This window comes from Lissotriton helveticus, chromosome 3_2, assembly GCF_964261635.1.
Source record: "Lissotriton helveticus chromosome 3_2, aLisHel1.1, whole genome shotgun sequence".
In the NCBI taxonomy this organism is placed as follows: Eukaryota; Metazoa; Chordata; class Amphibia; order Caudata; family Salamandridae; genus Lissotriton; species Lissotriton helveticus.
The window spans coordinates 267120316-267192404 of NC_136062.1; positions in this window are offsets into that span (position 1 = coordinate 267120316).

A 72089-nucleotide genomic window follows, 5' to 3' on the forward strand; every position below is an offset into this window, starting at 1 on the left:
AAGCGTGCACTGACGGCGGGTTGTGAGAAAGTGGCTCTATATGTACTGAACCAAAGTAAGGTACAGTGTGTATAGAGTCCACAATCTCCAGAGGTATAACAGAGGTTAAAGTCAGATCTGACGTTACTCTATAAAGTGGTAGCTTGGTCAAGCAGTAAGGCAGTACCAGAGGACAGTGTAAAGCATTTGTTGCACACACTCAGTCAGCAAAAGGTTTCACACACTCAAGAACTGAACTCTAGGCTATTGTTTTTATATCCAAAGATAGTTGTTTTATTTTTAGAACCAACAGGTATCAAAATATACTTCTCTCTATATGAGTACTCATGTAATTACTTTGCAAAGAGGCAATAAACTTTGTAAACACAATAGGTACAATGGTTGCAGTAGGCAACACAATTCTAAACAATTTAACATGGAGCTTAATGGGTTTTTCTACATAAATGCAGTGGATTACTTTATAGATTACTTTTGTAACTTCATAACTGGACCCTAGATTCAGTCCTGGGGTCTAAGCTGAAAACAGTTTAGTAAAAACGTTTTAGTTATAGCAATGATTTCTAAAGAATATAAAGGTATTTTAAAAGTTCACACTTAGAAACTTTTTAGTGCAAAACCAGCAATGTTATCCAATGGAAGGAAATTCAAAGCACAGGTAAATAGGGTCTCGTTACTTTTGTAATCCAGTACTGGACTGTTAGTTCGAGACCCCAGTGCTGAACCTAAGACAGGTAAGTAATTACGTTTTAGTAGATGGTATGATTTTTAAGGAATATTTGTAACTTTCAAAAGTAGACACTTTTCCCCACAGAAAAACAGTCAATGGTTTACTATGGACGAAATTTAGATTACTAGTAACCACGGTTGTGATTACTTTTGCGGTTCATTACTGGGCAAAAAGATACAGCACTGGCTTCTCTCCTGATAAAGTAAGTACTTAGGATTTCGATATTCGGCTGATTTTAGATGAATATTTTAACATTTCAAAGCTTCACACTTGGAAGAATTTTCACAGAAAAACACAATGGTTTCCTACGGCAGAAATTTAGATTACAAGTAACCACGGTTGTGATTACTTTTGCGGTTCATTACTGGGCTACAAGGTACAGTACTGGCTTCTCTCCTGATCCCAGGTGAGTAATTCGAAATTAGTTATTCGGCTGATTTTAGAGGAATATTTTAAAGTTTCAAAACTTCACACTTAAATTTTTTTTCGAGTGAAACCAGTCAATGTTATCCTACGGCAGGAAAGTGAGTCATCGGTTTTCAGGTAAGTACTCGACTGGTGAAGTTAAGGTTCCGGGCATAGACTCAGGGGTTTCCCAGGGTCAGGTAGGTACAGTTGGTACACCCTCAGCGGCACAGGGGCGGCCGGGTGCAGAGGTAGTTAAGCCCAATGTTATCCAATGAGAGGCAGGGGGCCTTCGGTTGGTGGCTTCTGGCTAGCAGGCCACGGGGCTGTGGGAGTTGGGCTCCTGCTCACTTGCTCAGGGCAAATGGGGAAGTAGGATAGGACAAAGGTTGCACTCCCAGGGAGACTCGGGCGGCGGGGAGCAGAGTGCTTTTGAGTCATCGGGCGCTCAATGTTATTCAACGAGGATGTTGAAAAGGGAACAAAGGCTGCAGCCTCAGGGATCTTCTGGAGCGACCAACACTTCGAGGGGTAAGTTGAGATCTTGGAGGATAGGTAGGCACCCAGGAGTTGGGCACAGGGGGCCAGGGTGTCTTGAGGTCGGGAAATCTTACCCCCTGCTGGTCGCGGTCGGAAGGGTCCTTTGTCTTGAGGCTGCAGGCGTCGTCGGGGTCGTCGAGGAGGGTCCTTGGGCACTGGATTCCAGGTCAGAATCGCCAGGGGGACGTCCTCAGGGTCTTGATTCACACCGGCACAGGCCAGGCTTGGCGGGTGCAGAGTGTGCAGGGTTCGCAGTTCCGGGCTGATGCCAGGGCTTGTTACTTGCTTTGAGCAGTACCACTGCTCGTGGGAGACCCAGGTAGTCAGAGTCACAAGGCAGTCAGGTCCTCCGGGGTTTTTGAGGTTGCTGACCACTGGAAATGCCGGGGTTTAACAGGAGCAGGCCAAATCAGTTGGTGTCTTCCTCTTTTTAGCAGCTGCTTGGCAGTTCTTCGTGTTCCTTGATCTTCTTTCTTGTTTCGTAATCTGGATCTGTGGAAAAAGGTTCAGGATGCCCCAAAATACTAAATTTAGGGGCATTACAGGTAGGGCAAGGGTGGGGACCAATGGGTCCCCGTCCTGGGGTGCGGACACCCCCTAGCCTGCTCCTCTCCTGTGGGAGGGGGGCAGGAGCCTAGTTGTGATTGGGCAGGGATCCCCATCTTCAAGATGGGCGGAGCCCGGGGTCGTGCATCACTTTGCCGCTCCCAAATGAGGGGTGGAGTTGGCACAGGCTGGCACACCTCCCCTTTCTGACGTAGGTTTTCCTGCCGATCTTCCAGCCAAAGTGGGGGTCAGAACTGGTGGGGGGCCAGTTGCCGAGTACAGTAAGTGGTCTGGAGAAGCTCACAAAGGCGGAATGCCTTTGAAGCTTCCCCTGCCCATCCTGGGGGAGGAGGCTTGGCACCTCGTCCCAGGATGTGCATTGTTGCAGGCCCAGGAGAGCGGGGAGCTCTCCACCCACGAGTCTAGCAACATGTCTGCTGTGTGGCAGCCTCTCAGACAAGACGTGATTGTAGGTTAGGTTTCAGGGGGCATCTCTAAGATGCCCTCTGTAGTGCATTTTACAATAAATCCCACACTGGCATCAGTGTGGGTTTAATGTGCTGAGAAGTTTGGTACCAAACTTGTCAGTGTTCAGTGTAGCCATTATGGTGCTGTGGAGTTCGTAATGACAACCTCCCAGCACCATATACTCTTAATTGCATCACTGCACTTACAGTGCCCAGGAATGGCCCTGGGTACGGTAGGGGCACAGGGCTCAGGCACCTGTGCCCACACCTCTGGCATAGGGCACCCAGTTAGAGGGGTGGCTGATGTATGCCAAGGCAGTGGGTTTGTGGGCAGGGCACACAGGGATGTAGATTTGGACAGAGGTCACAGCCAGCGGCATTCGGGCAGCTGGGTGCAGGGTGCTTTTGAGCCGTCGGGCCCTCAATGTTATCCAATGAAGATCTTGACAAAGGAACAAAGGCTGCAGGCTCGGGGATGGTGACTCTCCAGGGGAGACCAGCACTTCGAGAGGTAAGTTGGGATCTTGGAGCACAGGTAGGTACCCCAAAGGGAGGCACAGGGGGCGGGATAAAGCTCGGATAAGCAATCCTGCACCTTTTAGAATTGTGGTGAAGATGTAAGCGCCTCTCTTGTGACTTGCGCAAAAAGCTGGAAGATAGGATTCATTTCTGATGACTTTTGATAAAATAAATGAACTTGGACGAAAAAGAATGTGGTGATTGGCATCTGTGGAATGCAAATTAAAACAAAGCTGTGCGTCCGGTGTGGGGCGGTATGCCGCTCCAATCCAGAGCATTATAAGTAAACGTTGTGGCCTTGGGCTGTCCACATTTTCCGGGGAGCACGCAAAGAAAAGTGCATATGGAAGAATAAACAGAAAAGAAAATGAAAAAGAGATGTGCACCATGTCATTTATACAGTGCAATTATAGACTTTCGGCCCATTGGACAAGGAGCACCCGTTGGATTACTTTTTGGAAATGTGAAGAAAATTAAAAACGTCACAAGAGAGACCATTTAATAACAGTTGTTCACATCATGTTTTCACAAGATGAGGACCGTATGCAACATACTTGGAGAATGACTGAAACTTGAGTTCTTAAATAATAATCTTTCATGATACATTGGAGTTGAATAGGGTTTAAACCTACAGTGGGGTGTAATTCTCTGAATACCGTGGGACAATTAATCAACGTTTGTAATGACATCTAAGGGTGGGCGGAGCAATAATGGTGGGTACTGAGGTGGGAGACAGGCGTAGAACGTATAGTGCAATTAACTAGAAAGGCAAAAGGTGCTTTGGATCGAGGGAGAGGTGGATTGTGGGCCAGGTAGGCAGCTACTGTGGTGGGAGGGAGATAGAAAACAGAGGGTGACGTGATTAGTTAACGCTCGATTGTTAATAGGTGTGAGAGAAGGGTGGGTGGAGCATTAGAGGCTTGATGTAGAACACTCTAACGGTTTGTTAGACTGAGTTCGAGGTCAGAGGTACAGAAAAGATGACGGCGCAAATACAGCAAAAGGTATGATAATCATATAAATAGTGACTCGGTTACAGTTGAAATTGCCTTAACAGTTGAGGGAGCAGGGGAGAGAAGGTTCACATCATACGGGTTTGGGACAGCACTTGAGGAGAGACACAAGGGAAAAAGAGGTTTGAAAAACAGTATTGAAAAGATTGGTATTCACACATAGGAGCAGCACTTCTTATGTTGATTGCGGGAAAATGTTGATTCTTATGTTTATAGCGGGAAAACGTTGATTGTGGGGAAAGTGGAGAGCACCAATGTGTTAGTAATATGATGTAAGAGATTGGTTAAACAGTTTTCTAAAAAGATGTGTTTTGCATTTTAGATAATCAAACCCCTGACGAAGGGTCGAACAATGACCCGAAATGCATTGGGTAAATGAAATTGATGAATGTGGATGATATTTACGCACGCCCTCGGGGTGCAGGATAAAGCTCGGATAAGCAATCCTGCACCTTTTAGAATTGTGGTGAAGATGTAAGCGCCTCTCTTGTGACTTGCGCAAAAAGCTGGAAGATATGATTCATTTCTGATGACTTTTGATAAAATAAACGAACTTGGACGAAAAAGAATGTGGTGATTGGCATCTGTGGAATGCAAATTAAAACAAAGCTGTGCGTCCGGTGTGGGGCGGTATGCCGCTCCAATCCAGAGCAAATCTACTTCCCCCCATGCCCTGAGCAAGTGACCAGGAGCCCAGCTCCCACAGCCGCGTGGCCTGCTAGCCAGCCGCCACCAACCGAAGGCCCCCTGCCTCTCATTGACTAACATTGGGCCTAACTATCTCTGCACCCGGCAGCCCCTGTGCCGCCGAGGGTGTACTAACTGTACCTACCTGACCCTGGGAGACCCCTTAGTCTACGCCAGAGGTCTTCAAACTTTTTTATGCCGAGACCCCACTTGTCAAGATTTTTTAGGCGTAAGGACCCCCTCCCTGCAAAACTTTCTAGAACCTGGTACTGCTCATCAACAACGATAAACTCCCTCAATTTCCACAGCAAATCATTTTTTTGGTAGGAAGATCATATTAAACAGTGTTTCACCAAAGGTCAGTGAGCGTGAGGGCATGGTCAGAGGTGTAGCTAAAAGGGCCTAATTTATGAAGAATTGGCTTAGAGCAGCGCCACAAGTCTTTTTGCGGCGCTGCCCTGCACCAATGTGAAAGGGCAGGAATGCACCATATTTATGAAATACAGTGCATTCCTGTCCTTTCCCATTGGCGCACAAATTGCTGCCTAGCATCAACATAGGCAGGATTGTTTTTGTGCAGGAAGGGGCACCTTCCTTCACAAAAACAACTTGAAGAGGCGTTTTCTACTTTCTATGTGAGTGGCTGAATGCAGCACACATGGAAAGAAAAAAAACCAAGGAGAAATTAAAACATTTCTCATCGTTAGGCCTCTGCTGAGGAGGTATACGTTTTTGGCGCTGCCCCAGGTTTACGAGATTTTGTAAATATGGGGCAGTATCAAAATCCATGGGTGTTGCACCCACGATACATCTATGGAACATCTCCTTGGCACAGAGTAAGGTAACGCAGTGACATGCGCTGCTTTGTCTTACTCCATATCTATGAGGCCATGCAAAGCCACGCAGGGTGACTTTGCACCGCCTCATAGGTATGGTTGAGACACTTGCGCTGCTGGAGCATAAAAACAGTGATGCTGGGGTGGTGCAAGCGTCTAATAAATACGTTCCAAAATATTCTGTACGTTTTTTAGGTCTTTCACCATCAGGTACCTACATATAAAATAATGGGCAGCGTAAATGAAAAATAAATAAAAAAAGTTATTAGTGGGTAATGCACTGTAGTGCATTAGGAAACCTCTATTAGTTAATGCACTGCAAAGGTCTGTGTGTAACCAGGGAGACACAACATTAAATCTTGGTTCGTGTAGTGGAGAATAGTGATTTGAGTATTTTTTGTGGTAAGAGGTCACAGCTTGTGACAGAAAGCACTGTAATTATGCAAGTCATTATTTTATACTTGCATTGTATTACACACAGTATAAAATAGACTGATACAAAATGTGTTATTAGCTTTACGATAAAATGGTGCCTCCAAAAATGTAGATTTTAGTAATACCAGGGCATATGCAACGCATTTTATTTTTACATAAACGTCCCTTCAACACCTTCTTAGGGGTACTAAGGGCAGTAAATACAGTTAGGATTAAAAGTAAGCACTTCAAATCCCAGTTGTTAGCTGTTTGCACTACCACTAAAAAGAAAAACAAATCTTTGTAATCACAAAGATTGGAGTGATTCACGGGGTCCCAAGCACCCTTTGCACTTGAAGATTAACAAATGGGGCACATTTGCATTTCTTTCAGGCCACCAGACATCATGGCACAAAAGCTTTTCACAGTACTTTAAGTTGCGAAATCAGCAGTCCCAGGAGGGCTGTCTTTTCCAAAACGAAAACAAACGTTTTGGAAACCAGGCACAAGTGAGGCCGGGGAATGCACAACCCCCTTCCAAGGACTCCACGGCCCCCCTGGGGGTCGCGCCCCACAGATTGAAGACCTCAGGTCTTCGCCCAGAACCCTAACTTCACCAACCAAGTACTCACCTGGAAACCGGTAATTCACTTACCTGCCATTGGATAACATTGGCCCATTTTGACTCGAAAATTTCCTGCGTGAAGTTTTGAAAACTGAAAATATTCCTATAAAATCAGCCAAAGTCCAAATTCGAAAGTACTCACCTGTGACGATGGGAGAAGCCAGTACTGTACCTTTCAGCCCAGTACTGAACCGCAAAAGTAATCCCTAGCGGGTTTACTAGTAACCTGTATTTTCTCTATAGGAATCCATTGCCTGCTTTTCTATGAAATTGCTTCTTAGTGTCTACTTTTGAAAACTGCAAATATTCTTTAAAAATCTTACAAAATACTGAAACGCAATTACCTACCTGTTTTGAGTTAAGCCCCCAGTGCTGGCCTTAGGAGACTAGTGCTGGGTAACAAAAGTAACGCAACCATACTTTACCTGTAACCTGAATTTCCTCCCATTGGATAACATTGTCAGAATCACCTTGAAAAGTTTCTAAGTTTCAACTTTTAAAACAGCTTTGTATTCAGGAAAATTCATCACAGTAACTAAAACATTTTTGCTAATTTGGTTTCAGCTTAGACCCCAGGACTGAATCTAAGATCTAGTCCTGGAATACCAAAGTAATCCTTAAAGTAATCAACTGTACTTTCCTATGAAAAACCCATTGAGCTCAATGCTAGAGTGTGTTTCAGAACTGTATTGCTTATTAGCTATCCTGTAACTATTGTGTGTACAAACTTATTGCTCCTCTGCAAAGCATTTACATGAGTACTCGTACCTCGAAAAGTATATTTTTATAACTGTTGGTTCTAAAAATAAAACTATATCTGAGGATATAACAATTGGCCTGGAGTTCAGTTCTTTAGTGTGTGATACCTTTTGCTGACTGAGTGTGTACAACAAATGCTTTACACTGTCCTCTGGTACTGCCTTACTGCTCGACCAAGCTACCACTTTGGAGAGTAAGGTCAGTTCTGACTTTAACCTCTGGGGTTGGTGGACCCTATACACACACACACTGTACTACCTTATTGTCCAGTATATATAGGGCCACTTTCTCATATGGATGTAGAACACTTCTCTGACAAGCCTAAGGCTGCTCGACCACACTACCCCCTAGAAGAGCACCTTGGGATTGCTAGAGCACTTAACAACAGGTCAGTAGGAGGGTCCCAGGGGAAATAATTTAACGACCAAACACAGATACGTCCCCCAAAGAAAGACAGTCTGCAGAACAAAGAGTAACTGTGGGTCTAGACAACATAATCCATGACACAGTGTCTGTGGTGTAGCACTATTCTAAATTAAATTGTACAATTTAACAAACCGTGACTCAAGTATAATCGGATACTCCCATGTTTTGAAAAGTACCCATCAGTTAACGTCCGGTACCGCCCTTGTCATCATCTGGGCTTCCTCACACCAAGGAGAGTATTCTTGCAGCCACTTATGATGTATAAAGTGGGTGCCCCAGTCTGTAGATTGTTTTCAGGAAGGTAACCATGGACTGATACCTGCAAAGCAGTGCGTAAAAAAGTGTGAGTGAAAATAATAGTGTGTGACTAAGTGCAAATTCTAAAATTGGAGAACCGGGAGGGAAGGTTATTTATTAGGTACCTCACATGCTTCCAATGCTTAAAAAATCAGTGCGGAAGAAAGGAAAATGCTACTTACCAGTATGCATCTGTTCTTGGCATGTGGAGCTGCAGAGTCGTATAATGCGCATTAGATCGCCACCTAGTGTTGGGCTCGGATGATTGCAGGTTGTTGTCTTCTTGGAAGAAGTCTTTGTAGTCACGAGATAGTTGACTCCTCCCTTGGACAATACTGCTCATGGTCATCGACTCCATCCTCAGATTGTTTTTCGCCATGATGGGAAATGATGGAGTTAGTAGAAGTAAAGATAAAGAAAAAGATGTCCATGCGTGTGCATCTAATTAAGATAACTGGAACGGATACAAGCCCCGGGGAGTCGGGAGGGCGTATAAGACTCTGCAGCTCTACATGCCAAGAACAGATGCATACTGGTAAGCAGCATTTTCCGTTCGAGGCATATGAGCTGCAGATCATATACTGTGCATCGATTGTGCAGCAGTCTCTCCCCTAGCGGTGGTCGCTTGTATCCGTTGCAGTATTCTGAAACAGTGTTCTAAGGACAGCTTGGCCTACTGCAGCTTGCTGCTTGGCCTGCACATCAACACAATAGTGTTTAGTGAAGGTGTGTATTGTAGACCATGTTGCTGCCTTGCATATGTCCTCTAGTGGTATATTTCCTAAGAAAGCCATAGAGGCTCCTAGTTTGCGAGTAGAGTGTGCTCTAGGAGGAACTGTTAGTGTACGTTTAGCTTTTTGATAGCATATTTGTATACACTTTACAATCCACCTGGCAATTCCCCCCTTAGAGATAGGGTTGCCTTTGTGTGGGGGAGAGAAAGATTCAAATAATTGTTTTGTCTTTCTGAAGGATTTAGTCCTGTGTAGTATAATAGGGCTCTTCTAACATCTAAGGTGTGTAAAGCCCTTTCTGCAAAAGAGTCCGGGTTTTGAAAGAACACCGGTAGCTCTACTGATTGGTTGAGGTGAAAAGGAGTAATAACTTTTGGCAGGAATTTTGGATTAGGCATAAGAACCACTTTGGTAGTATGTACTTGAAAGAATGGTTCTTGTATTGTGAATGCTTGTATTTCACTAACCCTTCTGAGAGAGGTGATGGCAACAAGGAAAGCAGTTTTCCATGTTAGGAATTGTAATTCACACTTAAGTAAAGTCTCGAAAGGGGGTCCCATAAGTCTTGTAAGGACCACGTTTAGGTTCCATACCGGAGCAGGTGGTAACCTAGGTGGGATTATACGTTTTAATCCTTCCATAAAAGCTTTGATTGCAGGTACTCTGAATAGAGATAGATGTGGTCTATTCTGTAAATAGGCTGCAATTGCTGCCAGATGCAGGCGTATGGAAGAATAAGCGAAATTGGACCTTTGTAGGTGTAGAAGGTAGCAAATGATATTTTGGATGGAAACATCCAGTGGATCAATGTGATTGTTGTTGCAATATATTGCAAATCTTTTCCACTTAGCAGCATAACACGCTCTGGTAGTGGGTTTTCTAGCTTCTTTAATTATGTTCATACAGTCTGGTGGTAGGTTTAAGTAACCAAACTCTAAGACTTCAGGAGCCAGATCGCCAAATTCAGTTGACTTGGTTCTGGGTGTCTTATTTCTCCATGGTTCTGAGGGAGTGAGCCTTAATTTTTGATGTGGAACCAGTGAGAGATCTAGCAGTGTGGTGAACCACGGCTGGCGTGCCCATGTGGGAGCTACTAGTATTAGTTTGAGAGACTGTTGTTTGAGTTTGCGCACTACTAGTGGAATGAGTGGGAGAGGCGGAAAAGCGTACGCAAATCTGCCTGACCAGTTCATCCATATCGCATTCCCCTCTGATTATGGGTGTGGAAAACCTGGCGGCGAAGGTTGGGCATTTTGCATTTTCATGGGTGGCAAACAGATCTATCTGTGGATGCCCCCACATTTGGAAGAATGGTTGAAGAACTTGTGGATGTATCTCCCATTCTGAATCTGTTGTGACTGTCGACTCAACAGATCTGCTATCGGATTGTGAATTCCTGGAAGGTGCTCTACTGTCAGGTGTATGTTTTGAGGAATGGCCCATCTCCAAATGTTCTGTGCGAGCTGGGACAGTTGCAGAGAGTGTGTCCCCCCTGTTTTTGTATATGCTACATGGCTGTCATATTGTCCGTCTGGATTAAGACAGCTTTGTTTTGTACTTGAAATGTTTTGAGTGCTAGGAAAATGGCTAGCATCTCCAGATGGTTGATATGGAACAGTTTTTGTTGATTGTTCCATTGGCCTTGTGTGGTATAGTGTAAGAGATGGGCTCCCCATCCCACGAGGGATGCAGCTGTCGTGAGCACTATCTGTGGAACAGGTTCTAGGACCGGCCGTCCCTTTGTCAAATATTTGGTGTTCCACCATTTCAGAGAGCGAAATGTACGGCTGTCTACCAACACCAGGTCTGAGAGCTGACCTTGAGCCTGATTCCACTGTTGTGCTAGACATTCTTGTAATGGGTGCATTTGCAGTCTTGCATGTGGAACTATGAAGATGCAAGACGCCATCATGCCTATTAGTCTCATGAACACTCTGGCTTGGAGAGACTGATGGTGTTAAAATTTGGAGACTAAGGTCTGAATGCTCTGTATCTGGGCTGGACTGGGATACGCTAGAGCTGTAGATGTGTTTATGGTAGCTCCTAGATACTGATGAACGTGTGAAGGCTCTAGGTGCGACTTGGTGTAATTTATGGTAAACCCTAAGTCGTGCAATGTCTGAATTGTTTGCTTTGTGTGTTGGACACATTGACTGTATAATTTTGCTTTTATGAGCCAGTCGTCTAGAAAAGGGAAGACATGTATCTGTTGTCTTCTGAGATGTGCCGCTACTACTGGTAAGCACTTCGTGAACACTCGTGGTGCTGTTGTGACCCCGAATGGAAGGACTTTGAATTGATAGTGCTGTCCTTGTATGACAAACCTTAGATACTTCCTGTGAGCAGGATGTATAAGAATGTGAAAGTAGGCGTCCTGTAGGTCTAGTGTTGAAAGAAAATCGCCTTGTTGTAGTAGTGGGAGTACTTGCTGCAGTGATCATGTGGAAATGATCTGATTGTATGTAATGGTTTAGGGGCCTGAGGTCGAGAATTGGTCGTAGTGTCCCGTCCTTTTTGGGAATTAGGAAGTACAAGGAGTAAACTCCTGTTCCCTGTTCCTCTAAAGGAACTACTTGAATAGCATCCTTTTGTAGAAGTGCTAGAACTTCCTGTTGAAGCAGAGTTATATGGTCTGTGGACATAGGACGCTGCCTGGGTGGTATGTTGGGGGGGTTGCTGTGAGTTATAGGCAGTAGCCATGTTGGATAATTTGTCTTGCCCACCTGTCTGTTGTGATGGAATTCCAGACAGGTAGGAACTGTGATAGTCTGCCCCCCACAGGAGTGGAATGCTGTAGGGGAGGCAGAGGGAAGTTATTGTTTGGGAGTGGAAGAGGAGCGGTTGTTGTTATTACCTCTACCTCTTCCCTTGCTATTATTGCCTCTGTATCCTCCTCTGAAGTAGCCTTTGTTAGAGGAGGTCTGTGTGTTTGTTTTAAAAGATGACGTATCTGCGCCGGTTTGCTTAGAGCCTCCTCTATAAAAGGAGCGGCGAAAAGAACTTCTAGTCTGTGTGGATTGTAATGCACCCATAGACTTAGCTGTGTCTGTGTCTGTTTTCATCTTTTCTAGTGTGTTGTCTACTTCCGGCCCGAACAACTGGTTTTGATTGAAGGGCTGGTTCAAGATGGTGGTTTGTACCTCTGTTTCTAAACCCTGAAATGAGTAGCCACGCATGTCGTCTGAGTATAACACTAGTATTTACTGCTCTGGATGCTGTGTCAGCTACATCTAGTGCACATTTAATTGAGGTGTTGGATATTAATTTGCCTGCTTGTATGAGCTCTGTTGCCTGATCTTTGTATTGATCTGGGAGGTGCTCCATCAATTTTTCTAATTGGTCGTAGTGCGCCCTGTCATAGCGTGAGAGCAGGGCTTGTGTATTTGCTATGCGCCATATGTTTGTGGCTTGCACAGCAATCCTCTTCCCTGACACATCAATAACTTTAGATTCTTTGTCAGGTGGGGGCGTGTCCCCAGAAGTCTGGGAATTGGCTCTTTTTCGTGCATTAGACACTACTAAAGCGTCTAGTGGCAGATGTCCCTTAATATAGACTGGATCAGATGGTGCTGGTCTATACTTCTTTTCTATTCTTGGATTTAATATCCTACAGCGTACCGGGTCTTTACATATTTCTGGTGCATGTTTAATGACTCCTTTGATCATGGGTAGTATTTGCGTAGACCTTTGTGACTGCTCAAATGTATCCAGTAAAAAATCCTCATCGGTGGCATCAGAGTGCATTGAAACCCCGTGGTAAAGGGCTGCTCTATTTAATAGATGATTAAACCCAATACTATCCTCTGGAGGGGAAGGTTCTGATGGGTAGGACTGAGGATCAGGAATGTCTGGCACATTGTGTGTTGTGAAGCCATATAGGTCGTCCTCTTTAGGATATTCTGGACTGACATCTTCATCTAAAGGGTATTCTTGTGGTTCTGGTATGTCATTCCCCCCACCTAGATCATACTCTTCGTCAGAGTGGTGTGATGATGCAGGAGATTGAACAGGAGAAACTGTAGGTTCAATGTAAGGAGGGATTGGAGAGGAAGAAGGTGAAAGAGAGGAAGGGTGCATTGGAGAAGTAGTACAGTCTTTTTTGGCAGGAACCACAGGTAGAAGTGGTGTGTCTGTTGGCCTTTTCTTGTAAGGAATAGCCTCCACATGTCCAGTCTTTGGATTGATATGGAATTTCCTTTGTTTAGGATCTAGTCTAAACAGTTCTTCCTCCTCTACAAGTTTCTTCGGCGTCGATTTTTTCGGTGCCGATAGGGGTTGTTTTGTGTGTTTTGCTGTAGGAGGCGTTTTTTCGGTGCCGAAGGTGATTTCGGCTTAGTAGGAGTCTTTGGTACCGAGGTTGGAGTGGAGACAGGTCTCGTTGGCCTAGCGGCGTCGGACTCTGGCTTTCCATCTTTATTTTTGGAACCGGAAGGCTTTGGAGTTCTTTTCGGACCCGGTACAGTCTTCGGCTTCGGCACCGATGCATCTTTTGGTTTGGGTGCCGAAGGCTCTTTGTCTTTGGGCACCGGAGGGCGTTTTGGCTTCGGTGAAGAAGAATCCTTCAGTGTCGAAGGATGTGTGTGCTTCGGTGCCAATGGAGGAGGTGGAATTGGCACATGTGGTTTTGACGGTGCCGAGGCACCAGAAGGCGTAGTCGTTTTCCCCGGAACCGAATCCGAAGGCGGGCGTCGGAGGGGGTATTTCGGTCTCGACTGGGCTCCATGGGCGGAGTGCTGACCGTTGCCTTTGGTTTGGGCAGTGTCTGTGGTGCAGGGGCGAGGGTACTCACGGGTTGTCGACATGGAATCGAGTCGTCTGAGTCCTCTGCCCCGATATGATCTGGAGATCAGGCCAGTCTTCCTCGGCGACGAGTGGAGCCTCGTCCTCGGAGATGTCTTCGGAGATGTCTTCGAGTGGATCCTCGTCCTCGGAGACGTCTTCTTCGACGATCTCCTCCTCAAAGATGGCCTACGGTGCTGATCTCCTCATCTCGTGTCGACGCGCCCTCCGATCCCAAATGGTCTTCTTCGATCGGAAGGATGCACAAGCTGTGCAGGTCGACTCGTCGTGTTCCGGCGATAGACAGGTTGCACACCTCGTAATGGTCGCTATGAGGGAACTTTGCTCGACATACCGGGCATCTCTTGAATGGAGTCCTGTCCATGAGGCGTAGGCTGTATGTAGCAGATAGGCCCAACGGCCCGCGTCGACGCACCGGAATGTAGCTGATGTCGAAAGTAGTTTATTCGATGTCGATGATGTTTGTATAAAGGTTTTGCGCTTCAAAGTTGCTAAAAAGTCTTTTCTAGCTGGAGCAGAAAACTTTCATCCGAACCCAGTGGCGGAAAAAAACAATCTGAGGATGGAGTCGATGACCATGTGCAGTATTGTCCAAGGGAGGAGTCACCTATCTCGTGACTACAAAGACTTCTTCCAAGAAGACAACAACCTGCAATCATCCAAGCCCAACACCATGTAGCGATCTAATGCACAGTATACGATCTGCAGCTCATATGCCTCGAACATAGGTTTAACAAATAGCTACTATATATATTCATATAAGGTCAACATGTTTCTGCAGTAAGTGGACCCATAATGGTGTCCACTGCTTTCTTCAGGACCATATCTCGCTACTGCTTAGGAACAAAAAGATAGAAAACAATTTTGGGAAAATATTTTTTTTTTATACTTTACGTATTTACAAGTGTCACCTGGACATCCCTGAGTAAATATGAATCCTCCTAGATATAACTTATAGGTAGGAGGAGAATGCTACGCTTCACCTGGCTGCGGCTCAGGTAGGTAGAGCACTGCTCTAACCGTCGGTACTCCAAGCGTCCCTCTGTGCCAAAGGGACAGAGGGACGCTTGGAGTACCGACGGTTAGAGCTGTAAGTGACAAATTAGAACTGTAAGTGACAAATTGTTTCCTCCCTTCTCTTCTCCAAGCGTCCCTCTGTGCCAGAGGCACAGAGGGACGCTTGGAGTACCGACGGTTAGACCGGTGCTCTACCTACCTGAGCCGCAGTCAGGTGAGGCGTAGCATTCTCCTACCTATAAGTTATAACTAGGAGTACTCATATTTACTCAAGGACGTCCAGGTGACACTTGTAAATACGTAAAGTATAAAAAATTATTTTCCAAATATTTTCTTCTATCTTTTTGTTCCTAAGCAGTAGCGAGATATGGTCCTGAAGAAAGCAGCGGACACCATTATGGGTCCACTTACTGCAGAAACATGTTGACCTTATATGAATATATTTAGTAGCTATTTGTTAAAAATACTATTTTCTTAAGCACTGATTTTTTAAGCATTGAAAACACGTGAGGTACCTAATAACGAATAGTTTCTTACCTGTCGGTGTAGTTTTGCAGCTTGAAGATCTTTCTGGATTCACTATGCTGTGCATTATTCCGCGGTCTTGTGGTTGGGTCCGGAATTCGTAGTCTTTTCTTTCTCTTTTTTTTGTAGCCCAGGTGGGCGTCAACGTCCCACCTTTGGTGCATTTCCGGTGACGTCGGCATGCTTCCTGCGGAAGCTCCCACTCCTGGGCGCCAACTTCGGATTCTTTTTTCTCGTGTTCGTTTTGTTACCGAAGTTATGTTAATGTTCAACTAAAGTATTAAATTAGGCTCTGTCCCGGCCAACTGGAAGAAAGCCACGGTCAGGGCTCTCCTAAAAAAACCTCACCTAGACCCCACGGATCCAACCGACTTCAGACCCATATCGCTGCTCCCTGCCATCAGCAAAATTGCCGAACGTATGGCCAACCAGCAACTCTCTAAATTCCTGGAAGCCAACCATCTGCTACGCCAATCCCAGACAGGGTTCAGACCTGGACAAGGTACAGTCACCGCACTGTTAGCCGTGGTCGAAGAGGCTAGAAGCATCATGGACGCAGGAGGATCAGTGGCAGTGATCCTCCTCGACTTGAGTGCCGCCTTCGACACGGTGGACCACGCAACCCTTGTCCACCGTCTAAGTCTGATAGATGTCGCTGACTCCGCCCTAGCTTGGATCAAATCCTTCCTGGAAGAAAGATCCTTCCAAGTGTCGGATGGTACCGCCACGTCCAAGGCCCAGCCACTCCAGTGTGGGGTCCCCCAGGGTTCCTCCCTGAGCCCCACACTTTTTAATGTTTACATGTCCCCTTTAGAGGACATTGTTGCGCCCTTTGGCATTAAAACAATAATGTATGCCGACGACACCCAGCTGGTGGTCTCTCTCAACCAATCGAGTAATAGCCTACATAACCTGGCTTGTTGCCTAGACAGGGTGTACCAGTGGATGTGCGAATCTCGTTTAAAACTGAACGGTGATAAATCGGAGATACTTCTCCTTGGAAATCCACACAAGATCCCTACAACCCTCTCTTGGCCCCCATGCATGGGAGCGCCCCCAACCCCCAAAACCGAGGTCAAAAGTCTTGGTATTTGGCTGGACCAGGACCTCAGTTTTAAAACTCAGGCCAGAAAAACCGCAGGCACCTGTTTCGGCCTCATCCGGATGTCCCGAAAGATCCACCACCTGACCCCCTCCCAATCAAGAAAACTACTGATGCAGGGGCTGGTGAACTCCAGACTGGACTACGGCAACGTCTTGTGTCTGGGGGCTCCAGCATCAGTGGTTCACAGACTGCAGTGCGCCCAGAACGCGGCTGCCAGAATCCTAACTGGAACTAAAGCGAGATGCTCGGCCAAACCAGCTCTCAGAAGCCTTCACTGGCTCCCAGTGAAAGAACGGATTACTTTCAAGACCCTGTGCATCTCCCACAGAATAATGCACAACGAAGGCCCCCCTATCCTGAGACCTCTGATGAAACCTCATCAGTCCAACAAAAAATTAAGATCCGACTCTCTCGCTCTAGCCAGAGTCCCAAGGATAAGAAAGGCCAGAACCGGCGGCCGCCTGTTCTCCTACAATGCCCCAAAACTGTGGAACTCCCTCTCACTTGCCTTGAGGCGAGAACATAACCTCCTCAGCTTTCGAAAACAATTGAAAACCTGGCTCTTCCCTTAAATCCTCATTCTCCCCTTCCCTCTTCCTCACTGGATATATGGTCATCTCAGCGCTGGGATGCCCTAGGGTAGCTATGCGCTTTATAAATCTCAACTCAACTCAACTCAACGTATTTTCACCGCTTTAACCTTTAAGGCTTCTTTTCCAAGTATTTTCCTGGCTTCAACCACCTTTTCTCTCCAGCCTCATCTTTCTGGCGGAGGTGGGTGGGTTCGCTAGTGAATCCAGAAAGATCTTCAAGCTGCAAAACTACACCGACAGGTAAGAAACTATTCGTTTTGCAGCGTGAATCTTTCTGGATTCACTATGCTGTGCATAGACTTTGTAGCAGTTTATCATGTTTGTGGCAGCTGGGTGGAAGATGAGCGTTGGTTATTGAATATGTGTTGAAGCACCTTTTGTCCGACTTGTACTTCCTTGTTCATCTGTATATCCACACAGTAGTGCTTCGTGAACGTGTGCACCGAAGCCCATGTTGCTGCCAGGCATATGTATGGGTGTGTTAGCTAGGAAAGCTATTGTAGCTCCTCGTTTCCTGGTAGAGTGGGCACGTGTCCCCTCTACTAGTTCCTGTCCTGCCCGCTTGTGGCAGAACTGTATTGTTTGGGCGATCCATCGCGCAATTGTTCCTTTAGTTACTGGTTTCCCCATGAAACTGTTAGCAAAGGACACAAAGAACTGCTTTGTTTTCCTGTGATCCTTCGTTCTCTCAATGTAGTGCAGGAGTGCCCTTCTGGCGTCCAGAGTGTGCAGTGCCCTTTCAGCTTTTGTTGCTGGTTTTTTTAAGAAACTCGGTATCTGTATAGTCTGGTTCAAGTGGAACCTTGACACCACCTTTGGCTTTAAGTGTGGGTCCGTTCTCATCACCGCCCTATCGTTGTGTATCTGTAGCTAGGGTTCCTGTAGCGTTAGTGCCTGCAGCTTGCTCAATCTTCGCAGTGAAGTGATTGCTAGCAGGAAAGCTGTTTTCATGGTCAGCATTTCCAGGGAGGCCTTGTAAATTGGTTCGAAAGGTTCCTTTATGAGTTCCGTTAGGACTAGGTTAAGGTTCCATGTAGGTGGTGGCACCCTCCTTGGTGGTGCGATCCTCTTTGCTCCCTCTAGGAATCTCTTAACAACCTGTGATGTGAAGAAACTCTTGCACGGTTCTCCTCTCGTGTAAGCGACTATCGCTGCCAAGTGAACCCTCAATGAGGATGAGCTTAGATTTTTGTCGAGCAGGTGCGTGAGGTACTTTAGCACTGTCGAGTCCCTCTGCATCTTATTGTGTAGCTTTTCCCTCCTGCACCAGTGTAAATCTCTTCCATTTCGCTACTAGGCACTTCCGTGTGCTCGGTCTTCGTGCCTCCCGAAGTACTCTTAGAGTTTGCGCATTCGAAACTGCCAGAAAGCACCCTATGTCCTCAGGAGCCACGCTATGAGGCTCAGGCTCTCTGGCTACGGATGCAGCACTTCTCCGTTTTGCATGGAGTGTAGGTCCTTTCTTCTCCCGAATCTGTGGGGTGCACTGTCATCTCCATGATCTGTGAGCACCATGTCTGCCTGGCCCACTGTGGTGCGACCAGTATCAGGGTCATGTTGCTCGCTCTGCACTTGCTGAGTACCTTGTGCATCAGCGGTATCGGGGGAAAAGCGTAAGCAAATGTCCTTGACCAGTCTATCCATAGGGCATTCCCCAGGGAGCCCTCCCCGGGCTGCCTGGATGCGAAGTTTTGGCATTTCGCATTCTGGCGTGTTGCAAATAGGTCTACCGACGAAGAGCCTTCTCGTTTCTTGTGCATTGTGCTCCCACTCGTGGGATGCAGATGTCTGTCTGCTGAGCCAGTCTGCTTCTACATTGTCCTTTCCTGGTAGATGTATGGCTAGCAGGTCTATCTTGAGTGGGATGGCCCATCTCCATATCTCCTGAGCTAGTTTCGAAAGCGGGGCTGATTGTGTCCCTCCCTGCTTGTTGATGTAAAACATAGCTGTTGTGTTGTCTGTCTGGATCAACACTCTCTGGTTGTACAGTTTTGTTTGGAAGGCCTTTATAATTTCAAAAAGGGGGTGGTGATGGACAGAGTATCTGAGTTAATCAGAACACTCCTATCCAGTCAACAGATCAGGGCTTGATCCATCACCGTTTTTTAGCTCACTGCACCATCCCAGTTCAGAACCTGGCTACATGCAAATTAGTCTGTCCCTGGCCCAGCGCATCATGGGAACAGGGCAGACCAAACTACCAAGCCAATTCTTTACTGGTAAGGAAACAAGCTTCCGGGGACCGGTTTCTGGCATTACAGCCGTCTTCGGCCCGGCTTGCTTGAATCCTGATGGTGCAGTGAGCAAGGGACTCAGGTCTGAGCATACCCTTCCACACTTATGGTGGCCAAAATAATTTCAAAAAGGGCGGTGGTGATGGACAGAGTATCTGAGTTAATCAGAACACTCCTACCCAGTCAAGAGATCAGGGCTTGATCCATCACCGTTTTTTAGCTCACTGCACCATCCCAGTTCAGAACCTGGCTACATGCAAATTAGTCTGTCCCTGGCCCAGTGCATCATGGGAACAGGGTAGACCAAACTACCAAGCCAATTCTTTACTGGTAAGGAAACAAGCTTCCAGGGAACGGTTTCTGGCATTACAGCCGTCTTCGGCCCGGCTTGCTTGAATCCTGATGGTGCAGTGAGCAAGGGACTCATGTCTGAGCATACCCTTCTACACTTATGGTGGCCAAAATAATTTCAAAAACGGGGTGGTGATGGACAGAGTATCTGAGTTAATCAGAACACTCTTACCCAGTCAACAGATCAGGGCTTGATCCATCACCGTTTTTTAGCTCACTGCACCATCCCAGTTCAGAACCTGGCTACATGCAAATTAGTCTGTCCCTGGCCCAGTGCATCATGGGAACAGGGCAGACCAAACTACACTGCACCATCAGGATTCAAGCAAGCCGGGCCAAAGACGGCTGCAATGCCAGAAACCGGTCCCCGGAAGCTTGTTTCCTTTTCAGTAAAGAATTGGCTTGGTAGTTTGGTCTGCCCTGTTCCCATGATGCACTGGGCCAGGGACAGACTAATTTGCATGTAGCCAGGTTCTGAACTGGGATGGTGTAGTGATCTAAAAAACGGTGATGGATCAAGCCCTGATCTTTTGACTGGGTATGAGTGTTCTGTTTAATTCAGATGCTCTGTCCATCACCACCCCCTTTTCTGAATCGTTTTGGCCACTATAGGAGTGGCAGGGTATGCTCAGATGTGAGTCCCTCGCTCACTGCACCATCAGGATTCAAGCAAGCCGGGCCGAAGACGGCTGCAATGCCAGAAACCGGTCCCCGGAAGCTTGTTTCCTTTTCAGTAAAGAATTGGCTTGGTAGTTTGGTCTGCCCTGTTCCCATGATGCACTGGGCCAGGGACAGACTAATTTGCATGTAGCCAGGTTCTGAACTGGGATGGTGTAGTGAGCTAAAAAACGGTGATGGATCAAGCCCTGATCTTTTGACTGGGTATGAGTGTTCTGTTTAATTCAGATGCTCTGTCCATCACCACCCCCTTTTCTGAATCGTTTTGGCCACTATAGGAGTGGCAAGGTATGCTCAGATGTGAGTCCCTTGCTCACTGCACCATCAGGATTCAAGCAAGCCGGGCCGAAGACGGCTGCAATGCCAGAAACCGGTCCCCGGAAGCTTGTTTCCTTTTCAGTAAAGAATTGGCTTGGTAGTTTGGTCTGCCCTGTTCCCATGATGCACTGGGCCAGGGACAGACTAATTTGCATGTAGCCAGGTTCTGAACTGGGATGGTGTAGTGAGCTAAAAAACGGTGATGGATCAAGCCCTGATCTTTTGACTGGGTATGAGTGTTCTGTTTAATTCAGATGCTCTGTCCATCACCACCCCCTTTTCTGGAAGGCCTTTATGGCTAGGAAAACTGTCTTCAACTCCAGGTAATTGATGTGTTTGACCGCATCTGCTGATGTCCATAGGCCCATTACTTTGCGTTCCTCCATATGAGCGCCCCTTCCTTTCTGGGATGCGTCTGTGGTAATGGTCACTGTTGGCGTGGTGGCGTCAGAGGCTTCCCCCTTGTTATGTTCCCTATGTTCCACCATGCCATCTCTTTCTGCACTGCGTGCGTTACAAACACTAGAACCTCCCAACGACCTGTAGCTTGTGACCATTGCTCCTGTAGCCATTCCTGTAAAGGTCTCATGTGGAGCCGTACGTTTGGTATTAGGTGTATGCAGGATGCCATCATTCCCATGATTTTGTTCGCTGTCCTCACTGTCCGAGCTTGCCCCTTCTGGTAGAGCTGCGTCTCCCTCAGGAGCGCTATTGTTCTCTTCTTGCTGGGGAACACCTTGCTCCGTAAGGTGTCGATCTGTGCTCCCAGGAAGCTTTTTATTTGTTCTGGTTCCAAGGAGGATTTTCCCCAGTGGATGGAGAATCCTAGGTTCATCAGTGTGCTGGTCACTCGCTGTGCGTGCTGCTTGCACGTTTTGGATGAGCTTGCTTTGATCAGCCAGTCGTCCAGGTAAGGGTATACATGTATCCCTTCCCTTCGTAGGTGTGCTGCGACTGTTGCGAGGCACATGGTGCCGATTTGAGTCCGAACGCCAGGGTTGTGAACTGGTAGTGGTCCTCTCCGATGACGAATCTGAGGAGGTGCTTGTGGCCCCTGTTCATTGGGATGTGCAGGTAGGCATCTTTTAAGTCTATGGTGACCATGAAGTCCCCACCTTGCAATTGAGGAAGTACCTCTTGCAGGGAGGTCATCTTGAACTTTTGCGTTCTTACGAACTTGTTTAAGAATCTTAGTTCCAGGATGGGTCTCATAGTTACGTTCACCTTTGGTACCAGGAAGTATGTGGAGTATGCACCCTTGTTCCTTTCCCTGTAAGGTACTGGTTCTATGGCTTGTTTTTGCAGGAGCTCCTCTGCTTCCTCCCGAAGGAGCTCTAGGTCTTTCCTTGCTAGTGGCCTTCTTTTTGGTTTCCTGTCCGTTGGCTTTCCTTCCAACTCTATGCAGTACCCGTACTGTATGATGTTGAGTACCCATTTGTCTGATGTTATACTCTTCCATTCCCTGAAGAAGTGTTTCAGTCTTCCTCCCACTGGTCTTACATGTACGCAGGGGTTTAATTCGCGTAACTCCTGTCTGATGCGTTTGTGCTCCACCCTGGGAGTTTTTGCTCGGGTGGGTACCTGTAGCTTTTTTGAGTCACGTATAGGCGGGTTGTTGTCCCCATCTTATTCTGTCCACGTCAATTACCTCTCCCGCGAAAGGACTGGCCTCTTGGTTGGTACTGCCAGGACTGTTTTTGCTGCCCCTGCTGTGTCTGGGTGTCAGTTTGGTGGGCTGGTTGGAACGCCTGGTGCGATGTTCCTGGCTGGTTTCCTCCCCTCCCGTTAGGTCTTCATGGCGGGGTGCCCCTTTTAGTACCTCTGAACTGCAATGCCCCCATGGATCTTGCAGTCTCGTTATCCTTCTTCAGTTGGCTGAGCTTCTCGTCAACTGGGGCCCCGAACAACGTTTCTCCGTTGAACGGTGTGTTGATGATGCTGTGCTGCACTTCTGGCTTGAATCCCGAAATTCTGAGCCAGGCTGGTCTCCTTTCTGTGATGCCCATCATCATGAGCCTGCTGGAGGTGTCTGTTCCGTCCAGGGCAGTCTTGAGGCAAGAGTTGGCTACATTCTTCCCCTCTTCGACAAGGTTTTCAGCTCTTTGCTTGAATTCCTGTGGCATGTTCTTTATTAACTGGCCCAGCTCTTCCAGGATCTGGTATTGGTGCCTGTTGAGCAGTGCATTGGAATTCGCCATGCGCCAGTGCATTGCGGCATTCCGTTCAATTCTTCTCCCCACCAGGTCCATCCTCTTGCTTTCTTTGTCTGGAGGTGGCCGAAAAGTAGTAGGCACATTGGCCCTCTTTCTTGCCGTGGCTGCGATGATGGAGTCTGCTGAGACCGATCCCTGAATGTAGGGTGGGTCCTTGGAGGAATGTTTATACTTTTTCTCTGTCCTGGGAATGACGGCTTTGCGTGTAGCTGGTTCTTTGAAAGCCTCTTTCCCCTGTGCCATGACACTGTCAAGCATGGGCAGGAACTGGCTCCTTGTTTGTGTAGGGAGCAGTGTCTCGAGAAGGAAGTCTGCCTTCTGCTTCTCTTCATCCAGTTTTACTTTGAAAACTGCCGCTGCATTCCTGATGACTGTGTTGTAGACTCCAATGTCATCTGGCGGCGAGGGCCTCGAGGGATAATTGTCGACGGCCTCTTCTGGGCTCTCGGTGTCGACATCCTGCCAATCTATTTCCTGAGTCTCAGAGGATGCAGACCCGAGGAGCGTCCTGCGGTCGTCTCCTTCATATTTGTTGTGAGAAGTTGGCCTGATATATGATGCTCACTAGTTCTAGTGATCACCTTGTATCAGTCCAAACAACCCTTATGGTGATTGGTTGTAAGTCAACCTTATAGACCAGCTATCCTAATGGTAGAATGGACAAAGCAGTCTTAGGCTAAACTCTTTTGGCATGTGAAGCCAGCTGTTTTACCACAATATAACCCCTTGAATACCAGATGAAAGGACACCACACAGGTTGTTATGAAAATAAACAGTATATTTATTATTAACAACACCTCTGAACTCTTTATGAGGTCAGAGGGCTAAGCACATGACAATCTCTTACGAAAAATACTACAAGTTGCACAAATTTACAATGGTGCCCTAGGGGCACGACAAACCATATACTAAGTAAGTGGAATGTGAGAGTCGATAAAAGGAATGGACCTGTCCAGAGGCTGTAGGATCGACGGGACCAGGCTACACTAACTTCATGTAGGTGATAGGAGGCCCACGGAACGCGTGTGCAGAGTGTGAACTTACACGCGAGATGCGTAACAACGTCTATGGACAGTACAGTTCAAGTTTAAGGTAAGTACGGACAATCCTGACTAGTTAGGACTACAACGACTGTGGAAATGGACACTAGGACAGTTAAACTACCCTTGAGCACTGAAATGCTCTTGTTACCTCACCCACGGACTGCGGGTGCACAGGTGTCAAAGTGCATCGGGTTCTCGCGTTGAAGTCTATGGAGCCTGAAAGAAAAGATGCTGCAGGTGACCAGGAGGAAGATGTCCGGTGCAATCCAAGGGTGGATTGTTGAAGAAGGAGACCTGAAAGCAGAGGGGACAATGTTCACAGTCACTAGCCCGTGACTGGAGTGGAACCAGGAAGGAACCAGATGTCGTCGTCGCGATCAGGTGAAGAGTGGACGCTTGACTCTGCAGCCACGTGGCCCAGGAGGTGTCTTCGACGACCAGGATGGAGGCACGAGCTGTCCCACGAAGGCTCTCGCTGTCGGCGGTGGATCCGGAATCGGCGTCAACAGGCCTTGGCTAAGGCCACCCACGCGGTGAGTGGAGAAAGCGTCTGGTGCGGACTAGGAGAGTCCGGGGTGCCCCTCTTTTGGAAGGGAGCAAGGGCCTGTCTGGAGCAACCAGACCAGCAGCAAAGATTCAAAGGTTCGTCGTCTAGGAGGCCACTAGCCAGCCGGCAAGTGACCAGACAACGCGTCGAGCAGCAACAAAGCAGAAGGGCCCAACGCAGATCTCGTGGATGCTGGAGGGCTGACCTTCGGTGCAGGGGCTGCTCGGGGATGGGGCTTCTCAGTCCCCAAAGCACTCGGTCGAGTTTACCTCGGGAGTCGTGCTGGAAGCGAAGTGCAGTTTCTTTCAAGATGGCCGGTCCCACGTGTCTTGTCGCACCCACGGGTCTCAGCTTTGCTGCAGATGTGGGTTGAGGTCGGAGAGGTCTGGGAATCCGGGTCTCGTCGGGCTCTGAAGTCTGGATCCTGGAAGGAAGACGACAAAGGGAAGCCGCTCTACGCTTGATGGTGCCTGCTTGTGCAGGGTGGACACTCGTTGCCCACAAGGGAGATTCTTCAGTCTTCTGTGGAGCAGAACGTCGAAGTCCAGAGTTTCTTCTTGTAGAATATGTTCAGGATAATCTGATTTGGAATGGGACCAGCTCCTACCTTTATCCTGCTAAAGAGGGCTGCACTACTGACTAGGTCCCTCCCCTGGGTGGGACCAGGAAGGGGGGTGGTTACACCCCCTATCCTTTGTCCGGTTTCCCGCCAGAGCTGGGGCAGGGATGCCCCAGCAACTGGTTTGAACCGGTGTATGCACAGGACACCTTGTGTGCCCCGGGCATGTCTCATTCCTTTCAAGCCTACCCTACCCAATACACAAAGTCCTGTCTGGGGTGGTGCTAGCACCTCCCAAGGCAGGAAACCCTTTGTGTGAGGCTGTCAACTCACTCGCCCCGGTTAAGCCCCATTATTCTGCCAGGAAACGGCCCTCGGCTCCCTGGTACTCCGAATCTCTTAGGATTCTTAGACAAGGCTGTAGAAGGCAGGAAAGGCTTTGGAGGACTCATTTTGATCCTATAGAGAGGGAAAAGCATAGAGCCCTCCTCAAAGACTATGAAGCGGCCGTACTTGGAGATAAACAGGCTCACTATTCCAAACTCACGTCCTCCCTCAAATCATCCAGTGATCTATTTAAGATTGTGGATAACCTTTCCCTCATTCAGATGCCTGACCCTATAACAGCTTCACAGGCTCTATGTGACCAGATCTCTATTTTCTTCCATGAGAAGATCATGAATATCTACATAGACTTGGAATTACATAACTCCAGTCCCCTCTCTGCTTCCTTTTCGATCCCCCCGGATTCCTCTGTCCCTACCCCCTCTTATTTTTTCTCCCAGTTCCCTGCTATCACCTTTACCCATCTGAACTCTCTGCTGGACAAGCTTAAGTCCGGATCACCTCTGGACCCATGCCCCCTAAAGGTCCTCAAAGACTGTAGACACACTATCCTTCCCCCTTTGATGGAGGTGATGAACATGGCCATTTCAGAGGGGATTTATCCCCTCTCCTGGAAACTGGCCACCGTCAAGCCCCTACTTAAAAAACCTACACTGGACCCCGGGACATTAAAGAACTTTCGTCCCATCTCCCTTCTCCCTGCTAAACTTTTGGAGTCTCATCTCAACCTCCATTTGAGTGCGTTCCTTGACAGTACCAACTCTCTTGATCCCTCACAGCATGGCTTCCGGAGGACCCACAACACTGAGTCGGCACTTACAGTGGTGGTCGATAGTATCCGCTCTAAGGTCGACACCGGTCATACCACCTTACTGGTGTTACTTGACCTTACGGCGGCTTTCGACACCCTGTCCCCCTCCATTCTTGTTAGCCGACTCAGTGAGCTGGGAGTCAAGGGTTCTGCACTCAATCTTCTTGCTTCCTTTCTTGATCAACGGAAGCAAAGGGTCAAGCTAGGCGAGTACATGTCATCTGTAAAGGCCATGAAGTGTGGGGTCCCTCAGGGCTCCTCACTGAGCCCAACGCTTTTTAACATTTACGTCGCTCCTCTCGCCAGGTTTATAAGATCCTTTGGGCTGGAAGTTCTCTCCTATGCCGACGACACGCAGATTATGGCTTCCATCTCCCAATCTGTGAGCTCTACTGCGTATAATTTTAAAAACTGCATGGAGGCGGTCGCCGGATGTATGGTCAAGAACTACCTTAAATTGAATGGCGAGAAAACGGAGGTCCTTATTTTTGGGGGCAAAAGTGAGATCTGGTCTATGGATTGGTGGCCGTCTGTTCTTGGGGCCTGTCCTGTGCCGACGTTTTCTGCCCGCAACCTTGGGATCATATTGGACACCTCCCTTTCTCTGGATAAGCAGGTCAGTAGGACTGTGTCCACCTGTTGCAATGCCCTGAGGATTCTGAGAAAGATCACTCATTATCTCTCCCCTGAGGCACGCAAACAGGTGGCAATAGCAGTCATTGCCTCCAGACTTGACTACTGCAATGCCCTTTATCTCGGCATTAGCAGTGGTCTTATCCAGCGCCTCCAGACCGTTCAGAATGCGGCTGCCCGGTTTGTTGTAGGTGCTCCTAAACGTTCCTCGGGCACTTTCATCAGAAAAGACCTGCACTGGCTTCCCATGCAGGCAAGGATCAATTTTAAGGCTTTATGCCTTACTCATCGTGCCCTAAATCAATCTGGACCGGAGGCTATTCGTGCCCTGGTGGCCCATTATGTCCCCGGGAGAACACTCCGCTCATCCAGCAAATACTTGCTCACTGTCCCCCGTATTGCCAAGGTCAGATGGGGTGGAAGGTCTTTTCGCTTCCTTGCGCCCAGACTCTGGAATACGCTCCCTAATGACCTCAAGGTTATTTCCTCCCACATACAGTTCCGCAAGGCACTCAAGACTTGGCTATTCCAAGAAGCCTATCTCTAATTCCCCCCTGGCTGATATTTGAGCTCTCTGTTCACCATCTCCAGCGCCTTGATGCCTCCGGGTTTAGTTGCGCTCTCTGTATAAAAATGTCCATTAATAATAATAATAATCCTCGCTGGAAGGACTCCCAGCAGCAGGAGGTCAGACTTGTGTCTGTGGTGGCAGCATCCATTTTGTGATGCCAAGGCTCGAGTTAACTTTAACCGGGTTCTCAGTTACATACATGTCGTGTCCCTCTAGAAGAGTGGAATGCTACCCCCGTCGCCAGAATTGGCGAGGGGGTAGTATTCCAATTCGTATGACACCTTACTCGACATGTTTTGATAACGTTATACCAGAGTTAGCATTTAACTTAAGAGTATATGGTATAGCGTTATCATGGAACAGCTATTAGGACTTGGTTCCGCAAGCTGCAAACGGGCTCAGCTCATGCCAGAGCACCATCTCACATAATTCCAAGCACTCTGCCTTCAGGATTGATAAGGCCTTCCATAGGAGTGACTGATAGGAATATATGTGTCCATTTTAGGTTTAGATATAGACTATATCTAAAGCAAAGGGTGATTACACCACCTTGCCCCAGCTGTCGTGCAGCCAGTTGTGTCAGATTTGGGTGGCCAGCCAGGGGTGGCATAGTACATGCTGCAGCCCCTGGTAGGCCCTGGGTACACCTATGCCCTGGATACCTAAGGTATACTGTACAGGGGCTGATAAGGTGGCCCAGAGTACCAATTGGTAAATGCACCTAAGGTACATGGTTCTCAATTTAGAGAGAGAACAGCTAGGCTGTGGGTCTGATTAGCAGGCCCACAGCCAGGGAAAGTCATTAACCAGTGAAGCAAAAAGCAAAAATCTGGGGTGACCATAGGATTACAGACCCCACTCTGCTACATAACTCCCCCCCCCCAAACTTAGGGACATTAAACTAACCTTGACCAGGTGAGTCTTCCTGTTCTAAGTGGAAATACCTGGAGAGACCATCTGCATTGCCATGGTCAGTCCCTGGTCTGTGCTCCACTGTAAAGTCCATCCCCTGTAGGGAAATGGACCACCTAAGAAGTTTGGGGTTTTCCCCCTTCATCTGATTTAGCCATAAGAGGGGCTTATGGTCGGTCTGAATCTTGAAGTGAGTTCCAAACAAGTATGGCCTCAACTTCTTCAGGGCCCAAACCACAGCAAAGGCCTCCCTCTCTATAGCTGACCAACGTTTCTCTCTAGGGGTCAGCCTTCTGCTTATAAAAGCAATGGGCTGGTCATGACCATCAATATTCAGTTGAGAAAGAACAGCTCCCACACCCAACTCAGATGCATCTGTTTGGACAATGAAGGTTTTGGAGTAGTCAGGACTCTTGAGAATAGGTGCAATACACATGGCCTGCTTTAGGTCATCAAATGCCTTCTGACAGCTAACTGTCCACTGAACTTCCTTTGGCATTTTATTGCTTGTCAAGTCATTAAGTGGTGTCACAATGGACCCATAATTTTTGACAAACTTCCTATAGTAACCAGACAGGCCCAAGAAAGCTCTGACCTGTGTCTGGGTGGTTGGAGGAGCCCAGTCCTTTATGGCCTGTATCTTGCTCTCCAATGGTTGAACCTGGCCTCCACCTACAAGGTGGCCCAGGTACACAACCTGACTCTGCCCTATCTGGCACTTAGTAGCCTTGATAGTGAGGCCTGCCTTTTGCAGGGCCTCCGAAACTTTCCTCAGGTGGATCAGGTGATCCTCCCAGGTGGAGCTAAAGACAGCAATATCATCTAGATATGCTGCACAAAAGTCATCCAACCCAGTGAGAACTTGGTTCACCAACCTTTGAAAAGTGGCAGGTGCATTTTTCAAACCAAAGGGCATCACCACAAATTGGTAATGACCTCCTGGGGTAGAAAATGCTGTCTTGGCCGTGGCATCCTCAGCTAACCTGATCTGCCAATAACCAGCTGTTAGGTCAAATGTACTTAAGAAAGTTGCAGAAACCAACTTATCTATCAGTTCATCTGCCCTAGGTATTGGGTGGGCATCTGTCTTAGTGACAGCATTGAGACCCCTGTAGTCTACACAAAACCTCATCTCTCTCTTACCATCCAGGGTGTGAGGTTTTGGCACTAGAACTACAGGACTAGCCCAAGGGCTCTCTGAGGGTTCAATGACTCCCAGCTCCAACATCTTTTGTACTTCTTTCTTTATGCAGTCCCTGACGTGGTCAGGTTGCCTGTAGATTTTGCTCTTTATAGGCAGACTGTCTCCAGTGTCTACCTCATGTGTGCACCAGTTTGTCCGACTGGGGGTCAGAGAAAACATTTGTCTAAAGGATTGAAGGACTTTCTTGCAATCCTTTTGTTGATGCTCAGAGAGGCTGTCAGAAAAGACTACACCATCTACTGACCCATCATCAGGGTTCTGAGTGAGCAGGTCTGAGAGAGGGTCACTCTCTTCCTCCTGCCCCTCATCTGTGGCCATGAGCAAGCCCATGTCCTCCCTGTCAACAAATGCTTTGAGCCTATTCACATGAAGTACTCTGTGAGGGCTCCTGGGAGTTCCCATGTCCACCAGGTAGGTGACTTCTCCCTTTTGTTTAATGATGGTATGGGGTCGAGACCATTTGTCCTGGAGAGCTGCTGGGGCCACTGGCTCCAACACCCACACCTTCTGTCCTGCATGATAAACAGTTAGGACAGCCTTTTGGTCATGCCAGGCTTTTTGAAGTTCTTGGCTGGCCTCAAGGTTTTTGGATAACTTCTCCATGTACTCTGCCATCCTGGAGCAGAGACCGAGTACATAGTCCACTATGTCAAGTTTAGGCTTTTTGAGAGGTAACTCCCATCCTTCCTTCACAAGACATAGGGGTCCTCTTACAGGATGTCCAAACAAAAGCTCAAAAGGGCTGTAACCAACCCCCTTCTGTGGGACCTCTCTGTAAGCAAACAGAAGGCAGGGTAAAGGGATGTCCCATCTTCGCCTAAGCTTTTCAGGTAACCCTTTTATCATCCCTTTGAGGGTCTTGTTGAATCTCTCAACAAGCCCATTGCACTGTGGGTGATAGGGTGTGGTGAATTTATAATTGACACCACATTCCTTCCACATTGCGGTCAAGTATCCTGATATGAAGTTTGCACCTCTGTCAGAGACAACCTCCTTAGGAAACCCCACTCTGGAGAAAACTCCAAGCAGGGCCCTGGCCACAACAGGAGCTGTAGTGGTCCTAAGGGGAATAGCTTCTGGATACCTGGTGGCATGATCCACTACCACCAGTATAAACCTGTGCCCAGATGCTGTTGGGGGGTCCATTGGTCCAACAATGTCAATCCCCACTCTTTCAAAGGGAACCCCCACCACATGTAGTGGTATAAGGGGGGCCTTTGTTGTGCCACCTGATTTGCCACTGGCTTGACAGGTGACACATGAGCGACAAAACTCTTTGGTGTCCTCAGACATATGAGGCCAGTGAAAGTGTGGGGCAAGCCTGTCCCAAGTCTTGTTCTGGCCTAAGTGACCTGCAAGGGGAATCTCATGGGCTAAGGTGAGAAGGAAACCTCTAAGAGACAAGGGGATGACCAGCCTCCTGGTAGCACCAGGTTTGGGGTCTCTTGCCTCAGAGTATAGGAGTCCATCATCCCAATATACCTTATGGGCACCTGTAGCATTCCCTGCAGCCTCAGCAGCAGCCTGCTGTCTGAGGGGTTCAAGAGAGGAACAGTCTAACTGGGCCTGCCTCAAGTCTGCCCTGGAAGGTCCCCCTGTCCCAAGAAACTCAACCTATTCAGGTTCAAGCTCTTCTAGGACAGTTCCTTCTGGGGTCTTGGGGTCAGCCTCCTGAGAGGGCTGATCCTCAACCTGAGGCAGGGGGGAAGGCTCAGTCTTACCCCTACTGCTCTTTCTCTTGGTTAGTGTCTAGTTCATTCTTCCAGGATCCAGCACTAGTTCAGCTGGGCATTTCTTGGCCTGTGACCTAGTCACAGCAAGGACATGTGAGGAGAGACCTAGCATTTCTACATGAGTCCTGTACTCCACATCTGACCACAGTGAGGATTCCAAATCATTGCCCAAAAGACAATCTACTGGGAGGTCTGAACTAACTACAACCCTTTTGAGGCCAGTTACCCCTCCCCAGGAGAAATTAACAACTGCCATACTGTGATTGGTAGTGACATTGCTAGCATTGGTCACTAGGTAGTCTGAACCTAGCATGATCTGGTCAGGGTCCACAAATGTTGGTGGGACCATAGTGACACTGGCACATGTGTCCCTGTAGGCCTGAGCCATCTTTCCATTTATCAAAGGCGTTTGTCTGTATTTGCCCAGAGTACTAGGACTTACAGTAGGGGTCATATCCATGTCCACAGTACAAACAAGAACTGCCTGAGTAGGGATTCGAACTAAGTCAGAACCCACCTCAGTTCTCAGGGTTAACCCAACTATAGCCTTGGGAGGTGCACTACCACTACTAACTGTACTAGGGGGTGCAGGTGTCTTAGGGACAGTAGTGGTAGGAGTTTGGCCTTTATTGGTGCACTCACTAAACCAGTGAGTCTTACTTTTACAGTATTGGCACCATGGTTTCTTAGGACCATCATTCTTCTTCTTTTGGGAATTTTGGGACCCACCCTCCTTAGGTTGTTGGGGCGCTGTTGAAGACTTCTGGTCATTTTGCTTATTCTCATTACCCTTCTGGTCTGCTTTCTTCTGGCCACCACCCTGGTTCTGGTTCTGCTGCTTGACCCTTGTCCTGACCCATCTGTCTGCCTTCTTTCCCAATTCTTGGGGAGAGAACAGATCTGAGTCAATCAAGTGCTGATGCAACAACTGGTTCTGAAAATTATTTAAGATTTGCTCTCTCATAATTAGATTATACAATCCTGTGTAATCAGTAACTTTACATCCCAGTAACCAGCCCTCCAGAGTCTTAGTGGCACAATCAATAAAGTCAGTCCAATCTTGAGCCTGAGTTTTCTGGGTATCCCTGAACATCAACCTGTACTGTTCAGTGGTTAAGCCAAACCCATCAATCAGAGCAGTTTTCAAGACTTGGTAATCATTAGCATCCTCATCTCTAACAGTGAGGAGCTTGTCTCTACCTTTACCTTCAAAGGAGAGCCACAATATAGCTGCCCACTGACTCTGGGGTACCTGCTGTACTTTGCAGGCTCTCTCCAAAGCAGTCATCCACTTGTGGATATCATCCCCTGTCTTATAGGGGGGCACTATTTTACTCAGGTGTCTATTATCAAAACTCCTGTCTTTATCCTTAGGGATATTGCTGCCACCAGTGGGGACTACCCCACTCAACTGTTGCTCTCTAGCAAAGGCAAGCTTCTCTTTGGCAAGGGCAAGTTCTTCCCTCTGGATCCTCAGATTAGCCTGTCTCATCCTTGCTTCATGCTCTCTCCTCTGAGGGGAAGTCATTCTCCTCTGGGGACAAATCCTTCTCCTCTGAGCAGAGGCATGAGAGTGCACAGATGCATTGGAGTCCCTAGAATGAGACCTATCTCTTCTAACTCCAAGGTTAGGCCTGCTCAGGGTCAGTACTGGGGGTCCTCCAGATCCTTCCCTATGTTGGTCTAAGTTGGCCCTTGTAAGTCTGCTGACTAACTCAGGACCTTTGTCTGCCTCATCCCCAGAGGTGTCCCCTTCTTCCTCCTCCTCCTCCTCTACATTCTCTGTTTCAGGGAGATCTGGATCACCAAGGGTACCTTCTAAGGCTGGCATGCTCCCATCTGTATTAGAAGCCTTTCTAGCATTATTGTTGGTTGTTGTTGGTTGAAGCTTTTATTCGATATGCATCATATGTCTCTAAGAGACCTAACAGAAAAGGAGTGGTTGGGTTAGAACCCTGTTTCTATTTCCTGGAGGTACACAATTGTCTCATCTCCTGGAAACTGAGAGCTGCATATCTGGAAAGGACCTGTGGAGGGTCACTAACCGCTAGGGGAGTCTCTGAAGACTCTCCATGGGTAGACATGCTTTCTAGTGAGGTGCAAGTGATGCACTTACCTACACTATGGGTTTTCCTACTGATCCCTTGCTAAGAGTTGTAGTCAGGGTGTGCTAGGCCCTTTCTACTACAACAGCTGGTTCAGTAGAACTCAGAGTATTTCTAAGCTTGTTATATGTACCTAGAGTGCCTTATGTGATCTTTCAAATGATATTTCAAGATTATACGTGGTAAAAACAACAGCAAGCTCAAATCCCAACCGCTGCACACCAATGTGAGAAGTTGGCCTGATATATGATGCTCACTAGTTCTAGTGATCACCTTGTATCAGTCCAAACAACCCTTATGGTGATTGGTTGTAAGTCAACCTTATAGAGCAGCTATCCTAATGGTAGCATGGACAAAGCAGTCTTAGGCTAAACTCTTTTGGCATGTGAAGCCAGCTGTTTTACCACAATATAACTCCTTGAATACCAGATGAAAGGACACCACACAGGTTGTTATGAAAATAAACAGTATATTTATTAATAACAACACCTCTGAACTCTTTATGAGATCAGAGGGCTAAGCACATGACAATCTCTTACGAAAAATACTACAAGTTGCACAAATTTACAATGGTGCCCTAGGGGCACGACAAACCATATACTAAGTAAGTGGAATGTGAGAGTCGATAAAAGGAATGGAGCTGTCCAGAGGCTGTAGGATCGACAGGACCACGCTACACTAACTTCAGGTAGGTGATAGGAGGCACACGGAACACGTGTGCAGAGTGTGAGCTCACACGCGAGATGCGTAACAACGTCTATGGACAGTACAGTTCAAGTTTAAGGTAAGTACGGACAATCCTGACTAGTTAGGACTACAACGACTGTGGAACTGGACACTAGGACAGTTAAACTACCCTTGAGCACCGAAATGCTCTTGTTACCTCACCAACGGACTGCGGGTGCACAGGTGTCAAAGTGCGTCGGGTTCTCGCGTTGAAGTCTATGGAGCCTGAAAGAAAAGATGCTGCAGGCGACCAGGAGGAAGATGTCCGGTGCAATCCAAGGGTGGATTGTTGAAGAAGGAGACCTGAAAGCAGAGGGGACAATGTTCAGTCACTAGCCAGTGACTGGAGTGGAACCAGATGTCGTTGTCGCAATCAGGTGAAGAGTGGACGCTTGACTCTGCAGCCACGTGGACCAGGAGGTGTCTTCGATGACCAGGATGGAGGCACGAGCTGTCCCACGCAGGCTCTCGCTGTCGGCGGTGTTGGATATGGAATTGGCGTCAACAGGCTTTGGCAAAGGCAACCCACGCGGTGAGTGGAGAAAGCGTCTGGTGCGGACTAGAAGAGTCCGGGGTGCCCCTCTTTTGGAAGGGAGCAAGGGCCAGTCTGGAGCAACCAGACCAGCAGCAAACATTCAAAGGTTCGTCGTCTAGGAGGCCACTAGCCAGCCGGCAAGTGACCAGACAACGCGTCGAGCAGCAACAAAGCAGAAGGGCCCCACGCAGATCTCGTGGATGCTGGAGGGCTGATCTTCGGTGCAGGGGCTGCTCGGGGATAGGGCTTCTCAGTCCCCAAAGCACTCGGTCGAGTTTACCTCGGAAGTCGTGCTGGAAGCGAAGTGCAGTTTCTTCCAAGATGGCCGGTCCCACGTGTCTCGTCGCACCCACGGGTCTCAGCTTTGCTGCAGATGTGGGTTGAGGTCGGAGAGGTCTGGGAATCCGGATCTCGTCGGGCTCTGAAGTCTGGATCCTGGAAGGAATACGACAAAGGGAAGCCGCTGGACGCTTGATGGTGCCTGCTTGTGCAGGGTGGACACTCCTTGCCCACAAGGGAGATTCTTCAGTCTTCTGTGGAGCAGAACGTCGAAGTCCAGAGTTTCTTCTTGTAGAATATGTTCAGGATAATCTGATTTGGAATGGGACCAGCTCCTACCTTTATCCTGCTAAAGGGGGCTGCACTACTGACTAGGTCCCTCCCCTGGGTGGGACCAGGCAGGGGGGTGGTTACACCCCCTATCCTTTGTCCGGTTTCCCGCCAGAGCTGGGGCAGGGATGCCCCAGCAACTGGTTTGAACCGGTGTATGCACAGGACACCTTGTGTGCCCCGGGCATGTCTCATTCCTTTCAAGCCTACCCTACCCAATACACAAAGTCCTGTCTGGGGTGGTGCTAGCACCTCCCAAGGCAGGAAACCCTTTGTCCAAGCCATCCTCGCTGGAAGGACTCCCAGCAGCAGGAGGTCAGACTTGTGTCTGTGGTGGCAGCATCCATTTTGTGATGCCAAGGCTCGAGTTAACTTTAACCGGGGTTCTCAGTTACATACATGTCGTGTACCCCTAGAAGGGTGGAATGCTACCCCCGTCGCCAGAATTGGCGAGGGGGTAGTATTCCAATTCGTAAGACACCTTACTCGACATGTTTTGATAACGTTATACCAGAGTTAGCATTTAACCGCGAGGATTATAATGCACTTAAGAGTATATGGTATAGCGTTATCATGGAACAGCTATTAGGACTTGGTTCCGCAAGCTGCAAACGGGCTCAGCTCATGCCAGAGCACCATCTCACATAATTCCAAGCACTCTGCCTTCAGGATTGATAAGGCCTTCCATAGGAGTGACTGATAGGAATATATGTGTCCATTTTAGGTTTAGATATAGGGAACTATATCTAAAGCAAAGGGTGATTACACCACCTTGCCACTGCTGTTGTTCAGCCAGTTGTGTCTGTTTAGATGGCCAGCCAGGGGTGGCATAATACATGCTTCAGCCCCTGGTAGGCCCTGGGTACACCTATGCCCTGGATACCTAAGGTATACTGTACAGGGACTGATAAGGTGGCCCAGTACCAATTGGTAAATGCACCTAAGGTACATGGTTGTCAATTTAGAGAGAGAACAGCTAGGCTGTGGGTCTGATTAGCAGGCCCACAGCCTGGGAAAGTCGTAAACCAGTGAAGCAAAAAGCAAAAAGCAAAAATCTGGGGTGACCATAGGATTGCAGACCCCACTCTCCTACACTCGTCATAGGAGGCCTCCCCCTCTTCTTGGTCGTCAAAGGTCTCGACGCCCACCGACTGTCCTTCGACGTCGTAGTCCTCCTCCTCCGTTTCGTCGACCACCTGTAGTCTAGGTTTCGCCGGGATTGTGTATTCCTTCATCCTGGCGTCGAAATCTTTTTTACGCTGCAGGATGTTTTCCATCTCGGCCTCGAGCCGTCTTTTCTTTTTCTCCATTTCGGCCGCGTGGTCTGCGTCGAATGGATCGGTCGCTCTTTTCGGCGCCGAGGCGACTTTAGTCGTCGAAGGTTTCGGTGTCGAGCTGGCTCTCGGGTCCTTCGTTAGCGCTGAAGCGCCCTTCGGGTCCTTTTACCTCGGCGTCGAATGCTCCTTTTCGGGGGCTATTTTCGACGTCTTCTGCTGTTCTCCAGCTCTCAGCGCCTGGGAGTCCTTCTCAGGGATCCGCTGTGCCTTGGTGTAGCCGCGGACGTGCTTTCCCGGTTTTGCCCTCGATTTTTCGAGACTCAGGGTCTCTCGGTGCCTTAGGGGCCGTAGAGTCTCCTACCTTCTTTGGAGTCTTCGTAATATCGGTCTCTACGACTGTGTAGCCATCGTGTTCGGCAGCGGCGTTGTTCTCCTCGTCTGATGATAGCCCCAGGTCTCGAAGGGACGGTGGCTGCCCCTTGCCCTGCATGGTGGCGTTGGCTATCCTCTGTCTCTCTCTCACTCGATGAGTCTTCGGCGTGAAGGCGGAGCAGGCGTTGCAGTCCTCGCTCTCGTGGTCGACCGGTAGGCAAAGGTTGCAGACCGGGTGCTGGTCCTTCTGCGCGTACTTGTGGTGGCAGTTACGGCAGAATTTGAAAGGAGAGTTGTCCATCTCATGCGTTCAGGGGGCCCCCTGATCTTGCATTCTCCGATGAACGTCGAAGTTCTTCTTCTCCTTCGTCTTAGATGATGTAGTCTCCTGTAGTCTTCTCAATCTCTTTTCTTCAAAAGGTGCGTATTTTTCTAGTTCTTTCTCCAAAAATGTCTGGAGCCCTTTCGTGAACGATCTAGACCCAACCGCGGAAAAAAGAATCTGAAGATGGGGCCCAGAAGAGGGAGCTTCCGCAGGAAGCATGCCGACGTCACCAGAAATACACCAAAGGTGGGACGTCGACGCCCACCTGGGCTACAAAAAAAAAAAAAAAGCTTTGAATCCGGACCCAACCACAAGACCGCGGAATAATGCACAGCATAGTGAATTCAGAAAGATTCACGCTGCAAAAATAACCTTCCCGGTTCTCCAATTTTAGAATTTGCACTTAGTCACACAGGATTAGTTACTTACCTGTGATCCTAGTTCTCTTCCAGGGGTGTCCTCATCAAATACTTACATACACGAGGAGTGGAGGGTCTAAGGGAGTTTTGAGACCTGCCCAGGCTATCATCCCCTAATAGACATAATGAAAATACAAAGAAACCTGTGGGTCTGAACAAAGAAGAACAAAGAGTCAATCATATACTCTAAACTGTCTCATGATGAAAGAGACAGGCATCATTGACTTCAGATTAGCCCCCTCCAGGACGGACATGATTGTCTCTAAAGTCTCATCCTGGGAGATGGCGGTATAAAGGGACTCTACATCTAACGAGACGAGATGGTCAGTCTCGGCATTGAAGTCAATCTCTGGGATTACCCTTAGAATGTCCTTGGTGTCCTTCAAATAAGTAGGCATGGTTTGCACCAGAGGCCTAAGAAAAAAGTCTACGAATGCAGAAAGGGGCTCCAAAAGGGACAGGAACAGGTCCTTACCATCAATAATCCCTTCCACTCACACATCCACTAAAGCCCTAAGGGATAATTTGCCATATGAGCAATTTTTGCTAGTGCGTCGAAATTGTTCAACATCTGAAACTTTTCACAAACACGCCGAAGGGCTCTCCCGTCAACTGCAGGCGAGACACTATCCAAAAAAACTGATTAAACGCTCGTGGAAGAGGGCGGCCAATAACCATAGTGAGGCACTGTTAGAGGCTTCAACAGTAAAACCACCACTTGACCGGCTAACATTAGTGACCACGTTTAATACTAAATCTAATCAGTTTCAACGCATTGTGAGACATCACTGGAAAATTCTCAATTTTGGGAATGATAAGATCAAACAACCCCTTTTTGCATTTAAAAGGTCCAGTAGTTTAAGAGACCGGTTGATACACACTCGCCCCAAAGATACTCCCAAAAGAGCGATAGAGACACTCTGGGACTCCGTGGCAGTGACCGGACATCACCCCTGCGGGAACTGCTCTTTTTGCCCACAGACATCAAAGGTCACTCAGATAGAGATGGGAACAGATCGCCCTTGGGTTCTGAGAAACTTCTCTAATTGTAATAGCTCGCAAGTGATCTATTTGCTCACCTGCCGAGAGTAATATGTGGGGATGACCACAAGAAAAGTGCGGACGAGGATGCTGGAACACAAAAGTGCGTTTAGATGCAAAAAAAGCGTCTCTAAACTCACTAAACACTTTATCGAGCATAACCATAGTGAAACTGATTTCACATGGACAGTCCTGGAGAAACCCTTCATACCTTCGTATATTTGGGACGTTTCAAGATATTTGTTTATTAGAGAACAAAAATGGATCTTTAGATTGTCCTCAGACTCCCGGGGTCTGAATGATGAAATACCTTGGACTATGCTGTGACTTTTTCTAGACACTCCAGACTGAGATTACAACATACCTGATTTCTATGAGGGGTACTCTAATTGATACTCAGAACCATAGAATGAATATGCTACTTACCAGTATGCATCTGTTCTTGGCATGTAGGGCTGCTGACATTCATAACTATAGCATAGATTGCCGCCTAGTGTTGGGTCCGGATGATTGCACATTGTTGTCCTGAAAGAGTCTTCGAAGTATCACGAGATAGGTGGCTCCTCCCCTGGACTACAGTGCGCATGGGCATCGACTCCATCCCCAGATTGTTTTTAGCCATTGTGGCGAAGATGGAGTGTAACAGTGTGAGCGATGGCCATGCTAAGAGTAAGTGTAAAATTCTGCAGCCGCTACAGGCGCCGGGGAGGAGGGCGGGCGATATGAATGTCAGCAGCCCTACATGCCAAGAACAGATGCATACTGGTAAGTAGCATATTCAGTTCGAGGCATGTGGGCTGCTGAATTCATATCTATAGCATAGAATATATAGCAGTCCCTCCATTATTGCGGCCGCCTGTGCTAGCTGCAGACGTTTGAAAAAGTGTTTTTAGAACAGCCTGCCCTACATCTGCTTGCTGCTTGGAGTGCACATCTACACAGTAGTGTTTAGTAAATGTGTGTTGGGTAGACCATGTGGCTGCTCTACAAATGTCTTCCAAAGGGATATTACCCAGGAAAGCCATGGAGGCCCCCAACTTGCGGGTGGAGTGGGCTCTCGGGGGGATCGTTAAAGTGCGCTTAGCCTTTTGATAGCAAATTTGAATACACTTAACGATCCACCTGGCTATACCTGCCTTGGAAATGGGGTTGCCTTTGTGTTGGGCAGAAAAGGCAACAAAGAGTTGTTTCGTCTTCCTAAAATCTTTGGTCCTATCAATGTAGTACATCAAAGCTCGTTTAACGTCAAGAGTGTGGAGCATTCTTTCAGCCACTGTCTCTGGATTTTGAAAGAACACAGGCAGTTCAATAGTCTGATTGACATGGAACTGTGAAACCACCTTAGGAAGAAATTTAGGGTTAGTGCGCAGCACCACCCTGTTGGAGTGAACCTGTATGAATGGCTCTTGTACGGTGAGCGCCTGAAGCTCACTAACACATCGCAGTGACGTAATGGCTATCAGGAAAGCCACTTTCCATGTTAAGAACTGAATCTCGCATGAATGTAGAGGCTCAAAGGGTGGACCCATCAGTCTGGTGAGGACCACATTAAGGTTCCATACAGGAGCTGGCGGGGTTCTGGGAGGAATGACTTGTTTCAGTCCTTCTAGAAAGGTTTTAATGGCAGGCACTCTGAAAACTGAGAGATGCTGCCTGTTTTGGAGATAAGCCGCTATGGCGGACAAGTGTATCCGAATGGAAGCATATGCTAGATTACATTTGTAAAGATGTAACAAATAACAAATGACGTTGTGAGTAGATGCGTCTAGCGGGTTGATGTTGTGGTCTGCACAGTAAATGACAAACCGCTTCCATTTTGCTGCATAGCATGCTCTGGTGGTGGGCTTTCTTGCCTCCCGTATGATATCCATGCAGTCGGGAGGCAAGTTAAGGTAGCCAAATTCTAAGACCTCAGGAGCCAGATCGCCAGGTTGAGCTGTTGCGGATCTGGATGCTGAATGTCGCCATGGCTCTGTGTCAAAAGTCTGGGTGTGAGGTGCAGCCTTTGATGCAGTACCACGGAGAGTTCTAGAAACGTGGTGTACCATGGTTGGCGGGCCCACGTTGGAGCAACCAGGATGAGTGTCGAGTGTTAATTTAGCTTTCGCGCCACTAGCGGTATTAGAGGTGCTGGGGGAAAAGTGTACGCAAATTTGCCGGACCATTTCATCCATATCGCATTGCCCTGCGACTGTGGGTGCGGGAACCTGGCGGCAAAGCTTCAGCATTTTGCGTTTTCCCTTGTGGCGAATAGGTCTATCTCTGGATGACCCCACTGCTGGAAGTACGGGTGGAGTACTGATGGATGTATCTCCCACTCGTGCATTTGGTGGCTGTACCTGCTGAGCAGATCCGCAATCTGATTGTCCTTGCCTGGGAGGTGTTCCGCCATGAGGAAGATGTTCCTCTGAATGGCCCACTTCCACATGCTCTGAGCCAGATGAGACAACTGTGGAGAGTGCGTACCTCCCTGCTTCTGAATGTAGTACATGGCTGTCATGTTGTCCGTCCGGATCAACACGACTTTGTTGCTTAGATGTATTTTGAATGCTTTCATTGCCATGAAGATTGCCATCAGCTCTAGGAGGTTGATGTGCATCTTCTTTTGCTGCGTTGTCCATAGTCCCTGCACTGTGTAGTGGAGTACATGAGCTCTCCAACCCTGGAGAGAAGCGTCAGTCATTAGGATGATCTGTGGAACAGGGTCCTGGAACGGTCGGCCCTTGCAAAGGTTGTGTGGATTCCCCCAATGCCCGACCAGTCACCAACACTAGGTCGTTCAACTGTCCTTCAGCCTGATTCCACTGATGTGCCAAGCACTCTTGAAGCGGACGCATATGTAGTCTCACGTGCGGGACTACGAAGATGCAGGAGGCCATCATGCCTATCAACTGCATGAACACTCGTGCCGGAAGCGAGTGTTGCGGTCTCAATTTCTGTATCAGCGACTGAATGCTGTTGATCCTCACAGAATTTTGCCCGAGCTGTGGCTGCCAGAGTATCTATTGTCGCGCCCAGATACTGCCGCACATGGGATGGCTGAAGGTGCGACTTTGGATAGTTCAGTGAGAATCCCAGACTGTGAAGAAGGTGAATGGTGTGGGACATGTCGGCAGCGCACTGCTTGACCGACTTGGCTTGGACAAGCCAGTCGTCCAGGTAAGGGTAGACGTGAACGTTTTGTCTCCTGAGGTGCGCAGCCACCGTCGCCAGGCCTTTTGTGAACACCCTGGGCGCTGTGGTCACTCCAAAAGGAAGGACCTTGAATTGGTAATGCTGATTCTGAATGGTGAATCTGAGGTGTGATGGATGTAGTGGAATGTGAAAATATGCGTCTATGAGATCTAACGTTGCGAGGAAATCCCCTTGATTGAGCAACGGAAGAACCTGCTGCAGCGTGGGCATGTGAAAGTGTTCTGAGAGAATGTACTGGTTTAGGGGCCTGAGGTCCAGGATGGGTCTGAGGGTCCCGTCCTTTTTCGGGATTAAGTAGTACAGGGAGTACACTCCTGTGCCTCTGTCTTCCACCGGCACGAGCTCGAGCCCCTTTTTGCAGCATGATGAGCACCTCTTGCTGCAATAAGTGCAAATGCTCTGGTGACATAGGACGGTGCCTTGGTGGGATGTTGGGTGGAGTGGACGTTAACTCCAGACAATAACCGTACTGGATACGTTTTTGACCCACCTGTCTGTGGTGATGGATTTCCAGACTGGTAGGAACTGCTGGAGTCTCCCCCCGACAGGTGTTGTATGGTCGGGGGGCAGTGACAAGGCGTCACTGTTTGTTGGTGGCGGAGGATATGGAGTTGTTGTTTCCACGACCTCTGCCCTTGGCGCTGTTGCCACGATAGCCTCCTTTACTCTACTTGTTGTAAGAGGTCTGTGCCTCACCTTTAGTGTACTGTGTTTGCTGGGACATCTGGCCTCTGGAAACACCTCTATTACTTGAGCGACGAAAAGTACTACCCCTGAACTGCTGGGACTGGAGAGCCCCCATGGACTTTGCAGTCTCTGTGTCTTTCTTTATTTTTTCCAGGGTGGTATCCACCACAGGGCCAAATAAGTGATCAGGGTTTACAGGCTGATTGAGGATGGTGGTTTGTATCTCTGGTTTGAACCCGGAGATTCTGAGCCAGGCCTGACGCCGCAACATCACACTTGTGTTAATGGCCCTGGCCGCAGTGTCCGCTGCGTCCAGTGCACATTTAATAGAAGCGTTTGAGATGAGCTTCCCTTCCTGAATGAGCATCTCCGCAGCCTCTTTATACACATCTGGAAAAGTGTTGTAACAGGGTCTCAAGTGTATCATAGTGTGCCCTGTCATATCTGGCCAAAAGTGCCTGAGTGTTTGAAATGCGCCAGATATTGGCCGCTTGAGCCGCCACCCTCTTCCCTGATGCTTCTAGCACTTTAGATTCCTTGTCAGGGGGAGGAGCATCACCAGTAGTTTGTGAATTTGCCCTCTTCCGGGCATTAGAAACAACTAGAGTCCAACGGCAACTGGCCCTTGATGTAGGTAGGGTTGCCAGGAGCCGGCTTATACTTCTTTTCAATCCTGGGGTTTATAACCCTGGCACGTGTGGGTTCTTTAAAAATGTCTGCAGCATGTTTTAAAACACCCTTCAGCATTGGCAGAGTCTTGACAGTCTTTTCAGAGGTGGAAAAGGTATCAAACAGAAAGTCCACTTCAATAGGGTCAGCATGCAGCTGGACGTCGTGATTTTTAGCTGCCCTCTCAATCAGAGCATTAAATGCTGCAGAATCCTCAGTAGGAGAGGTTTTGACAGTATATAGTTGAGTGTCCGGGGCAGTTTGCGGATCCCCTGGGTCTCCAGCATCTGCCCATGAGTCATGGTGATCCTCAGGATCAGTGTCGGCAGGGAAGTTGTACTCCTCATCGTCCCCTTCTTCAGCCTCCACATCTGAGTAAGTGGGTGAGATAGGAGCAATGTCCTGAGGCCATGGAGTAAGTGGTTCAACCAGAACTGGTGAATCCGTAGAAGCCTTTTTCCTCTTTAAAGGAATTGTGTAGGACTCCATAGGCTGTGCCGGCATAATCTTTCGCTTGTAGAAGGAAAGTTTACCGGTGTCGGCGTCGATAAATTGTTCCGACTGCTCCTCCAGCAGGGGTTGTCGACGTTTAGTGCTCACAACTGCAGGTGTTGGCTTCGGCCCCGAGGGCACTTTCGTTGATGGCTCGACGACCGTCCTGGGCGCGAACGCCTTCGGCGCCACTTTTGGCGGCAGCGTGAACTGGATCGGCGCCGTCGACTTTGGCGGTTTGGCAGGGGGCTTCTGGGTGGAAGTATCCTTCGGATCGACCGCAGAAGCCTTGTTTCTGATGCGTTGCAAAGAGTCCGACACCTGCTTTGTGAAGAATGCGGACGGTTTCGTCGACCCGACAGGCGTTCTCAGTCCACCAGCATGTGTTGACTCGAGAGTAACAGTACTCTTGGCCTTTTCTGGCCGACGTGCTGGATCGACAGCTTCTGGAGCTCCGATTCCCTTGTCTGTGTCGACGGCCTCCGGCGCCGACGGTTTCGGGTCGGCGGCCTTGACAATTGGTTTCGGTGACCCAGCCTTCGGCTCGACGCCCTTGAGCGACTTCACCGGATCGACCACCTTCTTCGGCTGCCCCGACATGTCTGAAGACGAGCAGGCGACCAAAGCGACAGGAGTCTTCTCCTTCGACGGCGTCTCTATCACTTTCGGTTTTGTCGAGACCGAAGCTTTCACTTTCGGTTTCGATTTGACCAATGGCAGCTCCGTAGAAGTGTCCGTAGCCGGGCCCGGAGGCGAGACCGTGGATCCAGGTGTAAGATCTTGGGTAAGGCCATGTGGCGATCCCTCGACCTGAGCCTTAGTGATTGTTCGAACTGGGCATAGCTCTTCACCTGAGCTATCTTCTGTGGCCCATAGGCCACATTGTCGTCTCCTACCTCGTCGACGATGTCTTCTGTGTCGAGCATTTCGACGTCTGCGTCGTAGTTGGAGTCGATTTCTCCGATCTTCCTGCTCGTCTGCTTCTTCCCCCTCGAAAATGTTCACCGGGTCAGGGGCCGACTGCTGGGCCTCCTGGCGCGCCGAAGTCGAATCGTCTTCTTGGAGCGAAAACGGGAACAAGCCATACAGTTGGCTTCGTCGTGATCCGGCGACAGGCACTTGTTGCACACCGGGTGGACGTCGATGTGGGGATACTTCGAGTTGCACACGGGGCACCTTTTAAACGGGCTCCGTTCCATGATGTGTCGTCGAATAAGTCTGGTTGCGTTGACTGGGCCTCGAGCACCGAAGAGCCACTCGACTCCTCTGGATGTCCGACTCGGGAACTGAGCCGGAACAGAGCTGGGCACCGAACGCAAGACAATACCGACGCTATAGGAAAGGCCTTCGGGCCTAAAGGAAAGTTTCTATCGATTCCGATCTTGAGTGATCAAATATGCATCCGAACCCAATGGCGGAAAAAAACTATCTGGGGATGGAGTCGATGCCCATGCGCACTGTAGTCCAGGGGAGGAGCCACCTATCTCATGATACTTCGAAGACTCTTCCAGGACAACAATGTGCAATCATCCGGACCCAACACTAGGCGGCGATCTATGCTATAGATATGAATTCAGCAGCCCACATGCCTCGAACCTTTTCTTTCGTACATTTATACTCATCTAGTATAAATAAGTCATACCCCCAATTGATAGTCCTTTCAGGGTATCGATTGTTTATATACCACCTTGACGCTACCGTTCTGGATACAAGTTCTATACCCCCATACTGTCATACTACTGGAACCTTTTGAAAGGTTCAGATAATCAGAATGTCCATTCAACCAAACCTTTCCTGCTAACAGATATCCAGACACAACTGAATGTATGATAGATTCTTGTACCATTCTTTCTGTCCTGAGCAGAAATGACTAACTGTCTGTTCCAAGAGGCTGCTCGTAGAGACCGCCTGGTTAATGTGCCTTTTTAACAATAGGTGAGTATGCGCACCAGTTTTTTCATCTATTAGGAGCGAGCGAAATGGCACAACTATGAATTGCAGTATTAATAGCAAACTGCAAAGAGGCCATAGATGAAGCCACGTTGTAGTCACAGTTACCATAGGAAACGAGCAAATACAACATATTATGTCTGTGCAATATACGCAATAGCCTGATTAACACACTTGGCATGGACATACGTAAAGCAGACCTCCCCTTTATTTATTTAAATTCACTTCTCTACATGACATACTGAAGTATCGAACTCTTGTCTCCTAGAAGAGAGAACTACAACTCCCACTGATATGACGTTGATTTGTAGTTCTTTATGCTCTCGCAAGACTAAACCTCAGACAATCTGCGAGACTACGCTATGCCGGTATGAATGTCCTCACCGGCTTGGGTCTGTAATTCATCCAACAAATATAGGGTCTGTTACAGCTTTACTCCATAAGGTGAGCCTTTTAGGATTCTCGTACACTAACAAATGTAAATTAAACTAGTAGACTCAACGTCCGACAAAACGAACAACAAGCGCATTGATTGGCCACCGATCTGCACGCGATACCAACCAACGTGTTTGATAGGTGGCAGATCATGGAAGTAATACACAATATAAGACATCGGTTGCTTCTCGTCCGTTACCTCCCCCAACCTCAGGAATTGTCTGAGGTAACGACGGAGAGGTAAGCAATAGTTGAATCTGTAGGTCATATCATTTAACCCTTATTGATGAGATACTCATTTAACCCTTGATGTTGAGACACTGAAGTAAGAGAGCTTGGTTCCCCCTTTTAGATTGCTTAGTCAGAGAGCCTATGTGAGAACTGTTTGTGAGAATAAGCTCTAAAGCTAAGACAGTTATAAGGGACTCACTAGTGATAGAAAGGAGCAGTTCTTTTCTTTTCCCCTTAATGTGAGCATCCCTTCTTTTCTTACCTTTTTAGAGCGTGGCCTCCCTTACCCTGAGCTTGGTCCAGGCGAGGTGAGGTAATATCCCCTGTCATTATGGGTGAGTAAGGAATCTCGGTTGTCCTGTATATATTAATTTTTGATTTACATATAGAAGTTATACCCAATGTATTGATACCATTTTGCATCTCTTTGTAGGTGAATGATACACCAGTTGACATGGAGGAATAGGAATATATATCCTTTATGTGGTTGCTTTATTCACAGTTTATATGGTTTTTCATTGTAGTCCGCACAAGCAGTTGCAAAAGAATTTCTTTTAGAACAGAGGCCCTGAAGAAAGCCTTGGGAGGTAGCCCCCCTGTATGGCAGAAACATGTCGGCCCACAAGCAGTTATTTGTTTACACTGCTTTTTTGCGCTGTTCTGGTTTTTAATCAGAAAGAGGCTTACAGCTATTAAAGTTTTCTTACTGTTTGTTCTCTATTCTACTTTTAATCTTCACTTTACACCAGTGGCGGTTGCTGAGATTTGAAAGTGGTGGGGCGTAAATATTTTGGTGTAGCACACCGTGCGAGCGAGCGAAGCGAGCGAGCCCGAACCACCTAAGGAGGGTTCGGGGGGCTTCTCCCCCCGAGAAAATTTTGAAAAATTAGCAGCCAAATGGTGGATTTTCAAGACTTTCGAAAGCCCTTGTGCTTAACAGAAACAGGCCACTGCCTCCCCTAAAACTATCATCAGTTCCAAGGCCTCATGAATAAACCATTCTAAATTGCAATAAACCACAATTAATTTTAACAATGTTGCATAAATAGGTTGGATCTGTCTACTGACCCAGTGGCTACGTGAGAAATACTACGCCAGGCCTTCTTGAAACCCACCGTTACAATGCTCCTGTGGCTTCCCTGGGGTCCAAGAAGACAAAGAGGACGAGACCTCCAGGACGCCGCGCCGCCTTAAATAACAATGTAGTTTTGGTTTCCTTTATATATTGGAGCATCAGCAGGCAGCGTCGGATTATCACCCTCTGTGCTTGTGGGCGACACACTTAATCTCCTCATGAGTCATGACTACAAAATGAATGTGATGTGACTTTGTGTAATGTAACTGGGGCTCACCGTAAAGTGATCCATACCTTTGGGCCAAGTTCAGGCTATATAAACTAGGCAGCCAGTGATCATTTATTTAAAACATGTCCTTGCATCAGGCATGCTCAAAACAATAAGCCAATAAAAATATATTTTTTAAAGCATTGGCATGCTACCAAAGCATTTGAACACTTAAGTTTATTATCAGCTTCTGTGGAACGTCTCTCTAAGTCACGCGGCTGTTAGCGACTGCATTAAGGTCTTTATTCAGTTATTTAATACAATTTTGCCTCTTGCGTGACTCCGTAACTAAGGTGTAAAAAAGTGCGTAGGAGCCGGAAGCCCACTTCTTACACACACCCATCAGGGAGTATTCAAGCGCTCGACCAAATAAAATAAACTATTCACTAGACAAAAATAACTGTATTGAATTGTCAGAAGCCCTTACTGGGTCTCTGCTGCATGAAGGACGTGCGAACCAGAGTCTGTAAGCTAGTATCCTGCACTAACTCTCAGGTCCTGCTAGGTCTCTAGTTTGCAGTGGTATCTGCAACCTCCTTGTGGAGCTGGCTGCTAAAGCCCTTAAATACGGATATAAAAATTGGTGGACAGAGAGCCCCTAGCACATGAAGATGTTCTATTGGTCTGAACATTTTGGAGACTGTGGATGCATATGGAGCCCTATCCATACAGAAATCATTAGTATCATCCAATAGATTAATGCACACAACTGACCGTCAACAAATGAAGAGAGGATCAAGGCAAGACCCCAGATGAACTTCCTTCAAACCTTACATGTCTTCATGCTTATGCCACGGATAGGTACCTTCTACTTAGAGTCGTATACTTTGCAATGTCTGTCTTCGCCCAGTCTTCTTCCTAGGCTTTTTTTGGCTCCATGAAAGACTTTTTCTGAGAACGCCTTCACCCTTATACTGCTGTATGCATTTATCCTCCATCTCGTTGACCATGGGAGTCATTGAGAGCCCTGTAGCAATGTGACATACTCTACCAAATTGGCCAGCTTCTAGTCCCCCCAACCACATTAAGAGGCAGGAGAAGTATTACATTTCAGATGGAAGAGCAACACTTGTCTCCGCTATCGGAAATACCCTCTCAGTGACTGGTCTGCCACCTTGTATGGTATCAGAAGGTCCATCTTATTTATCTAAGGATGTGCAAAAGAAAGTTAGACATTTTACTCTCCATTTGGGACAGCTTTACATAGCAATCATGAATAGCTTGGTGGTGCTGTAGTATGATACCAAAATATTTTGCCCTAAATAATGTTTACAAAAATGTTTCAGAACTGGGGTTGAAAATAGAAAGTCTTTACCCAATGAACCAATATATTTGCAAACAATATTTAGGCCATATTATTTATGTTAGTTGATATTTTTGCTGTAAGATTACATATAACTGGTTTTAAGATTAGGAAATGATCAGTGCCTGCTACAATCTGGGTGAAAACTCCAAACACCTCATAAATATTGATTCAATGTTTTGGGATAGTCAACTACTGCTTTGGGGGATTGTCTGAAAAAATGAAAAAAATCCTAGCCAGTCCCTCAGGCTGTGGTAGCATGGGGTTAAAGGCCAATAATGTGTGTTTTCAACAAAAGTGCTGGACCTTGTGGACTAAAGCACTTTTGGTGAAAAAAAGCATGGCGCTAGCAGCAATTCCTAATTTGATCGTGCCTCTAATGACCCAGTGGTTTAGTGGCTGGCCTATTAATTCCTAAATGTGGCTCTGAATATGAAGGATTCTTGGCTAAGGACAGGATTTGGCCAAACGGCTACAGCAGTCAACCTCAAACCTGAAGAATCGGGTTTGCGTCTCGCCAAGAACAACTCAACATCCTGTGATTCTGGGCAAATCACTTCATCTCCACGTACCTACCAAAATGAATATGTCCGTCTGTAATGTAACTGATACTCATGTAAAGCGCTCTGATACCTTCAGGTCGAGTTATCAGTATATAAAACTGAAAAATAAACCCTGACTATCCTACTCCAAGCCATCATAAGCGGACCCATAGATCATATTGAGAATCACCAATTTAATTATTTCACAATTTTTACTGTTTCTATCCGATTGATTGCTATTAAATGTTTTTATTCTATTGGTTCCTAAGACAATTCTTGACTTTATTTTCTGCCTTTTGATTTGAACAGCCTAATTTCACCAAATATTATGCCCATTCGTAATAAAAACAAACATTAAGAAAATTTCAGACAACCATTTAACGCATGGAAAATTATCAGTAAGTGAAAGCTTCGTGTACTGTCATATAACTGATGTGTCTAGCATTTTCTCAGGATAACAGAAACATCCTAAATATACACTTAATGTTCAGATTAGACACCAATATTATAACCAGAATGAGTTTGTGGGTATAATAATGCTTCAACAATATGAAACAATAGTAAGGTAAGAAATTCCACACATCACCTGGATTTTCATGCTTGAAAAACTGCTGTGATTTTGAAGAGAATAAATATGTGAGAAAGTGATAAAGATAAACATTTTGCGTTGAAACTGAAAATAAAAACTCAACAGATCTGAAAATTATTCCATAACATTCGTATACGCACAGCAAAAGCAAACAACGTGGCCGCTAGGTACTCAGTAGGCACATTCCAGGCAATGCTCTTTGCTTTACCCCCTATGCCGTATTACTGTCTCCAGACTTATTGCTTAATGGCGCAATCAGAACTGTTTTTATGCTCCTTCATGCAGGGCCATGCTGTGATTTTCCCCCCATTTCGATTCTATCTAATGATATTATTGGCACTTTGTGATACCATAACTTGATACATAAAAGGCGCCCTCGTTTACTGTACACATAAAAAATACTTTCTTCTCCGCAAACAGTGGGACTGACTGCGGTGTGGAATATAGAGAGCGCGTGCAGAGTCTTACATCTTTGCATTCACGCTGCACTCTTACAGGCCTCTCATTTACACCCTGTGGGGAAGCAGCCGCCTCGGCCTCGACTGATTTTGCTTGTGTTGAGTCCAGCCCCATTTTGATAAAATCTAGGTTGAAAAACTCTCAACCGCTCACGCCACATGTGTGGCACTGCGCCATGTAAATGTGACATGCCATCTGAGTCATCTAGATCTGGGAAGAGCATGAGTTGACAGGTGTCCAGGCCCACCATAAACATGGTTTCTTACATCATTTAGGGAAACCTCGAAGTTTCAGATGAAAACGCCTCAGCTGTCAGGAACCTTTGTTTGGCGGCCCAACCACGACCCACCACAGGATGTCATACGTGTACATGGAATGCCCACCCTTCCAACAGATCTTTCATGCCAAGGACTTGCTTGCAAAAATAATCAGCGACCCCCGTGCACAGTGAGAAAAGTCTTCGCATGTCAGGGCAATTAATAGTTTCTGACGACACAACCCCTGCTTTGAGGCTTTGTTTGTGAAAAACAACCATAATACCGAGTGGGCCAACATGGGCAATTAACTTTGGAGAAACTATACCTGTTCCAGCACTTTCTACAGAAATGTCCTCCTGCCTCAGCTGCGGGGATCTTAAAATATGTTGGGCATAAGCAAGTCAGTCCAGAAATCCAAGAAACACGGGGGGGCGCTGATAACTCATAAATTATACATAAATCACGAGCCTTTCTTTATGACCTTGAAATAGCACTGTGCATGGAGAGAAGTTAAAAGCTCTGCTTTACTGCTTTGATGTGTAAATATGTGCTAACCTAACTAACAAAGGTATGGCGCCTGTTTGAACTGTCACTTACATCAGCAGTCAAATTTACTTGGTATGCTTCACTACTTTTTAAACTAGCAAACTTACTGTGACTTGTACTTGTGTTTGGTATCTATTTACATTTACTTGTATACTGTTACATAACTCCTCTGATGTGTCGGCAAACTAACTTTTGACCTGAATTTTGACCATCTGTCCTGAATTTTTTCACTCACTATCAGAATTTGCATCCATGCCAGGTGATCACCCTAACAGCAGTATTTATGGCCCGCCAATTAAGTTGATTTTCGGAGCGTGTGGTTTCTATATTTTACCATATCAAATGCAGGACTGAAAACGCTGAAGTCCTAAAATGTATAGAAAACAAAACTTATTTTATAACGATAAAGGACACGAGATTTCTTAACGTGGGTTATTTTCAGATCGCCATGCACACAGGCAGATTAAAAAGAAATGTTGCTTTCATCTAAAATGTTGGCCGATTTATTTCAAGTTGTATTTGCACCTGCACCATTATTGAATGTTTTTTTTTCAAAGCACCACACTCATTTCCTTAAATGATTCCACTGCAACTAAAATTACTTATTTGAACTTGAGCATACATATCGCTCTGCAAATGGAAAGGAATGCGATATATATATATTTAGCAAGTTATACACGGGAAGTGACCATATTGAATTCAACATTTATTTCGATTTGTACATCATGTTTTGTTTCAACACCATCATCTAATCTAAGGCATCAAACTACACAGATCCACCAATCCGCTCCACGGTTACTAGACATCGCCAGGGTATGCATAATACCTACACATTTCCAACACTCAAAGTATTTCACAGATCAAGTTTATTGTAAAGCGTAAACTAGGACTTTACGGTCTAGAATATGTTGAACTATTTTACAGTCATTTCTACTCCTTTTCGTGAAATCCCGTGCTCATCTGTAACAAATATATACATGTTTTAATCTGGTGACCTGACAAACCAAATTGCACTTCTTCCAGCAGTATGTATTCAAAAGCAACATTTTTGAGGGCAAAGAGAACCAAACTTCTAAACACTTTCAAGGCCTACCACCAAATAATTACATATTATTACATTTAATGGCGCTTTAAAGCAAACCCGTTTACGAGGACAAAGAAAAACGATTTCTCGAAAAATAAACAACTTTAGTTCATTCAGTCATCTCGGCGTCAATATGCACTGCCAAAACTACCCTCTTTCCCCTTTCGCTTCCCGACCCAACAAAAAAAAAAAAACCTGTTTGAACTGTTTTCTCCTCCAGTTACAAAACAACTTTGCAAATATTTCCTGACAATCGCCTCACAATGACAGCACCCTGGGCCTCTCGTCAAAACTCTGGCTGTGATACACTTAGGCCTGAATTACGAGATAGTCGTGGATCAAATTATGTAGAAAGGGCCGACTGAATTTATGCGGCCGGTGTACCATCGTTTTGATCTTCCCATCTGAATGATCTCCCCTTAGCATCTGGGCATGCGTACTTCACTGCTCTTGCCCATTTGCAACAAAATAACTTTCCCCTGTCTTTCTGATCTTCCCTTGAATCTTGAAATATATTTCATTTTTCTCTTGCCGACTTGCAACAATCTAACTTTCCCCTGTCTTTCTGAGCTCCCCCTAAAAATCAATTTCATTTTTCCTCTCACCCATCTCAAAACTTTTCCAAGCTGCAATTACACCGTGCTCACTCATGTCTGCAAAACGATCAGTAAAATGAATATTAGGGGTAGATGTATCAATATACCCCTTTTCGATTTCTTAATAGCGATTTTTAAGGAATCGCTATTTAGAAATTGCAAAATGGGATGTATGTAAGAAATCGCAATTTTTTTGCGATTTCTTAATCTTCCTTATTTGCGAATTTGCATTTTGCGAATTCGCAATTAAGGAATAATTTCCCATTCATTCCTATGGGCCAGAAGGCCCATAGGAATGATGGTGAAATTAATCTCAATTTGCGATTCGCAATTTGCTAATCGTAAATTGAGAATAATTTCAAGGGTGCAGGGGTGTCTCAAGGACACCCTGCTGCACCCCTGAAATGTACATGTGTGTGCATATGGCGCACATACATGCCCTATGGGCATGTGTGTGCGTCACATGCCACCATCAAAAATGCCAAATTGTGCATTTTTTAAAGAATTCGCAAATTACCATCAACTACAAGTTGGTGGTAATTTGCGATTTCTTAACCAAAATTCGCAATTCAAAAATGCAACATGCATAGCATTTAAGGAATCGCAAAATTGCGATTCCTTAAATGCTATGGCAAAATAAGGAATCGCAAATTTTTTAGATTCCTTAATTTGCGAATTTTTGATGCATGCCAAAACATGCAAAAAGACAGTTTGCGATTCGCAAAAGGCTTGATACATCTAGGCCTTAGTTTCTTATTTTGCTTTAGTTGCCAGGTGAGTTTTTATTCTTTTATTTGTTTTAATGTTCAAAATGTTAGCCTTTCTGTTGCTTGAAATCACGATCGTGAAACAAATATTACTTTCTTATTTTGCTTTAGTTGCAAGGTGAGTTTTTATTTTTTTATTTGTTTTAATGTTCAAAATGTTAGCCTTTCTGTCGCTTGAATTTCTAGATTATACCTGGCGCTTTTTGTCTGATGTTGCCAGTAATGTGAGCTTATTTATACTTTTTAGTCATGTTGCATAGACAGCTGACTAAGGGGGGGGTCCCTCTAATTGGACTTTGGCTGCACCATTGATCTTGGCCCGTTGGCCCCCCTTGCGCTACCCCATAACCCCCCCCTTTTCTGCAGAGGACATATGGTGCCCCATACGGTTGGGCAGAGCTCAAGTGGAGGGATGGGCATTGTGCTAACTACCCTGGTGTGCTGGTTGGCGGCCCAGGTCAACGTCCATGCACTCTAGTTCGAGTGGTGCCTCATGCTCTGGAGTGACAGAGGTCTACAGAGCCTGTGACTGCTACTACGAGGCTTGCCCACACCTTACTGGACTGATGCCTCTGCTGTGTGGACTCTGATTGGGATAGTGCGTGAGTACTGTGTGTGACACCCCTGATGGGTTTCGTGCGGACTGCGCTGCAACAGTGAGGCTTGGGCATTCTTACTTGTTTGGCCCCTTTGCTGCCCTGTGTAGTGCTTCACATGTTGGTGCCTACCTTCTACACCACAGTCAAATATCGCTGCTTTAAATGGGCCCGGAGAGTGTGGGCAGAGAGAGGACCCCCCTCCCCACTACCACCACTCTGCCAGGCTAGCTGGTGGGCTTTCCCCTGTGAACAGGTTTGAGGAGCTGCTTCGGGCCATTAAGGACGTTAAGGCTACACTGGTCCCGAAACTGGGTGCCCCAACAATCAAAATGTGTTTTCTTAGGGCTGACTAGGCAAAGTTGAGAGATGGCATTGAATCTAATGTATCTACGTTGGCTGGTCTGCGTCCTTCAATGATGGACATGCAATTTCAGTTGAAGGCACTCCAGGCGGAGCTGGCTGTTTGAAGCTGGGCGAATGATGTTAATGGTCGCTAGAGGTGAAATAATATCCGCATAATTGGGTAAGGGCCCCAACATGGACCTTTTTCTTGAGGACTGGCTGCTTAATAAAGTGCTGGATGAACGGAGGTCCACTTTCTTCTCAGTGGAGCGTGGACAGAGTCCCCGGTCGGTCGCCTTCCCCCATGGCTTTGCCTCAAACAGTGCTGGTGTGTCTCTTCAATAATCTGTACCACATCCTACAGGTTGAGCACATGAAGGGCCCATTGCAGGTGGAGAGCATTCCCAGCGCCTGATAAGCTGGTTCGGGCCCCTCAGCAACTGATCACTTCTCCGCATAACCCAGGGAGTCTCTTAACCTCTCCTAAGCTCCTTTCCACAGTCCTCTATTCATCCCTGCTGCCAATACAGTCCCGCCCTGACAGGGGTTTCTGACCTGACGACCCGGTGTCTCAAAGAGCCCCCAACACCAGCCTGCTTCTGTTGCTGCCCAGAGCCCTTCTACCTGAATCTACAGGCCATGAGCATGGGTCACCTAACAAGCCCCATCGCACAGGTTTTGAGGAGCGATCTAGTCTTTCGCTCCAACTCTGAACCCAGTATGTCTTCCAGGGTAACTCGAGATATGTCTAAGCTTCCCATGATGGGGTGGTTCTGGGCCCAGACTGGAACAGCTTCCTTATGGGTTGCGGCTGTTATCTTGGTGGTTATGATATGCCCCTCTGTATGATTATTTAGTGTACAAATAATACACTCTCCTGCCCTTAGCAAACGTCTCCGCATCCTGGTGCTCGGGCCCTCTGCTTCTGTTGGTTACATAAATAGTCTGCCTGACTTAAGTTTGTGAAGCTTCCCTGGTATATCACAGCTAAGGAGCTTTGGCCATTGGTTGAAAATTGCCAACATCTGTAAGCTTCATATTTTGTTCCAAACCAAAGCTGCCACATTTTATGCACAGTAAGCTAGCGTTGCCCTTTTAACACTTTTTTCTAAAGCTGTCTTCAGAACCAAAGTGGACAAAATACACCTCAAGTTCAGAGCAGTGAATTCTGTACAAGAAGAGAATAGGGCGTATTAGCCAAAGCTGCGCACTTTGTAGCTGGAGAACCAGGTTTGAGTCTCAGCGTTGGCTCAACATCCTGTGATTTAACTCAAATCACTAATCTCCCGTGGATACAAAAAAACAACTCTGGGTCTGTTGTACCTTGTGTTCTGTGGGTCACGGCTGTGCCCACTTCTCATTTAATGTTTTGAATCACAATTAATTGAACCTATATGAAAATAAATTCTTGTCCGGCTGGACAAAAGACATACGATACATTTAAGCGTATGATTATTGTGTTTCTCTATTTTTCCTTCCAAAATAGGGACCATTGTTCTTTAAAATACGTACCTTGTGTGTCGAGCAATGATATGTCACGCAGTCTCATGACTCTCTTCAGACGGACGCACGGTGGAAGGTATTAAAAAGCAATCTTTGATATGTTCCTGATCCACGTGGAACCACAAGGAAGGTCTACTGAAAGGGCAATATTAAAACTATTTTGTGTTGGTTACAGATACGTTTTGCCAAGTGTCTAATTCACAGAGAACCTGTAGAGCATCTGCTACATAGCAACATTTTTGGGAAATCCTTGGTTAAGTTCTTTAGAAAACTCTTCCAAGCCTCAAAGTTTTACATTTTCTTTACATATGCATATAAATGATGTTAAAGTTGAGAGGAGTCAAGTAAGTAACCCCCAAAGAACTGTGGGGAAGAATCTCCGATCTAGCCTATAAAAGGTACCTAGGCACTTTCTCGGAAATATTGTTTACTTCTATTTCTTACTGTTTAACCCTAAATGAAATTATTGGTAATTCCCTTGCCCACAGCTTACACTCTGCAGTAATATTGCTGCAGTGACCCAGCTGGGGAGAGTGGGGAGGAGTTGTCCTAACGGCTAGGGCGGTCAACCTGGAATCTGGGGAACTGGGTTCGAGTCTCGGCAATAACGCTGAACATCATGTGATACTGGGCAAATTACTTAATCTCCCCGTGCCTAACCAAAATAAATGTGTCCTAATGTAACGCAACGAGTGCTATGTAAAGCACTCTGATACCCGATTCGGGTCAAGTTCGCGCTATCTAAAACTCTGTAAAATAACAAATAATAATTTTTTTAATCTATGTTTTGCATCTTTTTTCCTGTCAACCGCACTACTTCACCTATCACGGAATCATGTCTGTAGACCTGGCTAGACGTGAGGAAGGTAGTGAAAAAGAACATGGTTCCCTGGATTAATTCAGTGTTTGCAGAGTGTAGTCAGAGGTCGAATATCAGAGTAGGTAATCAGAGGTTCAATGTCACCTTAGGATATAATGCTTATCGTTATTATACTTTCTGCAGGCAATCTAGTACAAACACATACTACCTAATTTCTAATTTATGTTAATACGTGCAGTTCCTGCTTAGTAAAATGTAAAATCCCCAGTGTCTTCATGTTTACAGCACTCTACCAATTGTCAGGCTATTGGTTGTTGGTATGCGGTTATATCTTGGACTAATAAATCTATGCTGTTTACCTTTTGTGAGGCTAATAATTACCTCCCCAATACTTTGTGTTCACTAAATATACCAAAAGCACAAAACATGCTGTCTGCCATCACACTGTCTGCTTTTGGGCGGAGGGTGTTTTAGGGTGGGAGGGGGGTGAACAGCTGTGAGCAGCTAGTTTGTGATTATTTGAAGTGCACGGTCTTGAGGTCCTTTTTGAACAGGTGTAGTTTTTTGCTTTGGTGTAGTTGGAGTTCATTCCAACTCTTGGCTGCGAGGTACGAGAAGGATCTTCCCCTTGCTGTTGTCCTGTAGAAACGAGGGACGGTGGTTACTTCAAGGTCAGTTGAGCGGATGTTTTTTTGGGAGGGGTTGATGGAGGTTCACTGATTCAGCTATTGTGGTCTGTTGTTATGAAAGGCTATGTAGGCATGAGTGAGCACCTTGAAGGTTAGTCTTCTTTCTATGGGGAGCCAGTGGATGTTGTGGAGGACTTGGGTAATGTGGTTGTGTCGTGAAATGTCGATGATGAGTCTACCTGTGGCGTTTTACAGAGTCTGGAGTTTGCGGAGACCGTTGCTGTAGTCCATTCTGCTTGAGATGTGTCTATGGGTGATATTTTTCAGGAGTCAGCGTTATCCACTTGAATGTTTTGCAAAGTATGCCGAGGTGTTTGAAGCATGCTGAGCATACAGTGTTGATCTGGCTATTCATTGTTAGTGAGGAGTCAAGTATGATGCCAAAGTTGCATGCCTGGTCTGTTGGGGTGGATGGTTTTCTAAAGGTGGATGGCCACCAGGTGTTGTCCCATGTGTAGGAGGTGCAGCAGAGTATGATGACTTCTGTTTTCTCTGCATTAACCTTCAGCCAGCTGTTGCTCATCCAGGTTGGAATGGCTTTCATCCCTTCTTGGAAATTGCTCCTGGTTATGTTGTCTTCCTTGGTGAGTGTGAGGATGAGCTTTGTGTCATTTTTGTATGAGACAATTTTTATTTTTTTATTTTATTTTTTCTGAGGATGGTCGTGATGGTGTCTATGTAGATGTTGAAGAGTGAGAGGCTGACGGAGGATCCTTGTGGTACTCTGCATCTGATATCTGTCGTTTCTGAGACGAAGGGCAGGAGTCGGATTCTCTGTGTTCTGCATGAGAGGAAAGATCTTATCCAGTCTAATGCTATTTTTCAGATGCCGGCGTAATGGAGCATGTTGACTAGTGTGTGGTCCGAGATGGGGTTTTAAGCCTGCTGAGACGTCCAGAATGATGAGGGCTGCTGTGTGGCTTTGGTCGAGGATGCTGCTTATGTCATTAGTGTCAGTGATGAGGCTGTTTTTGGTGCTGTGGTTGTTGCTGAATCTGGATTTAGAGGTGTCTCTGATGTTTTTTTCTATATAATGTACTAGCTGGGTGTTGATGTTATTTTCGATTAATTTTGCAGTGAAAGTGAGCAAAAACATGGGCCTCATGTTTTTGTGATTTGTTGGTTCTGCTGCGGGCTTCTTTTAGTATGGTGTTGACTTTGGGATTCTTCCTGTTGTCAGTCAATGTGGCGGTCTTCAGGCAGCAGTTCCTATTTCTGCAAAGTTCTGGTTCAAAAGCACTGTATGCTCTGTCTAAAATGTGTGTCTGGCAGGGAACAGTAGGTGCTCCGGACTGAGTGCTCTTCATTGTCTTTAAGTTGTTTTCTGTGGTGAGAACTCTTCAGGTGAGAATGGTCTGGAGGAGGGCATCGTTTTTGGTGTGGATTGAGGTGGTGTTGTCGTCTTTTTTCTCAAGGGTGTCTTAGAGCATTTTGATCTTCTGGTGAAAGAAGAACCTTACTTTGTTGCAGCGTTCTTGCTATGGAGGGACGTCGGTTCTTTCATGTTGTGTCGTCTCTGGCTGTTCTAGATGGTGGGCGAGGGTGTTGGCGCATTTGGCGATTCATTGGTAGAGTTTGCTTGCCGCTGTATTGCACTCTGTTGTAGTTGGTGACGTAGTGCAGACTTTGTTACTGTTTCTGCATGGGGTGGAACGAGCGGTTTGACATCAAATCGATATGTGCTGGACTGTCCATTTTTTTGTAGTAAGTTAGAAAGCATTCTCTTATGCCTATTATATTTTGATAACTCTATAGAGTTTGTCACGTTATTTCCAGAATAATAAAAAAGAGTTAAAAATAATACTAGGTTTTGCATGGACAAATGCTATTGTGTATACCAATTTGTTACCCAATTTTTTTGTACTTTTTTTGGAAGTGAGCTTTTGTCCATATTTTTTAAATACAATAAGATTGGGAGTTTCCTGGCCTGTATCCTTTATGGTGGTTTGCTGGACAGTTATTACGTTTAGATCCCCTGTTCACTTTTTTGCATTGCTAGATTCATTTTCCTTTTTTTCTATTATTGAAATACTTTATTAGTCAATTTAAACCACCAATTTAGCAAAGGACGTACATAACCGAACACATGAATTAAAGAGAAATTCTAAAAAATGTTTGCCATCAAGCTCCAACCATATTATTTCTTTCCTAGCAAACAAATATAAAATGTTAATACCCTCCTGTTAGTTTGTTTTTCTTAAAAAGTACCATTATGTAATGTTTTGTCAATACTCCCAAAAATCTTTAAAAATCCATTATAACCATAACCCTTGCAATAGACATACATAATACGAATGTCTGACAAAATGTTGAAAGACAAAAAATCGACAAAAAAAATATTCGGAGCAATAATATCAATGTCAAAAATATGGACACCCTATATAAAACATGGTAAGTACAAAAATGTAGGGGGAAAAATCGATGTCAAAAAATACCGTTCTAAAAAATATTGGTTTTTTAATTAGAAAAATACGTAAAATAATTTAAATAATACTTATATATTTATATATAAAAAAACAGAGTTACAAATATCTTATAATATTTAAAATTAATAAGTAATATGCTTAGTTTTATAAAATATTTACTAAACATATAAATATAATTACCTACTGGCGGTCGCCAGTAGGTATATATAGTTAGGATTTTTTCTCTATGGGATTTTTGAAAATTCTATGTCTAATAACTTTGGCGTTTGTGGACGGAATTGGCTGAAATTTTCAGGAAAATGGCACATTTTGTTTCTGAGCAGCCCTTGAAAATTTGGGGGGGTTCGTCCAGTGGGGGCCGAGAAAAAAGGGGGGTCCCAAAACGTGTTTTTAACATTGAGTTTTCCATAGGGCGGTTGGCCTCACTTTCAGCCCGAACGGCTGAATGGATTTGCACGAAACTTGGCAAAATTGTAGGGACTGGTAGCCCGATGTGCCTTTTGTAGGTCTCAATATATGTGCTCCAGTGGATTTTGAGAAATTAACGTTTAAAAAAAGATATATATCTGTAACAGCGGACCGGTTAGCGCTCTGGTTCGCGGACTTTTCGCGCAACGGAGCTTTGTGAAGCGAAGCTGATTGGTTCTCCGGCGTCTGTCAACATTCCAAACAGTCCGTAGCGGCCGCCATCTTGTCTCTCGGTAGGATCGAGAGACAAGAGGAGGTCAAAACAAAGGGGGAAATAACTATAAGGGGGCATAGTAGATCCTCGCTGACCCCCTAGGTTTGATGTGGAGGTTTTAAAAGGGCCCCGCGGGGCAAAAAAAAATAATAAAAATAATAATTGAACGGCTGAATGGATTTGCACGAAACTTGGCAAAATATTAGGGACTGGTAGCCCGATGTGCCTTTGCTAGGTCTCAATATATGTGCTCCAGTGGATTTTGAGAAATTAACGTTCAAAAAAAGATATATATCTGTAACAGCGCTCCGCTTCGCGTAACGGAGGTTTGCGAAGCTGATTGGTCATTCTGTCACTGGGCTATAGTTGGGCTACATCTGGCTGATATTTGGGCTACATTTGTTTTTTTGTGTGTCTGGCGGCCATCTTTGGGCTACATTGGGCTACATTGGGCTTCATTGGGCTACATTCGGCTAATTAGCAAATAGCTCATCGCAAACTAGGAATGGTAAAGAATCGCTATTTATTCCTTAAAGTTCGCTATTTAGGAAATGCAAATAACTTTGATGATACATATGGCGGTTCATCTCTAACAAGATAAGAAGCATAGGGATAGATTTATGATGACTGGCGCATCACCAGGGATGTGTTAGTCATTCTGTGCCGCTGTTCCGTCACCTATGGTGTGCTGCATTTACAATGCGGCGCATCACGGGGCAAAAACAGCACAGATGCGTGATGTATCTGTGCCGTAAAGGTGGCGCATTGCTGGAGTTGTATCGCAAGTGTGATGAAGGTCCAGCAAGGGTCGGGGGTGCCCCTGTCGCAGGGTTTCTGTTCTCACACAGAACTGTGGACAGAGGATTGGAACCTCGGCGAATTAGGGTGTCCCAAAACTCACGTTAGTAATCAAAAACTATTTAGCAAGCTAGGTACAGTGTCACATTGGATATAACAAACTCTCAATGTTTAGACAATCCAGAATATGAACTTATAGTACCTCAGGATACGTGGAACTCATGAACAGTCGGTCGTTATATATTTCTTAGAAACCAGAACATGGAGTTAAGAAGAACACATGTGTATTTGAAATGTTTATTTACTAATGCCGTCTTCTCAGGCGTAGTACCTTAGATAATAAAAGTACACATATTATCAGTAGCAAAATTACCAGCATAGTTACTAGTACATAAAAAGTGAATGGTGATAGTATGTTAACATGCTGTAAATGAATAAGAGTTAGCAACACTTATAAGCAGCCGCGGGCCGTGGAGGGAGTTACGGTGAGGCAGGGAGGCGGGGAGGGGGAGAAGCAGGGTGGAGAATACAAGTACACATATTATCAGTAGCAAAATTACCAGCATAGTTACTAGTACATAAAAAGCGAATGGTGACAGTATGTTAACATGCTGTAAATGAATAAGAGTTAGCAACACTTATAAGCAGCCGCGGGCCGTGGAGGGAGTTACGGTGGGGCAGGGAGGCGGGGAGGGGGAGGGGCAAGGTAGAGAGGGCTCCACCCTGCTTCTTCCCCTCCCCGCCTCCCTGCCTCACCGTAACTCCCTCCACGGCCCGCGGCTGCTTATATCTCACCCTCCCTAATACACATATTATATTATTTGCTAAGAAGGTCTCTTTGTGTTGGTTTAGGGCGTGCCCATACTTTAGTGTCTTAGATTTGAAGGAATCACATCAGCATACACCAGCTCTCTCTTCATGTGAACCGCATCAACTGTTGTGTATGTGTGTTCGGCAAAGCAATATAAAACCCGCCTCATGCCCAGAATTGGCAGAAGTTGCACTTATGTTATGAGTATGAAGTCGTGGAGATCAGACCTCATAACAATTCTGTATCGTGTTGTTCTTGAAACTTTAGCACTCGCTGTACAGATATAGTTTAACAAGCAAAGCAGATAGTAGAGCAATAACATATTATTCTCATGTAAACCACGATGAACTACTAGGTTGAAAGCTAAAGCAACAACTAAATGTCGTGTGCAGAAGTTGCAAAAAAGGAAAAATGGCGTTTAAACCGGTAATGAGCCCATGCTAACTTAACACGGTGTAAAGATATCCAGGACCTAGATGACACCTCCTCATGATCCGGAAACGAACTGAATAAGATAATAGAAGTGCCATCTCATGAGAGCAGATTGCAAGTTTATATGTGGACGGTCCGCAAGGTAAAGCATTAAAAACTAGGAAAATTCAATGCTAAAGAAAAATAAAACAGCCAAGTACTTTATCGAGTCTTAAGCCAATAGGCAAGGTAAATAATAAAAACTTGACAATTAAGTCAATGAATTGTCAATGAAATGCTAGTACTCAGCATATGAAACATGAAAAAGGTCTATGACATAACTGTGTATGCAAAATAAGCTGCAACAGCCTCCAACAGGAAGTCACCGTCTTCATCCGAAAACAGTTCAGCCATCCAATTTAAAAGCGGAAAAGAACATACGTGCTCTCCCAGCACCGGATCCTCTATCACCATCAGAGGACAGCTCGGTGGGTTTTCAAGAAAGCTGTGTTCCAAGAAAGACTGTGCTGCCGCCAGTAAATTCCAGGGACCAAGTAGTCCATGCATCAATGCCACAGCCATAATCCTTTCGCCAGGACAAATCAACTCGTGAGTAATGATAGGAGTCATCAGCTGATTAAAGTCGACGTCAGGAGAAACCGGTCCGCAGAGACACAAATCAATGGCCCAATCGAAATCACAGGTCAGGCAGTGAAATACAGGCTGGACACAGGTGAAGTAGGAGAACCGAAAAGATAATCCATATGCCGTGCTTAATATCGCCAACGGCATTGTGCCATAATATTCTAGCATGCGATTGCGGAACAGTGTCAGCAGCTGCAGGGTCGGAGGTTGCATAGGAGGGACATCCATATTTAAAAATGTAAAAAAGTACAAGAGCGTCCGCTGGTAATGCAAGTAAAAATGCAATCCACGAACCAGAGTGGAGAAAATGGAATGAAAGGGAGCAGGGATGACTCCAAAGATTTTCTCAAATGAAGTCACGAGACCACTGGTAACAACTTTAAAAAAGTGTGCCAGGGATTTTGTGGAGGATGCGTTAAAGATAGTCGGAAACATGTTGCTGAAATTGAAAGGCAAACCTGTGTACGGGTGTTCGCTATGTGAAGTACGAAAGTTTCACGGGCCGAACTCAAGGCCACCTCTCTCTGAGACAAAAGAGCTCTTATTCTTGTCATGCCGTTGAAACGTGTCCCAAGGTTGGTATTTGTGGCCAGATTGAAAACTCCCTATGTTCATGTGTGGGAGGAAATAGAACATTTCTGCAGCAAATAACCCGTTCACTTACTGTTACGATAAAAGGAATACTTTTAATTAACTCAGAACAATCTTCATTATTGAGCATCAAATAACTACCATTTTCCAACAACTTGAACGTGGGGATGATAGCAGGAACTGGCGTGCCTTGCATCACGCAAGCCATATTTGGTCGCTGTTTGTTGCATGAATCGTGTAACTGTATGTGCCTACACATTAGTGAATGATCTGGCGTCTCAGTGCATTCCTCTCCATTCAGATAAACTTCTTGATCATCTTTGAAACATCTGTATGTGTATGGAAGCGACCAGACCTCATGAACAAAAGCACTACCTAAAGGTTCATAAAGACCTATTGGTATATATTTCATACAATTTGAAAACTTATATAAAGCAAAAGGCAGCGTTATTAAACCGTCGATAAGGCATGGTGCCAAAAAACCCGCAATCCTCTGCTGATGATGTCACTGAGCATGTCATGAATGATGTAATATGTGACATCATCAGTAGTGGATTATGGGTAATAGTATCTCTAGTTTACTCCCCTATAGCTGTCTTTCTTTTAACATAAGTGTGTGTTTCCTTCCCTTATACTTACTGTTTTTGGTTCGCTTCCAGTTCGCGTACCAGCGAGCGAACTAGGAAGCGAACTAAGAGAAATAGAGGTTGGCACAGTTCCAAATATTGTACCAATTTTTTAATAACGGGGAGGTAGTTCTGAAAAGAACTTTTTTTTTTATTTTTCTGAACATTTTTTTACTGTAAGGTTCCCGATTCGCGAAGCGGGAACGAAGAAAAAAAAATATTTAAAAAAATAATTATTCATAAACATATAAAATATATTTTTGGATTTAAAGAAGAATAAATTTTACAGCTACAGATATTAGCTGTTAAAAAACCAATGAAATTCACTGAAAAAACCATAGGTTATAGACCATATATAGTTAGGAATTAGCATTTACAAAACCTTGAAAATTCACTGAAAAAACCATAGGTTATAGACCATATATAGTTAGGAATTAGCATTTAAAAAACCTTATTTTACTCACACAAAACCATTGAAATTCCATATATAGTTAGTTGCACTAACTATATATCGCGCACCCGCAATCCACTGCTGATCATGTCACATATTACATCATTCATGACATGGTCAGTGACATCACTGATGACATCACTGATGACATCTCAAATGACATCACTGATGACATCACTGATGACATCTCAAATGACATCACTGATGACATCACTGATGACATCTCAAATGACATCACTGATGACTACATCCAGTGACTGTATAATTCTGTAAAGTTAAAATATGTCTTACATATTGAAGAATGAGTGGATGTATAAGTGTCTTGATGAAGGATTTAGTAGGGGCATGGCTGACTGTATGAGTGACTGATTAAATGTGTCTCACTGAGTGCATGGGTTAGTGACTAAACTGTCTTAATTTGTGCATCATTATGTCTGTTGTTCTGTACACTGCTGCATGTGTTGATCATTAGCTATATGATTAACTGTATGGGTTATTGATTGGTTGCCCAAGCATTTGTATGGGAGACTGAGTGTGTGTCTGGGTGGCTGGGAGGTGTATGACTCTCTGCATAGATGTGTGAGCAGTTGATTGACTAGATGTATGGGTTCAAAAGTGCATGTGGAAACAGCTGTATGGGCGGTTGACTGTGTGCATGAGTGTATTGGTGAGTGAATGGATATCTCAGTGCTACATGTCAAAGTAAGTACATATGTAAAACACAGTACATGTGAGAGTTGACATATATAAATAACTGTGCATAAGAGCCAGTGAATGTGTGAGTGGCTGTATGGATCATTGTGAACTTGTATCCAGGATTGTATAAGTGAGTAAATATGTTTTAGTATATGTTTGAATAAGTAAGGTGTGTATAACTGTATAGTTGAGGAAATGGAGGTGTGATTGATTCTTTGCATGACTGACTAAGTGTCTGAGTAACTCCATGGATGAGTGACAGTCTATGAGTGTCTGTTTACACTGAGTGTATCTAAGGTTATATTAGAGTCTGAAGAGGTTCATCGTATTATCACATGAATGATGTCATCAGTGATGTGATCAGTAATGTCAAATGAGATGTCATCAGTGATGTCATTTGAGATGTCATCAGTGATGTCATCAGTGATGTCATTTGAGATGTCATCAGTGATGTCATCAGTGATGTCATTTGAGATGTCATCAGTGATGTCATCAGTGATGTCACTGACCATGTCATGAATGATGTAATATGTGACATGATCAGCAGTGGATTGCGGGTGCGCGATATATAGTTAGTGCAACTAACTATATATGGAATTTCAATGGTTTTGTGTGAGTAAAATAAGGTTTTTTAAATGCTAATTCCTAACTATATATGGTCTATAACCTATGGTTTTTTCAGTGAATTTTCAAGGTTTTGTAAATGCTAATTCCTAACTATATATGGTCTATAACCTATGGTTTTTTCAGTGAATATATATATATATACTTACTTAGTAATCAGTTTTCATAATTATTTATTTTAATAACATACATAATTAAACATATTATAAAATACAAATTCATCTATACACATAAAATAATAACATAAATGAAAATTAAATAATTATGTAAAACAAATTACAAAAATTAAATTTACTTTTAATATTTTAAAAATTATTTATATACTACATTAGCTAAAATAATACAAAAAATACCAAATAACAGAAGCAATAAAAATACTATTCAAACTCCCCAAAAAACAACAGTAGGGAAAGTGTTGGATAGCGTAGGGGTAAAAATTACTATTCCAACTCCAGAGAGTGCAACAGTAGGAAAAATGTTGGATAGCGTAGGGGTAAAAATTACTATGCCCACTCCAGAGAGTGCAACAGTAGGGAAAGTGTTGGATAGCGTAGAAGTTAAAAATAACATACTTATACATAAATTAATATTTTAAATATGTAATAAATTAATTATTAAATAAATCTAAACTATTTGCAAATACCAATAAATAATTATTAAAAACATAATTACCAATGAATAATTAAGTAACAATAAATTAATAATAAATACGAATTAATCATAATTCATAAATAACTACCAATTCATAAACATTGAACAATAACATTTGTTTTTTATAACAAAAGCATATTAATTATTTAGAGGTATTACCAATTAACTAATATTGAACAATACATCATTTGTTAAACCAAAATTATTAATTATCAAACATTAATTGCCAATTAATGATTACATAGTAATATATTATTTTAAAATATCAATACATATTATTTAGTAATATTTAATTACCAATTAATGACTAGACAACAATAAATTCATTTTTCATAACCAAAACATTTTACTTTTAAATAATTCCCAATTAATAATTAATATTCCATAAATTAATAATCAATACCCAACTACAAAGATAATAAATACTCAATTACAAAAGAATTACTTTACACACTATTCCCCTATAAATGCACAACAAACTCCAATAATAAAATAATACACTTAACATAATTATCAATTAAGCAATTAATTAAAACTAATTACCAATTAATAAAAAAGAATTACCAATTAATAATTAATTAACAATTATATAATTAGCAATACCTATTAAGGAACATAAAGTATTACTAAATTACATTTAAATTACTTCCCACCCTATTTCCCTATAAACCTTAACCCGCTACGGTACTGAAATACAAATTTAACTTAAAATAACATTAAAAAAAGTAACACATACATATTAAATACATAATAATGTACATAAAAATCATATAAAAATCTATATTAGTAATATCAATATTACTAACATCAATATTACTTACATCGATATTAAAAAAATCGATATTACTTACCTTCAAAATTCTATCCCTTTGATATTAAAAAAATCGATATTGCTTACTTTCTATATTCTGTCCCTTCGATATTATTACATCGATATTATTGTAGGTCGATATTTAAATTTCGATATTTTGGCTGCTCACCATATAATACGTCATGTACCTATAAATTTAAAAATAAGTGTTAATCCTAAGTAGACAGTTTTATTTCTTATTTAGGAAGCACATGAAAATGTACTAAATAGTTATTTAATTTTTTTTAAAATAAAATGCCAGTATTCAAGGTTAGGGTGCCAGCCCTGGAAAAGCTATACCATGTGCAAATATTACACTGAGGAAAGTCTATTATGCCAAATCATGCCGAGAAGTGAGGGGTATGCAGGATGTTCGGAGATACTGCTACAGGCTTTACGAGATTATGTGATTTTGTTAATGCATTTATGCTGATTGCACTAAAAGTGCCAAACCTCCGCGAGCAGTCCTAAATTAGTTTTTATTGATAGATAGCTCAATGTAATAGGGGGCAGGTTAATTTGATAGACCAAGAAAGGCTATACAAGCAGCATTTGTTAAATTGTGTAAAGCATATTGTCCATATTCATGTTTATGAAAAAAGGAGTTGGGGGCTATGGTAACACTGGTATAAGCATTACCAACTGACTGGATTGTCTTTATGCATTTATCCAGATTGCACTTAAAGTGCTAAACCTCTGAAAAAACAATTAGATTTACTTTTCATTGGTACATGTTTTAAAGGGATAATCATCAACTTAAGTTTGTTTCCCTATCCGCTGTCTATGCATATTGAAGCACCCCATACGTTCCTGTCAAGAAACCTTTTAATTACTTTATTGGGTGGATTTTAATATCCATATAGATGCTCCGGATACTCCAGCCTGTCAGAATTTGATGGCGGGCTTGGAGGCCCTTCACTTAAAACAAATTGTTAAAGGCCCCACGCATGAGGCGGGACACACGCTTGATCATTGTTTTACCAATTTGGATAATCTTAGCTTCGACAAATCTTTCATGGTCCCTTGGTCTGATCATGCGCTCCTAACCTTTTCCTGGTCTCCCCATGAGCAGGCACCCCTGGCTAATATAACCAAAAAATTGTGCCGGAATTGGTCCAAACTGTCTGTAGACGAATGGACCATGAATTTGATGAAGACTGTGCCAGCTGGCAGTACCGACCCGTTAGTGGCCAACGCCTTTCTCAATAACTGGCTGGAGTCCTCACTCGATGCTACCCTCCCAAAAACTGAATTCTGCCACCGGAGTGGCATTAATAAAAAAGCATGCTATACCCCTGAGCTCAAATTGCTCAAACTAAACTGTAAGTAGCAGGAGAGAAAATGGAGGGAAGACTACTCCGAGACCAGCAAAGAGAACTATAGATCCGCTTTGCGGACTTATAAACACAAAATTAAATCAACCCAGTCCAATTATTACCAAGGAAAGATAGCCTCAGCCTTAAATTCCCCTCGGGAAATGTTAAAAATTTTCAAATCTCTGGTCACTCCCCCCTGTTCATTCAGGGACCCACTACTCGCCCATACTCGCTGTGAGGAATTAGCAAATTTCTTTGCCACTAAAGTGGCCAACATCTACGCCCAATTTCAGCAGGCTGTCCCGGGGCCACTTTACTCTCCCCCTCCTGGCATGACTAGGCTCGAGGAGTTCACTCCGCTTGACTGCTCGACGGTGCAGCTTCTTCTGGGAAACCTTAAATCTGGGTCCCCGGTCGATGCTGCCCCCCCTACCATTCTAAAGAGGGTATCAGAGACGGTTGCACCAGTCATCCAGGAGGTAATCAACTCTTCTATGGCATCTGGGCTAGTTCCACCTTCTTGGAAACAGGCGCGAGTAAAGGCTCTCCTAAAAAACCTAACTTAGATCCGGAGGACTGGGCAAATTATCACCCTATTTCATTGCTGCCAAGCATCAGCAAGTTGGCTGAAAAGCATGTGAATGCTATACTCTCAACTTTCTTGGAAAATAGCAAACTCCTTACACCCCACCCAGACGGGCTTTAGGTGCAAACAGGGCACGGAGACCACCCTTATTGCAGTTGTTGAAGAAGCCAGAAAGATCGTCGATTCCGGAAGCTGCGCAGCCATCTTACTGTTAGACCTTAGCGCTGCCTTCGACACTGGTAATCATATCATCATGATTCAAAGGCTGAGTGACATAGAAGTATCCGGTATGGCATTGAAATGGCTTCATTCCTTCCTCACTGACAGAACCTTTACTGTTTTTGAGGAGGAGGTGGCCTCTACTCAGATGTCCCTGCAGTGTGGCGTCCCCCAGGGATCCTCCCTCAGTCCCACCATGTTTAACATCTACATGAGGCCATTGGCTGAGGTGGTTATGCCCTGGGGGGTGCAACTGGTCACCTACGCTGATGACACCCAGTTAGTAATTTCTCTCTCTGGGCAGGGCTCAGCCTGTAATAATCTTTCCGCATGTCTCAGTGAAGTTCTCGAGTGGATGGACGAGTCCTTCCTGAAGCTCAATGGCACTAAAACTGAGCTTATGATGTTGGGGCACAATGCACCCTCCACGGTGGATGCGTGGTGGCCTAGCAGTCTGGGCCAGCCTCCTCCCCCCAAGAAGCAAATTAAGAGTCTAGGTGTCTGGCTTGACCCAACCCTTAATTTCACGGTGCAATCTCGAAAGGTCGCAGCCACCTGCTACGCCTTAATAAGACTTATAAGAAAGATTCTTAAGCTTCTCCCATTCGAGGCCAGGCGTATTCTAGTACAGGCCCTGATCCTATCGCGGTTGAATTACGCGAATGCTGTCTATCTGGGGCCCCCCGGGGAACGATTAAAATCTTGCAGACACTCCAAAATTGTGCGGCTCGCCTGCTGTTGGATGTCCCTCGGCGGAGCTCGGCTAAGCCAGCACTATGCCAACTGCACTGGTTGCCAGTACAACAGAGGATTTGGTTCAAGGCCATGATCATCGTGCATAAAGCAATGTCCGACGGCGGACCAGCCCTGATCCAACCTATGTTCCAACTCTACCAGACCTCGTGGACCTTAAGTCCAGCAACAAGAAATTACTGATGGTCCCTAGGATCAAGAGAATACGTATGGGCGGTAGACGCTTCTCCCTGCAGGCGGCGAAGTTCTGGAACCAGCTTCCCGATACCATCCGACTGGAAGCTAACCACCTCAGGTTCAGGAAACTTCTAAAGACCTTTCTGTTTTCCTGAGCCCCTGGGAAATGACTTGGTTGCCTAAATCGCTGGGATGCCTACGGGTAGCCATGCGCTATATAAGTGCGTAGTCATTCATTCATTCATTAATTCATCTATAACATTTACTAATCAACACATTGAAAATATTGGATAAATTGCCAATGTGTGTGGTTATGTTAACAGGCCAAAGATTATGCAATGTTTACATTTGACATAGAAGATACCCTAATGTGGAAATGCATGCTTTTAAATTGCTAATTCCCTGCAAGCAGACATAAATGATATTTTAATGACATAAGGCTTGACGGGTTATGGAGCAGCTTATGCCCATTTTTGTAGCAGCCTGTTCATTCATGAACAATCACACCACGGATTCCTTTCGGGACCTCCTTTTATCAGCCCACTCCAACACCATTAATGTCAGATCCTTTACACTAAATATGGTTTAAAAAAGGCCAGGAACTGTACTATCGTAATGTTTATCATTGTGTTTCTTGCGTCCAATGATTCCATCAGTGTGTTTCTATAGCTCGTGACTCCTTGCTTGTTAAATTCTTTGCTTAACAAACTTCTTCTCTGTGTTGCCATAGCAGGTCAGATACATTTGACATGTGGTAAAGTATCATCTCCTTGGTGATATAGGCGGCAAATGTTGATTTATCTTGGCCGCTTCACCTCCATTTTGGTAGTAAATCTAGTTTGTGTCTCTCACCGAGTCCAGTGCAGTGTATGCCTGTTTCATTTTCCAATGGTATGTTGTTCCTAGAACAGTCAATTCTGTTTGGGTGGTGTATCATCTGAAGACCAACCACCCACGTAATCGCTTTTAAAGCTTTTCTTATCTGTTACCCAATTAGCAGTTTAATCAATTGCTTTACCACTCTTTTGAAAGTTTGCCCATATCTATTGCCATTATACAAAGTGGCTAATTCAAGCCTCACA